General features: G+C 36.7%; 8 protein-coding genes and 1 long non-coding RNA gene across 9 annotated transcripts; 3 read left to right on the forward strand and 6 right to left on the reverse strand.

The window, feature by feature from the left end:
• Window positions 1-15,699: 15,699 nt before the first annotated feature.
• On the reverse strand, window positions 15,700-17,130 carry LOC148957376 (uncharacterized). Its single transcript, XM_089115438.1, has one exon. It carries the CDS (start codon window positions 17,128-17,130, stop codon window positions 15,700-15,702), a length of 1,431 nt encoding a protein of 476 aa, XP_088971564.1.
• A 2,881-nt stretch (window positions 17,131-20,011) lies between these two features.
• On the forward strand, window positions 20,012-22,594 carry LOC135694115 (putative nuclease HARBI1). Its single transcript, XM_089115450.1, has 3 exons — window positions 20,012-20,652; window positions 20,999-21,114; window positions 21,749-22,594. The coding sequence occupies exons 1-3, from the start codon at window positions 20,334-20,336 to the stop codon at window positions 22,514-22,516; spliced, it is 1,203 nt and encodes a 400-aa protein (XP_088971576.1). The 5' UTR covers window positions 20,012-20,333; the 3' UTR covers window positions 22,517-22,594.
• LOC135694117 (uncharacterized) lies at window positions 20,718-23,209 on the reverse strand. Its single transcript, XM_065212806.2, has 3 exons — window positions 22,870-23,209; window positions 22,588-22,763; window positions 20,718-21,721 (listed from the first exon to the last, which is right to left on the reverse strand). The coding sequence occupies exons 1-3, from the start codon at window positions 23,207-23,209 to the stop codon at window positions 21,239-21,241; spliced, it is 999 nt and encodes a 332-aa protein (XP_065068878.2). The 3' UTR covers window positions 20,718-21,238.
• Window positions 23,210-23,343: 134 nt separating this feature from the next.
• On the reverse strand, window positions 23,344-25,272 carry LOC148957377 (uncharacterized). The gene is made up of 2 exons (XM_089115440.1): window positions 25,029-25,272; window positions 23,344-24,926 (listed from the first exon to the last, which is right to left on the reverse strand). Exons 1-2 carry the CDS (start codon window positions 25,270-25,272, stop codon window positions 23,929-23,931), a joined length of 1,242 nt encoding a protein of 413 aa, XP_088971566.1. The 3' UTR covers window positions 23,344-23,928.
• A 14,332-nt stretch (window positions 25,273-39,604) lies between these two features.
• Window positions 39,605-40,772, forward strand: LOC148957378 (uncharacterized). The gene has a single exon (XM_089115457.1). The coding sequence runs from the start codon at window positions 39,741-39,743 to the stop codon at window positions 40,770-40,772; it is 1,032 nt and encodes a 343-aa protein (XP_088971583.1). The 5' UTR covers window positions 39,605-39,740.
• Window positions 40,773-46,673: 5,901 nt separating this feature from the next.
• Window positions 46,674-48,532, forward strand: LOC135695745 (uncharacterized). Its single transcript, XM_089115458.1, has 4 exons — window positions 46,674-47,082; window positions 47,280-47,451; window positions 47,804-47,952; window positions 48,309-48,532. Exons 1-4 carry the CDS (start codon window positions 46,674-46,676, stop codon window positions 48,530-48,532), a joined length of 954 nt encoding a protein of 317 aa, XP_088971584.1.
• A 479-nt stretch (window positions 48,533-49,011) lies between these two features.
• Window positions 49,012-50,067, reverse strand: LOC135695747 (uncharacterized). Its single transcript, XM_089115471.1, has 2 exons — window positions 49,826-50,067; window positions 49,012-49,255 (listed from the first exon to the last, which is right to left on the reverse strand). The coding sequence occupies exons 1-2, from the start codon at window positions 50,065-50,067 to the stop codon at window positions 49,012-49,014; spliced, it is 486 nt and encodes a 161-aa protein (XP_088971597.1).
• Window positions 50,068-52,795: 2,728 nt separating this feature from the next.
• Window positions 52,796-53,338, reverse strand: LOC148957379 (uncharacterized). The gene is made up of 2 exons (XR_016145242.1): window positions 53,218-53,338; window positions 52,796-52,998 (listed from the first exon to the last, which is right to left on the reverse strand). It is a non-coding gene; the product is annotated as an uncharacterized LOC148957379 (long non-coding RNA).
• A 1,380-nt stretch (window positions 53,339-54,718) lies between these two features.
• Window positions 54,719-56,045, reverse strand: LOC148957380 (uncharacterized). Its single transcript, XM_089115461.1, has 3 exons — window positions 55,779-56,045; window positions 55,253-55,452; window positions 54,719-54,875 (listed from the first exon to the last, which is right to left on the reverse strand). The coding sequence occupies exons 1-3, from the start codon at window positions 56,043-56,045 to the stop codon at window positions 54,719-54,721; spliced, it is 624 nt and encodes a 207-aa protein (XP_088971587.1).
• Between the last annotated feature and the right edge of the window lie 12,461 nt (window positions 56,046-68,506).

Here is a 68,506-nt window from a genome sequence, read left to right on the forward strand (position 1 = left end):
CAGTTTTAGAAGCATCATGAATCAAAGCATGGAGGATATACCATCTCGGAATACGTTGTTGAGAAAATCAATCAATATTTTCTTTTCCAAATGTATGAAACTTTCATTCATGAAATCAAACATGTTTTAGAGATTTAGGTCAGGATATTTGAAGAAGACATCATTTGGGTTTTTAAACATTTCATAACATCAACAGGAGCATAATAAAACTATTTACAATAAACATGATCCAACGTGAACACCTTTTCATTACAACGTGGCGTGAACAACTGACTAATGCAACTTCGAGGTCTACGAAAGAGTGAAGGATTAACCGCGTGCTGCTCCTTCACAACAATACATCCATAAGGAGTTATGCCCCAAAATTCTCTTAAGGTTTTACACTTACGGTTCGAAAGTATTGCACCCTTCGCTAGAAAATGGTCATACAGACGCCAAAGTTTTTTAACCAAAAAAATTTGAATAACCATAACAAGTAACAGGAAGTTTTGATCAGTTCAAGCGGGAAATAATATAAAATTTATCAAGAAATTGTAGTTAAGATATGAATTGCAAAAATCTTTCGAGTTTATTCTATTTCTGAACAATATCCATGATTACGAAAACATGAAAATTGAGCTTTGATGATAGGTATACCTGTAAAATACCTCCAATAAAAAACTTTTCTTTGCTTGAGGGATTTTGTTATGGTGAATTTAGATATACGTACTTTGTGCTTGGGTGTCTAAAAATATTGAAATTGCTTCCGGAGCAACCGAAAAATGAAAATGAAACTCAGAGAATGCAACTGAAGCTCTTTTTTCTTGAAACATTGTGATCTGCGTAGCTGTTTCTAAATTCCGAAATTCCCAAGCTGTGTTTTGGTGTTCCACTTTGATAAAATTTCTTTTATAGAAAAGACAGGCCTTACAAATGCTTGCTTTTCGGAAACAAATGTTTATAGCCAACACCAGAAAAACTAGAGGCATATTTTTTGACTTAAAACAAACAGCCTGAGTCTAAAGACCCTCTCTCGGGCTTCCCGATGATTTCAGCCCTTGAGGCGATGTGCTCTAAAAATGAAGTTCATGTAGGACACGCCCTTTCATCAACCATGCCACGCCGTTTCGCAGGGCAACTTAGCTTCATACCCCCTAATGAAAATAGTGAAGTTTCGCCCCTGACCGTCAATCCTCATAAACGTGAAAAAAATGAAATTTAGGGACGAAAATGATATTTTTTAAAATTATGAGGATTGATGCCCCTCTATTAGGTAGGATACATGGTAGGGTACTTGCACTTTTGTGATGTGTTCAGCGGAAAAGTGATATCAATCCTCATAAACGTGAAACAAAACGAAATTTAGGGACGAAAATGATTTTTTTTTAATTATGAGGATTGATGCCGCTTTCCCCGGATGCATGATAGGATACATCCACTTACCTGATGTGTTCAGTTGAAAAGTAACATCAATCCTCATAAACATTAAAAAAATGAAATTTAGGGACGAAATTAATTTTTTTAAATTATGAGGATTGATGCCCCTCTCCTAGGATACCTGGTAGGGTACATGCTTTTTTGTGATGTGTTCAATCAAAAAGTAATATCAATCCTCATAAACATTAAAAAAATGAAATTTAGGGTCAAAAGTGACTTTTTAAAAATTATGAGGATTGATGCTGCTCTCCTTGGGATACATGAGAGGGTACATGCACTTATGTGATGCGTTCAGTTGAAAAGTACCGTCAACAGGGGCGAAACTACTGGGGGGATATGGGGGGTGCTGCACCCCCCCAATCTTCAAAAAAGCAGATTTTGTCGGGGAAATTTATGGCTGCCAGTGTATCTGTCGGGCAAATCTGGAAATTTTCTTTAGGTCGCACTTTTATTGCTACTTTTTGCCCTAGGTTGGTTTTTTTAATTCATGGTCTTTTCCCCCAACTTTTTTTTCAATCTCCTCCCAGTTGGGAAAACAAAACAGAAACGTGGCAAGGAACATCAACATATATACATTTCTGTCTTTCGTCCGTCCACCGATCAGCGCTTTCGTCTGGAGCTCAACGCGCACATGTTTATCTTCGCCTCGAGATGAAGTCTGAAGTATTGATCGACAGCAAAAGTATAGACGGAAAGTAAAGTGTGTTTGATGCAAGAAGGAAATGAATACTGTGTATACCCCTCCCCCTACTTTTTGCAAAACAAGTGAGCTTTTTTCAAACTCTTTTGTTGTGATTTCTAAAATTTCCCTTGAAAAGCCCCCCCCCCTAACGCTCCATCCTGCCTCTGAGCCCATAGAACACTAACAGTTTTAGAAGCATCATGAATCAAAGCATGGAGGATATACCATCTCGGAATACGTTGTTGAGAAAATCAATTAATATTTTCTTTTCCAAATGTATGAAACTTTCATTCATGAAATCAAACATGTTTTAGAGATTTAGGTCAGGATATTTGAAGAAGACATCATTTGGGTTTTTAAACATTTCATAACATCAACAGGAGCATAATAAAACTATTTACAATAAACATGATCCAACGTGAACACCTTTTCATTACAACGTGGCGTGAACAACTGACTAATGCAACTTCGAGGTCTACGAAAGAGTGAAGGATTAACCGCGTGCTGCTCCTTCACAACAATACATCCATAAGGAGTTATGCCCCAAAATTCTCTTAAGGTTTTACACTTACGGTTCGAAAGTATTGCACCCTTCGCTAGAAAATGGTCATACAGACGCCAAAGTTTTTTAACCAAAAAAATTTGAATAACCATAACAAGTAACAGGAAGTTTTGATCAGTTCAAGCGGGAAATAATATAAAATTTATCAAGAAATTGTAGTTAAGATATGAATTGCAAAAATCTTTCGAGTTTATTCTATTTCTGAACAATATCCATGATTACGAAAACATGAAAATTGAGCTTTGATGATAGGTATACCTGTAAAATACCTCCAATAAAAAACTTTTCTTTGCTTGAGGGATTTTGTTATGGTGAATTTAGATATACGTACTTTGTGCTTGGGTGTCTAAAAATATTGAAATTGCTTCCGGAGCAACCGAAAAATGAAAATGAAACTCAGAGAATGCAACTGAAGCTCTTTTTTCTTGAAACATTGTGATCTGCGTAGCTGTTTCTAAATTCCGAAATTCCTAAGCTGTGTTTTGGTGTTCCACTTTGATAAAATTTCTTTTATAGAAAAGACAGGCCTTACAAATGCTTGCTTTTCGGAAACAAATGTTTATAGCCAACACCAGAAAAACTAGAGGCATATTTTTTGACTTAAAACAAACAGCCTGAGTCTAAAGACCCTCTCTCGGGCTTCCCGATGATTTCAGCCCTTGAGGCGATGTGCTCTAAAAATGAAGTTCATGTAGGACACGCCCTTTCATCAACCATGCCACGCCGTTTCGCAGGGCAACTTAGCTTCATACCCCCTAATGAAAATAGTGAAGTTTCGCCCCTGACCGTCAATCCTCATAAACGTGAAAAAAATGAAATTTAGGGACGAAAATGATATTTTTTAAAATTATGAGGATTGATGCCCCTCTATTAGGTAGGATACATGGTAGGGTACTTGCACTTTTGTGATGTGTTCAGCGGAAAAGTGATATCAATCCTCATAAACGTGAAACAAAACGAAATTTAGGGACGAAAATGATTTTTTTTTAATTATGAGGATTGATGCCGCTTTCCCCGGATGCATGATAGGATACATCCACTTACCTGATGTGTTCAGTTGAAAAGTAACATCAATCCTCATAAACATTAAAAAAATGAAATTTAGGGACGAAATTAATTTTTTTAAATTATGAGGATTGATGCCCCTCTCCTAGGATACCTGGTAGGGTACATGCTTTTTTGTGATGTGTTCAATCAAAAAGTAATATCAATCCTCATAAACATTAAAAAAATGAAATTTAGGGTCAAAAGTGACTTTTTAAAAATTATGAGGATTGATGCTGCTTTCCCCGGGATACATGATAGGGTACATGTACTTATCTGATGTGTTCAGTTGAAAAGTAACATCAATCCTCATAAACATTAAAAAAATGAAATTTAGGGACGAAACTAATATTTTTTAAAATAAAGAGAATTGATGCCGCTCTCCTTGGGTTACATGATAGGGTACATGCACTTATCTGATGTGTTCAGTTGAAAAGTAACATCAGTCCTCATAAACATTAAAACAATAAAGTTTAGGGACGAAATTAATTTTTTTAAATTATGAGGATTGATGGCGCTCTCCTTGGGATACATGGTAGGGTACATGCACTTTTGTGATGTGTTCAGTTGAAAAGTAACATCAGTCCTCATAAACATTAAAAAAATGAAATTTAGGGTCAAAAGTGACTTTTTAAAAATTATGAGGATTGATGCCGCTTTCCCGGGATACATGATAGGGTACATGTACTTATCTGATGTGTTCAGTTGAAAAGAAACATCAATCCTCATAAACATTAAAAAAAATGAAATTTAGGGACGAAATTAATTTTTTTAATTTATGAGGATTGATGCCCCTCTCCTAGGATACATGGTAGGGTATATGCACTTTTGTGATGTGTTCAGTTGAAAAGTAACATCAATCCCCATAAACATTAAACAAAAGAAATTTAGGGATGAAATTAATTTTTTTAAATTATGAGGATTGATGCCGCTCTCCTTGGGATACATGATAGGGTACATGCACTTATCTGATGTGTTCAGTTGAAAAGTACCATCAATCCTCATAAACGTGAAAAAATGAAATTTAGGGACAAAAATGATATTTTTTAAAATTATGAGGATTGATGCCCCTCTCCTAGGATACATGGTAGGGTACATGCACTTTTGTGATGTCTTCAATCAAAAAGTAATATCAATCCTCATAAACATTAAAAAAATGAAATTTAGGGTCAAAAGTGACTTTTTAAAAATTATGAGGATTGATGCCGCTTTCCCCGGGATACATGATAGGGTACATGCACTTATCTGATGTGTTCAGTTGAAAAGTAACATCAATCCTGATAAACATTAAAACAATGAAATTTAGGGACGGAATTAATTTTTTTAAATTATGAGGATTGATGCCCCTCTCCTAGGATACCTGGTAGGGTAAATGCACTTTTGTGATGTGTTCAGCGGAAAAGCAACATCCATCCTCATAAACATGAAAAAATGAAATTTAGGGACGAGAATGACTTTTTAAAATTATGAGGATTGATGCCGCTTTCCATGGGAAACATGGTAGGGTACATGCACTTTTGTGATGTGCTCAGTCGAAAAGTAATATCAATTCTCATAAACATTAACAAATTGAATTTAGGGAAGAAATTATTTTTTTAAATTATGAGGATTGATGCCCCTCTCCTAGGATACATGGTAGGGTACATGCACTTATCTGATGTGCTCAGTCGAAAAGTAATATCAATTCTCATAAACATTAACAAATTGAATTTAGGGACGAAATGATTTTTTAAAAATATGAGGATTGATGCCGCTCTCCTTGGGATACATGGTAGGGTACATGCTCTTTGCTGATGTGTTCAGTTGAAAAGTAACATCAATCCTCATAAAAATTCAAAAAATGAAATTTAGGGACGAAATTAATTTTTTTAAATTATGAGGATTGATGCCCCTCTCCTACGATACCTGGTAGGGTACATGCACTTTTGTGATGTGTTCAGTCGAAAAGTACCATCAATCCTCATAAACGTGAAAAAATGAAATTTAGGAACGAAAATGACATTTTTTGTAAATTATGAGGATTGATGCCCCTCTACTAGGTAGGATACATGGTAGGGTACATGCACTTTTGTGATGTGTTCAGTCGAAAAGCAACATCAATCCTCATAAAGGTGAAAAAATGAAATTTAGGGACGAAAATGATATTTTTTAAAACTATGAGGATTGTTGCCGCTGTCCTTGGGATACATGGTAGGATACATGCAGTAAAGTGATGTGTTCAGTCAAAAAGTAACATCAATCCTCATAAACGTGAGAAAATGAAATTTAGGGAGGAAAATGACTTTAAAATTATAAGGAATGATGCCGCTTTTCTTGGGATACATGGTAGGGTAAACGCACTAATGTGATGTGTTCAGTCGAAAAGTAACATCAATCCTCATAAACGTGAAAAAAATGATATTTAGGGACCAAAATTATATTTTTTAAAACTATGAGGATTAATGCCGTTGTCCTTGGGATACATAGTAGGATACATGCAGTAAAGTGATGTGTTCAGTCAAAAAGTAAGATCAATCCTCATAAACGTGAAAAAAAATGAAATTTAGGGACAAAATGATTTTTTTTTAATTATGAGGATTGATGCTGCTCTCCTTGGGATACATGGTAGGATACATCCACTATTGTCATGTGTGAAGTCGAAAAGTAACATAAATCCTCATAAACATTAAAAAAATGAAATTCAGGGAAGAAATTAATTTTTTCAAAATTATGAGGATAGATGCCGTTCTACTAGGTAGAATACATGGTAGGGTACATGCACTTTTGTGATGTGTTCAGTCGAAAAGCAACATCAATCCTCATAAAGGTGAAAAAATGAAATTTAGGGACGAAAATGATATTTTTTAAAACTATGAGGATTGTTGCCGCTGTCCTTGGGATACATGGTAGGATACATGCAGTAAAGTGATGTGTTCAGTCAAAAAGTAACATCAATCCTCATAAACGTGAGAAAATGAAATTTAGGGAGGAAAATGACTTTAAAATTATAAGGAATGATGCCGCTTTTCTTGGGATACATGGTAGGGTAAACGCACTAATGTGATGTGTTCAGTCGAAAAGTAACATCAATCCTCATAAACGTGAAAAAAATGATATTTAGGGACGAAAATTATATTTTTTAAAACTATGAGGATTAATGCCGTTGTCCTTGGGATACATAGTAGGATACATGCAGTAAAGTGATGTGTTCAGTCAAAAAGTAAGATCAATCCTCATGAACGTGAAAAAAAATGAAATTTAGGGACAAAATGATTTTTTTTTAATTATGAGGATTGATGCTGCTCTCCTTGGGATACATGGTAGGATACATCCACTATTGTCATGTGTTCAGTCGAAAAGCAACATCAATCCTCATAAACGTGAACAAAAGAAATTTAGGGACGAAAATGATATTTTTTAAAATTATGAGGATTGATGTTGCTCTTCTTGGGATACATGGTAGGGTACATCCACTATTGTCGTGTGTTAAGTCGAAAAGTAACATCAATCCTCATAAACGTGAAAAAAATGAAATTTAGGGACGAAATTATTTTTTTTTTCAATTATGAGGATTGATGCCGCTCTCATTAGGATACAACGTAGGATACATGCGCTAATGTGAGGTGTTTAGCCGAAAAGTAATATGAATCATCATAAACGTGAAAAAAATGATATTTAGGAACGAAAATTATATTTTTTAAAACTATGAGGATTGTTACCGCTGTCCTTGGGATACATGGTAGGATACATGCAGTAAAGTGATGTGTACAGTCAAAAAGTAACATCAAACCTCATAAACGTGAAGAAGATGAAATTTAGCGACAAAAATTACTTTTTTTTAAATTATGAGGATTGATGCCGCTCTACTTGGGATACATGCTAGGGTACATACACTTATGTGATGTGTTCAGTCAGAAAGTAACATCAATCCTCATAAACATTAAAAAAATCAAATTTAGGGACGAAATTAATTTTTTAAAATTATGAGGATTGATGCTGCTCTCCTAGGATACATGGTAGGGTACAGGCACTAATGTGATGTGTTAAGTCGAAAAGTAACATCAATCCTCATAAACATTAAAAAAAAATTTAGGGACTAAATTAGTTTTTTTAAAATTATGAGGATTGATGAAATTTTTGGACGAAATTAATTTTTTTAAATAATGAGGATTGATGCCGCTCCTCAAAATAACATCCATCCTCATCATCATCATCAAAATTACATTTAACGACCCATTGTCAATACAAATGTCTAGGCATCTATCGTTTGCTGAAATGGTTTCTACATAGACTGTGAAAGGATTCTGACTTACACTGATTAACTATGTTATCAGGCAAGCTATTCCAAATGGGTATGATGGAAAAGAAGAATAAAAATTTAATAGCATCAACTTTTCCAAATTTTGGCATAATCTTTTTTGAGTGTGACCTTCTTGTCATTCTAAAAGCTGCCAATGAAAAAAAGTCAAGGGGTTTCAAAGCAACCTGGTTTCTAAACATTTTATGAACGTATTTTAACTGAAATATTGATCTACGCAGTTCGAGTGAGTCCCATTTTAACCCATTCATTCCCGTTGACGCCAAATGGCGTCAAAGAGTGTTTGGCACATTTCCCCAAAAACGTCAAATGACGTTATTATATCTTATGTTGGCCCGCAAGTAAGTGTAAAGATCGGGAAAGAAACTCTTTGTATATCTCTTGAACATAACATCAACCTTTACTCGGCTAGTCCAATATACAATAATAGATACTCTAAAACAATGGTGTCCATAGGGAGTCCATAACATCTCTCCTCTTTTTCGGAAATCAAAATTACTAACATCGGTTATATATTCAGCAGTTTATTAATAAAGTAGTTTTCAATGTGTGATAACTTGACCATAGTACATAGGCATCATGCGTGGTCTCCTTGGATATCGACGTACAATATCGGCTTCAGGTTCAGTGTCTGTTTGAATTGTATCATCATCATCATCAGTCTCTGATTCGATTTTTGATTCAAAGGAGTTATAAAATTTTTTTAAAAATGAAATGTTTCGAGTTATCCTATGGTCAGATCTTTCAGCGATTACTTTAGTTCCTCTGATGTCAATGACGCGATATGGCTTCGGATCGAATTTACTTGTCAGTTTGTTCTTTCTCTCTTGTTTGACGAGTACAAGATCTCCTTCTTTGATGTTGGATGGTTTTGTGTGCTGACGTTTGTCATAGTAGACTTTGGCTTTTGTCTTGCTATCTCTATCGTTTCGTTTGACAAGCTTGTGTTTGTTGGATGGTTTCGATGTGATTCCTATGGCAGGAATTTTCGTTCTGATCACACGATTGAACAGAAGTTCAGCGGGTGCAACTTGAGTTGTGCAGTGTGGTGTTGACCTATAGTTTAACAGAAATAAGTGCAGTTCCTTTCTCCAATTGTTTCCTTCAATTTTAGACGTTTGAAGTAGTTTCTTGAGAGGTCGATTAAAAGATTCTACTTCTGTATTCTGTCTAGGCCATAGTGGTGTTCCTGGTTTGAATTCAATTCCCCATGTTTTAATGTATGTTTCCATTTCAATTCCGTTAAATGGTGGACCATTGTCACATATAAACTTGACTGGAATCCCGTGTGTTCCAAAAATACGATCAAGTTTTGGAATGATGCTTCCTGCTGCCGTTGATTTAACAATTTCGACTTCAGGAAAACGGCTGTATGTGTCAATGACAGACAGCAAGTATTCTCCGGATGGTACTGGTCCAAAGAAATCCGCTTTGACCGTGTGCCATGGTGCTGGTGGTAGGTCTGTTGACTGCATCGGTTCCTTGCTGTTTTCATGTCCCGTTGCTTGGCAAGCAGTGCATTGATCTACGAATGCTTTCACTGTTTTATCGATATATGGGAACCATACTTTCTCACGCAGTAACATTTTGGTCTTAGTTGTCCCTGAATGTCCTGGTTTATGAGCAAGTTCTATAGCTTTGCGGCGTAGTGTCTGTGGTATGACGATTCTTGTGCTCTTTAGAATTATGTTTCCTGTGACAGTGAGATCTTGTTTGATGCTGCAAAGAACTTTGAGATCTCGTCTATTGATGGTAGGATCTTGGATTTTATCCATTTCATGCCATCGATTTCTGAGAATCAGGTCAATTGCAACTTGGAGGGTTTTATCCTTTTCCGTCTCCTCCTCAATTTCTTTCAATGTCATGGCTTTTGGAATGGCATTTTTGGTGATGAAGTTTACATATTCTTCGGCAATTGTGTCTTGCTCTGAGCGATGCGATGCTGGATGTCTTGATAGGTAGTCTGACGGATTATCTGATCCTTTCTTGAACTTTACGGTAAAGCTGTAGTTTTGCAGTCGCAATTGCCATCTCTCGATACGAGCGGGTGGTTTGGCAACTGGATTGTTGAAGATTGTTTCGAGTGCCTTGTGATCTGTAAAGACATCGAAGTTTCCTGCTCCATATAGGAACAGATGTAGACGTTCAATTCCCCATACTAGTCCTAGTGCTTCTCGTTCAGTCTGAGAATAACGCTGTTCGACAGGTGTAAACGATCTTGATACATATGCTACGATTTTGTGATCTGTCGCTTCCGGTGTCGATGTTTGAGACAGTATTGCACTAATTCCATATGGACTGGCATCTGTAGTGACTGCTATGTGTTTGGCAATATCAAAGTAGGCCATAACTGGATCCGATAATAGAGCTTTCTTTATTTTCTCGAATGCTTATTGTTGGCTTTTTCCCCATTGAAATTGTGCATTTTTCTGTGTCAACCTTCTCAGGGGCTCTGTGATTGATGCATAGTCTTGAATAAATTTTGCGCAGTATTGAGACATTCCTAGTAGACTACGGACTTCACTAACATTCTTTGGTGGTTGTGTATTGGCAAAATCTTGTACAAGACTTGGGTCAGGGCTAACTCCTTCCTTGCTGAAGACTAGGCCGTAGAATTGAAGACGTGTTTTGTTGAAACGGCATTTCCCTTCATTGAGAGTAATTCCCTTTTCTTCAAATCTTTGCAATACTTTCTCTAATGCAATATTGTGCTCCTCAAGGGTCTTTCCCCAGATAATTACATCATCAGACATGTTTTTGGCATTGCTGATATCTTGAATAGTCTGAGAAATGGTGTTTTGGAAAATTTCTGCTGCTGAGTTTACTCCAAAGCAAAGTCTTTTGTATCTCCTGAGTCCCTTGTGTGTTGTGAATGTTGTTAGATTTCTTGACTCTTCTGCCAGTGTCAGCTGATGGTATCCTTGTTTCAAATCAAGTTTAGAAAAATGACACGCACCGTTTAAATCAGCAATCAGTTCATCTGTCGTTGGCATAGGGTGTCTTGTGCGTAAAATTGAGGTGTTGGGTAAACGCATGTCCACGCAAATTCTTATTTCTTCGCTGTTCTTCTTCGGGGTAATTACCAAAGGACTTACCCATTGTGTGGCTCCTTCCACTTTTTCGATTATGTCATCTTCCTTGAGTCGCTTTAGTTCTTCCTCGACTTTCTTTCGTATGTGGAAAGGGATACGACGTTGTGCTTGGATGACTGGTTTGATTGCAGGATTTGTGTGTAGTTTAACTTCAAAGTTTTTCAAATTTCCGACACCTTTAAAAACCTTCTTGTGTTGCTTCAACAAGTGATTGACGTAACTTGGTGAATTTACCGTGGGCTGGGCTGAATGTGTTTGTGTGGCTGTTTTTGTTTCTTGCTGTACGCTGTGTATGTTTATTTTGATAAGGTGCAAATCTTGAGCCGTTTGAGAACTGAGCAAATTCCCTTTTACGTTCTTTGCAACATGGAATCGTGCAAGAGAAATCTTTTTACTTGTTTGAACAGTTTCTTCGAAAGTACCTAATAGCTGGAGTGGTGCTTTTGATCCGTAGGCAAAGATTTTGGTGTTTGACTTCGTGATGGTGACTGGTTTCCCTGTGGCATTAATTCTGTCAAATGACTTTTCATCCAGAATGTTGACACTCGCCCCTGTGTCGATGAGAAACCAAACTTCCTGTCCATTGATTTTGAGCTTAGTCTCCAATTTCTTTGTGTTTTCGTTCGATTTATCCATACAGTAAACATATTCCTCTGAGCTGTCATCTGAGCTGGTATTGTCTTGTACTATGTTTACTTTCTCGCGGTTTTGTTGGCTTTTCTGACGTTGTCTGCAACAGCGAGTGAAGTGATTTTTTCTTGCAGTAACTGCACACTTTTCCCTTGGCAGGGCAGGGTTTATTTCGATGAGGGTAATCGAATCCACAGTTGTAACAAATAGCTGGTTTCCGTGAAGGTGGATTTGCAGAATTGTGTTTTTGATGTGTTTTTCCTTTCCCACTCGGTCTGTCCCGTTTGAGCTCGATTTTCATGGCTTGCAATTTTTCTGTTGGCTCTGTGGTTTGTCTCTCTATTTCTTTTGCCTGTTCTTTACTGATTTCATCTGTTTTGCCTTTCACCAAAATGTCTTGTAATGTGACCTCCTTTGTTTTCAGGGCGTACTTCCGCAATGAGGAACTCGAGCAACCTTGAATAATTTGCTGTTTTATTTCTCTATCCATTGAATCTGTCGGAAATAAACATGTTTGAGCTAGTTTCCTCAAGCGAGTGTGAAAAGTCTCCAAAGTTTCTTGGGGTTGTTGCTTTGCTTGGCGGAAACGAAATATTTCAAAATCTGTGTTTTGTGCTGGAGCAAAATATTCTGTGAGACTTTTGATTGCCGCGTCCACATCATCGTCTCTTCCCGTATCGGTGAGTGTTTCGAAAATGTCCTGGAGTTCAGGGCCTGCTTGGTAGAGTAGCAATGCTCGCTGCTGTGTTTTATTCGAGATGTTGGCTGCTTTGAGGAATGTTTGAAATCGTTTGATCCATGTTTTCCAACGTGCAGCAAGGTTACTTTGATCGCTATGGGGATCGAAACACGGTAGTGGTGTCAAGTCAGGTCAAGTTTTGCAGGCATATTCCTTGCAAGTCTTGATTATTCACTTTTTCTCGTCGCCACTTTATTATATCTTATGTTGGCCCGCAAGTAAGTGTAAAGATCGGGAAAGAAACTCTTTGTATATCTCTTGAACATAACATCAACCTTCACTCGGCTAGTCCGATATACAATAATAGATACTCTAAAACAATGGTGTCCATAGGGAGTCCATAACAGACGTCGCAAGCTTTTTTGCATTTTTCGCCACGGACGTCGTCTGACGTCGTGAATTCTTGTTGCCTATTGGCTAGCTTACACTTAAGCTATTGTTCCTTAACAAAAACGAAACCATACAGAAATAATTAAACGTTGTTTATATGCAAAAATATGCATATGGTCCCATACTATATACGTTACAACGCGTCGGCCTTGAAATCCTGCGGCCGTTTGCCAACAATGGTAGGCCTACTTCCCGTTGTGTTTGGAGTAGCCATAAAGAGGAGCATTTTTACCCAATTTACCAACGAAGTACTTGAATTACAATCTGATGTTGATATTTCTGATGTTTTGGAGAGTAGCTCTCCAGAATCAGAAGGTGATGAAGGCGCAACCGAGTCAAATTTGAATTGCGACCTTCGTGTCGAGCGATCAAGCTTTTGAGGGAAGGAATGCATAGGCCCGACAGTTCTTTGGCACAGTGAAAGACAAAGTTTGACTTTTCAAAACTCTCTTCTGGTAGTTATTTTTGAAAAACTTGCTAAAGAAGCAAATCTGTGTGCAGAACAGAAAACAGAGACACACTGGATCCAACTTGGAATGAAACTAATCCGTTTGAAATCAGAACGCTGGTAAAAGATGGCGTCTAATCAGATTCCCGAAGTGTGAATAGTTGCATCTGCTTAGCGAAAAAAGAAAGACCGCTTGCCACTATTTGTTGTCTCAAAAAATATTGACTATTTGCAGGACCTTACCTTTACAATTACGCATTAAAGGATGATTTCACGAATGAAGTTCTTGTGGTTACGAATTGTAAAGCAAAGCAAGTGAGGACTGCGATCAACTTGTAACACAACACCTTGTTATACTTTACCCAACAGCTTGTTATTACTAAACGGTTGTGGATGTACCTAATGTTTTTTTAGTTCGACCTAATGTTTTTCAATTATTATACTTGCTTCAAGGCGTCAGCGAACCAGAAGAAACTAAACAGCAGTGGAAAGTTGTAAAAGCTTTCATTCAAAAACACCATATTGAAACCTCACAAGGAAAGCCAGACTCTTGCAAGCGTAGAGCATTTAAAGCAAGATAGAGTGACCATGGACACTGGAAAAAGAACCTAACTATATCAGAAACGAGAAATTGCTCATTGAATAAGAAGTTTCAAGTTATTAACGAAGGATGTAGCTTGGAGTTACAATCAGCTTTTTCATTGACTGCTTTTAGGCCTTACCATGAAGAAAAACAATTAATATTGGTATTATCTGTCAAGAAATTAGCTAAAATTTGGTATAATTATAATCCTTAATCCTGTATCTCTTTCTTTTCTCTAGAATGTTTGTTAAAAGAAGTTATGGTTTTTGAGATAAATGAGTTTTTCTATGGTCAGCCCTTATTTTCTAAACTTCATAAAATTGTCTTGGGGATCAGAGCAAAAAACACGAAATAGAGGCTGGGGCTAAATGCAAAATAGCTTGATAACAGCTGGGAGTGAATGGGTTAAATGTAACAATAATTCTGTTACACTTGACCGCTGACGATAATCACCCATTACAAAACTGGCTCTATTTTCTTGTACCATTTCAATTCTATGCTTCAATTCAGCTGTGTGTGGGGACCAAACCTCGCAAGCGTATTCCAAATGGGGTCGCACAAGCGCAAAATAAAGTTTTTCTCTTATTTGCCGTGAACAAGTAGAAAAATTTCTCCGCAGTAATCCAAGGGATCTGTTTGCCTTCCTGTAATGTTTGCCTTATCTTATTCAAACGTCTTATTCAATTGTCTTACTCAAACGCATATTGTTACAAATATATACACCCAGATACTTGTAAGACTGTACTTTTTCAACCAGGTCAACTGAAATATAATATTCACTTGCGATAATATTCTTTTTCAGTGTGACAGACATAGAAAACATTTTGTAACATTGAAATCCATGTCCCAATCACAGCTCCATCTATAAAGCCTATCTAGGTCATTTTGCAAAGCAAAAGCATCTTCTGAAGATTTTATTTCGCGGTAAAGTGCACAATCATCAGCAAATAGATTGATCTTAGAATCAACATCAGTGACAATGTCATTTATATATAGAAGAAAAGGAACAGGACCAAGGACAGAGCCTTGAGGAACACCGGAAAAACATCACAAGATTTCGATTCTTCGCCATCCATCACAACTTTTTGCGTTCTACCAAAAAGGAAGTCTTTAATCCACGATAGGTTTTCACCGCGTATACCATATCTTTGTAATTTAAACAATAATTTCTTGGGAGAGACCTTATCAAAAGCTTTAGAGAAGTCGAGAAAAATAACATCAGTTTGGCCCTTTGAATTTATGGATTCAGCCAGACTATGGACAAGAGTTAGTAGCTGGGAGGTACACAAATATTTCTTACGAAAACCGTGTTGCCTGTTTGTAATAATTTGATGATTTTCCAAATGGGCATACAAGGCAGATTTGATTATATGCTCTAAGAGCTTGCAGGGTATAGATGTTAACGAGACAGGCCTGTAATTTTTGGGATTTGGCTCCTTTTTTAAATAATGGAGTGATTGTTGCTTTCTTTCAGTCTCTAGGCACCTCAGATTTTCTCAAAGAAGATTCAAAAATAAGTTTTAAACACCGACTTGCTTCTTCTGGAATTAGCTTCAATAGTTTAGGACTAATATGATCTGGACCTGGTGCCTTACTTGCATCGAGACCATTACTTTGACACCCGAGCAAGATATATCAATCGCTTGCATATCAGGAAAGTTCAGACCAACTTGACCAGCAATGACAGTTTCACTCAGGGGTTATTATCTAGGCTAAAGGCCTCATAGAATGTTGTATTCAAGGTATCAAGAATGTCTTTCGTTTTAGTAAAAGTTTGGCCGTTAATCGATGTACTAGAAAATCGTTTTGCTTTGATTTACTTCCAAAACTTTTTCTGATTTTGATCTGCACTATTCATTATATAGTTGTTAACGTAATCATCATGAGCTTTCTTTATAATATGTTTCACTTTCTTTCTTTGAGCTTTAAACTTAACAGAATCAAGGTAGTTGCCAGACCTTTTTGCTCGTTTAAAGAGCCTCTCCTTTTTACGAATCTCCCTGCGAACGCGAACATTTAGGCAAGGTAAATTGGAATTAGTCTTGGCATATTTAAATGGCTCGAAGTCTTCAATCAATTTATGTAAGGTATTTTTAAAATAGGACCATAAGTTATCCACACAATCGTACGTCTGCCTAGAGATCATTTCAGAATAAGCATCGTTTATGCCTTGTTTCAAGCTTGCGAGGTCTGCTTTATGATAAAGATATATTTTTCTTGCACAAGACACCAACCTCTCAGCCTTAACAAAGAAATTAAACATTATCATATCATGATCACTGACTCCAGGGCAAGATTTAATGTCTCCTACACTAAACTCCTTGTTTGTGACGATGAGGTCCAATGTATTTGATAGTCTAGTAGGAAAGCTAACTGACTTAAACCTATGTTGACTTAAACCAAACTCTGCCATAGTTTCAAGCAACAGCCGTGATTCTCCTGAATGTGCTGGGTGTTCTTTTAAATTATTTTTGGACCAATCAATATCCGGCAAATTAAAGTCCCCGCACAACAAAAGGTTTCCCCTATGAAGATTTGGTATCTTTAGTAAGCAATTCTTGAGCTCCTCTATGCATAGATTTGATGAGGGAGGACGATAAAATGCACCAATTATTGCAGGGATAGTATTTTCTGTCAATAATTTTACCACCACAAGTTCACAAATTGTCGATATATCTAATCGAACAGATTTTAAAGTTTTCTTAACAGCAACAAGCATACCCCCGCCATTTAAATCTCTGTCTTTACGATATACATCGAAATCACTCAGGCCTAATTCTGCATCCTGTACACTGTTGTCTATTTTAGTTGCGCATGCTATTACAATATCGATATTGTTATCTATAATAAATTGTTTTAACTCCAAATGCTTAGCGAGAAAGTGATTTACATTGGCGGTTAGGACCTTCAGGGGACCCATAGGAGTGGTGCTCACATCTGTCTTATGTGAATTAGCTAAAGAGACTGGACTAGAACATGTAACAGGCTCACCTAAAGGATCTGAAATCGGAGAAAAGTAATTGTTGGACTCAAAAGTAAGTGTGGGCGAAAAAAGTGTTTGAGAAAGATTAGAGCTGTCACAGCGTTCGCAAATCCATGAAACTCTTGAATCTTCAAAGTGGGAAACTGTACTATTTATTCGCGCATAAGTGATGTGAAACCAAGCATTGCAAACATCGCAACAAATAACTCTTTCATTTACACGTTCGCACGCATTACATAATCTGCAAGTATGCCTGAGGGACATGTTTGCCCCAGGATTTGGATGAATATCGCCTGAGATCAATAAAAGTAACAGGATTATTTGCTTGTGTTTCCTTGCCAGGGAAACAAAAGGTAAATGAAAGTGTGAAGAGAGAGAGAAATAACAATTTACCCGATAAGGTTCATTACAATAATCTACATTGAAATTAATGAAGGTTTGAAAAGAATAATGCCAATCAATGGACGCATGACTGAACTGTATGAAAAGAGCTTTGAGTAGAATTATCAATAACAGCTTTAGCTTGTAAACATGGTTCAAATTGGAAGTTGGGCCAATTTTAATTTTGAATTTATTAATCCTTTTTGCCAAAATAGAAAAAAAGGTACTCAACAAAAAACTTACATTTCCGTGAAGTCTATGTTCAGAAACCATTTCAGCAATAATAAGAAGGTAACAAAACACAACTAGAATCAAAACTTTCCATGGCTGCTCTCAAAAATGTGATAAAAGGCACTCAAAACCTTGACAACATGCCCAATTTTCCCTAGGATAACGTGTCCACTAATTCCTTGAAGGAACTTGGGAATTTCAGTGAACCATTTTGCATCTTGACGCCAACACAGCAGTTTATATCAACAAATTTTATCAGGATTTCTTTCTCCAACTGCTCTCACTGCTTTATAAAAGCTTTGATTTTCTTGGGTTAAATTGACACTGATGGATAGCTTGCCCTTCTTTCTGTTTGAGTAAACTAGGCATCTGTTTTTCCAAGAACTAAACCAAACGATCACCTGTACCTTGCCTTCGTTCACCTTACCGATGCGATGAGCTCGCTCAATTGCATCTTCGGGAAGGGATACTGCCAATTCTTCGGCAAAATATTACAAAGCCCATTGCTCCACAGTTTTTTCATGGAAGCAGGATTTCGAATCACCAAAGATGCGAAGATCTAAGCGTCTTATGTACTGTGCCAGATCATTGACTTCGCCATGAACCCTTTCAACTTTCTCTTCCACAAGAACAACTTTTTCTCTGAAGATATGCATGGAACTTTCAATGTCACTTTTCGTCGGGAGAGCGTCTAGCTTGCTGTTAATGGGGGCCAGGAGGGGCTCAATAATCTTTTCTATGTGTTTAGTATCAAAAAAGTTCAGTTCAATAAATGGTCTGAGTTTACATAAATGAGTTTACATATGTGTTAGAAGGAGAGCGAAGCCAAAACACGTCCTACTCTGAAAACAACATTCGAAGAGGATAAACTTGAAAAAAATGAAATTTAGGGACAAAATTAATTTTTTTAATTTATGAGGATTGATGAAATTTAGGAACGAAATTAACTTTTTTAAAATTATGAGGATTGATGCCGCTCTCCCTGGGATACATGGTGAGGTACATGCACTTATATGATGTGTTCAGTCGAAAAGTAACATCAATCCTCATAAACGTGAAAAAAATGAAATTTAGGGACGAATATGATATTTTTTAAAATTATGAGGATACACCAATTGCATATCCGTGGCCTCATATCCACGCAGAGGACTGGGCCGAGTTTTTGGATGAAAAATTTCACCCACAACAAGCGTACCGTTGTGTTAGGAGTGTTTTGTTGATGGTGATCGCTGGTGGCTGGGAGATTTCTCGAGTCCTGATTGTTCTATTTTCGTTGTTTATCTCAGTAGTGCAGTCTGTAATAAGGGGAGGATAAATTTTCAAAGCTCCAGCAAATACCTGTTGTAACTCTAGTTGTCTGTCTAGCAACACGAAAGATGGTGAATGGAAATTGTGCAGTTATTGGTTGTACGAACAGTCGATACAAACTCAAAAATTGGGAGAAAAGTAGCTGCGATGAACACTCAGGACAACCACACAAAGATTGTCCTTGTGCTTGCCCATTTACACTAAATGTTTTTCCGAGCATTAAGCTAAATTTGGAGAAGAGAAAGGAGTGGACAAGACTAATGCGCCGAACAAGAAAGGGGAACAAAGAGTGGACTCCTGGCCAGAGCGACACCTTAGTGAGAAGAGCTGTGGAGCCTCAACCAAGTTCTTCAACTGCTTGTGTTGCCGATGATGATGATCACAATAGGCCAAGGTCAGACCACAAGATCTTCAATGTCCTAGAAAGTCCTTGCAATGAGGAGGGTTGCCAACCTTATGACTCAGGAACACCCTCGGTCAAGGAATTAATGGGAAAAATTTCAGCCATCACTAAAGAAAACAACAACCTCAAAGTGGCTGTTGATAAACTTTCTAGTGAGCTTGAATCTTGCACTTTGGAGAAAAGACAGGCCAAGTCACTGGGAATGTCAGCAGATTGCATTAAAATAGATAGAAAGATGAAGTTTTTCACTGGTATTCAGACTGTAAAGATGTTTCATGCACTGTTTCAGTTTTGAAGCCATATATGCCAAATTTGGTTCTTTAGAGAGTATCAAAAACCATATTTTCTCACAAAGCCAAAACACATGGACAGAAAAGAACAAAAACACATAAACTGACAAAGAAAGATCAATTTTTGCTTGTATTGATGCGTTTAAGGCTTGGCTCACTACTTGCTGCTCAAGAATATTTTGCACATGGATTCGATTTTTGAGCACTTTGTTAGGAGGTCCATTAATTTCATGGCTTCCAAGTGCAGTAATACAGACAAATTTGCCTCATGCTTTCAATGGAGCTCACAGCAAGACAAGATGCATCATTGATTGCACAGAGATAATTGAAAGACCAAAATCACTTGATGACCAGGCAGCAACTTGGTCAGATTATAAGAAACATAACACAATAAAATATTTGATTGGAATTACTCCATCTGGATTTATTTCCTTTGTCTCTAATGGTTATGGGGGAAGGGCTACTGACCAACACATATGAGAGACAGTGGATTTTATAATTTGCTAGAGTATGGCAGATCGAGGTTTTCAGATAAGAGATGATCTGCTTCATTTCTACTGTACTTTGTATGTCCCACCTGGAGCAAGGGTCAAGTCTCAGATGACAGAAAGGGAATGCAAAAAAACTAAAGAGATTGCCAACTTAAAGCCTAGCGCACACAGCAGATATTTGTCGCAAAAGACGAAGATTTTTGTCTTTTTCATAAAAACTGATTGCCCGCACACAGCACGATTTTTTTCGGATTAGTGCCTCGATTAAGTTTTGTGACCTCTTTTTCACATTGTTTGAACTTCTTGGCGTGTAAAATAAAATTCCAAACACGAATAAAATTGCTCAAGAAACTGACAAAGGTTATGAATTTGACAAAAAAGAAAGCACTGTTGGCTATTATCCTTTTAATAAGACGAAGAAGAAGGAGGCGAATTGCGAGACGAATGTGGGTGAAATCCTGGATTGAGCGTAGAAATGAGCTGGGAGCATATCAGAATCTTGTTCAGGAGTTAGCATCGGAGGATAAACCTATGTACCAACGCTATTTTCGTCTCAACGAAGACCTTTTCAAATCTCTTCTTGCCAAAGTAAGACCAATGATTCAAAGAAAAGACACTCACATGCGAAAATCAATTAGTGCAGCAGAAAGACTTGCAGTCACACTACGATACTTAGCAACAGGTGAGATTTCACAATAGTCTGCCAGCTTGATTCAAAGAGAAAATATAGGATACAAATGAGAAAAGTAAAAATATATTTGTGAATAATAAAAATAACTTTAAATATTCTAAATGTTTCTTCTACAGAGTTCGTAGCAATACTTAATAACAATAATGACAATACTTCTTACTAATTGATATCTTTCACAAACCATTTCACCTTTAATGCCAATCATAATGAGCATTTTGAATTGAGTATCATCAAAATGAATGCAATCATAAATCTGATAATCTTACATGGAGAAATTGAGGTAATCATATCATTTTAGATATTGATTGGTATAATAAGATGTTGCATATCTTTACAGGAGAGTCATTTCACAGCCTGGGATTTTCATATAGACTTGGAGAAAGAACAATTTCATCAATAGTGACAGAAACTTGTGATGCAATTTATCAGAATCTTAAGGATAGATATCTTAAGGTACATAACATTTTTTGTTTTCTACTTTTTGGTTTTCAATACAATATTTAATGTGCTAATTAAAACCAACTCACATAACATTGAAGAGTGCAGTGAAAGCAATATACTGTATGAATTTTAAAGATTAGAATTGTCCGTACGATGGCCCTTCACTCATATCTTGCTGGTCAAGTGACTGCCTGAAAGACTGCATTCTAGCATGTTGACCAGCATGATATGGGTTGTTGAATTCATTTGAGAAAGAGCCCATCTGTGCCTGAAAAAGAGCATTTTGAATGTTGTTCATTGCAACAAGTCTTGTTTTCTCATCCATCACAGACAAAGCATGTGTAACGTATTCCCCAAAGGCAGCTGAAGGGCTTGGCTTTGCATCCTTTTTTGCAGCTAAATTTTCATCTGCAGAGAAAGATGATGCAAGAGACTTCAGAATGGAGAGTTCTTCCTCTTCCTTTTTCTGCTTTGCAGTTTTGGATTTTTTAACAGCAGCCAGTGGCCTGCTTGTTGAAACTGGTGTCTCTGCAGCAGGGGCATCATTGTCGTCCAAGTCTCCATCACAGTCACTGTCACCAGTGTTAAGCTGTGGCTCAGATAAACTTTCAGTTGAAGACTAAAATTTAATATTTTTGTATTTTAGATTCCAAGCACATCTCATCAATGGAAAACAATCAGTGATGGTTTCTACAATTTATGGGACTATCCTTTTTGTGTTGGTGCATTAGATGGCAAACACATTGCAATCAAACAACCAAAAATGTCTGGATCAGAGTACTTCAACTACAAGGGATATTTCAGCATAGTCCTTCTAGCATTGGCAAGTTATGACTACAAGTTGATATTTGTTGATGTTGGTGCAAGTGGAAGAAATGGTGATGCTGGACTTTTTGAAACATCGCCTCTAAATCAACAGATGAAAGACAAATCAATTGCCTTTCCAGAAGCTGAGCAATTTGGGGAAACACGCATCAAATGTCATTATCATATCATTGGTGATGATGCATTTCCCTTGAGAAATGATATCATGAAACCATTCCCATTTAGACAACTGTTACATGAACAGCACATTTTCAACTACAGGCTTTCTAGAGCACGACGGGTTGTCGAAAACGCTTTTGGTATCATGGCTAATAGGTTCAGGGTGATGCTGACAAAGATTATGTTGGAGCCTGAAAAGGCTAAGCAAATTGTGCTGGCAATTTGTTGTCTGCACAACATGCTGATTGATGAGCAGCCTTCATATAAAAATGCATGTGACAGTGAAAGAGACAACCATGAGCTTTTTCAAGGCAGCTGGAGATTAGACAAATCTCTAACTGAGTTACAGAAATCAAAAAACAGAAACTGTTCATTAAGTGCTAAGGGTCAGCGTGAGCTTTTGAAACAATATTTTTGCTCAACATCTTGATCAGTATCATGGCAAGATAGTATGGTTGCAACAAAAAATAATGAACTCAACTAGCTAGTGTTGTATTGTACCTGCAAATTAGAAATAGACACTCTGTTGGATACATATGGGCTTAAAAATTGAAGGCGGTCTTCTATCCATTGAGTCTTCTTCGTCTTTTTTGGTCGTGCACTTCCACTGCTTGGGATTCTGCGGGAGCGTGCATATTGCGTGCGCAGAGATGCGATTCTTTTTTTTACTTGATTCACTAGAATGAATAAAACATGAATTCGTACAGCAATGTTTCACTTCAAATTGAGTAGGCCTAAGAAAAGAGGACTAGCCTAGCTAGCTAGTCAAAATTATTCACTCACCGTTTGAAGAAAGTTTAGTTGCAATTTCGTTCAGGGCTGCTAGCTTCTTGTTTCTGTCTGAATATTCTGGAGACGTAACCATATACAGACAAGCCTTTTCTTGCCACAGATCGACAAGCTGCTCCTCTTTGCTTGCTGTCCATATACCGACTTCGTCTTCTGTATTCTCCATGGCGTTCTCGATCTTTTTTCTTTTGGCGGGAAAGAAAGGCTCCACAGAATTCACGTGACCATATAATCCAAGTTTTATTGGTTTAAAAATTAAAAACTTGTCTTTCGACCCCGCACATTGCACGATTTTTGTCTTTCGTCGTAAAAGACAAAGACAAATATCAAACATTTTTGATCTCAAAGATAATCGTAAAAGACAAAAATCTTTGCGATTTTGCCCCGCACACTACAGATTTTCGTCTTTTGAGACAAAAATCTTCGTCTTTTGCGACAAAAATCTGCTGTGTGCGCTAGGCTTAAGAATCCATGTTGAGAAAGCAATCAACCGAATAAGAACTTTCAGGACTTTAAAGAACACTCTACCACTTACAGTACTTCCATTTGCTGATGATATTATGAGAACATGTGCTGCAATTTGTAATATTCAGCCACCTCTAATTAAAGCTTAATCAACATGATTAACAGTGGAAAGACTTAATTTTGTGTTTTTTAAGAATAATTAGCAACTAAATACTCATTTTGATTTGAATTTTAACTAGATTATAAATAAACTCATTTATTTTTGTAACACATATGGAATATATTTTGACAGATAGAACTCTTTCAGTAATAATTGTGTTTCACTCCAAAAACCCCTATTAAAATAAAGTTTTTCTGTGAAATTTCCATGTGAAGTCCAAACAAAAAAGTAGGTTCTTGTCATTTCTGTAGCAGCCATTTGTACTTGGCACTGGGTAAAGTACTTGTGCTTCCTGTTCAGCATGACTGTGGAGTCCTCATTCAGCATCGTATATGGCAAGCATACATTGGGATCAGTTGGGCTAGTATGGGAGATTGAAAAGGGGCAATTTACTTCAAGGCATCACTCTCCACAACAGTCACATACAATTATTCTATTAGGACTAGCTCCAACAAAGGGGACATCTTTCCATAGGAAAAGACCACAATCCAATATTTTTGCATTTTTGTGCTCTTTTGAGTATGTGGAAAAGAATGCTGCCACGGCTTCTGCTTCCATTGCTCGGCCATACTTATTGCAGGCAAATCCATGTTTAAATGTGTTTTCCCAGATACTTTATCTATGACTGAAATAAAATCTGTTTCCTCAAAATTTCTTTTATAAGTGACCATCCTACTCATTACATCATGAGCTTTTGAAGCTGTTATACAGTGCTTCCTAGCTGAAAACCAAAAAGCATTGTCACTTTGTCCTCTTGTTGCTTTTTCAATTTCCTCCTTATGGTCCGCAAAATATTCCAATTTGGAAATAAATTCATTTAAATTTTTTACGCTAGCTAGGACATCATCAAATGTTGAAAGCAAATTCCCTGTCATATTTGCATTGGCTAGTTTGTCTTCTTTAAGTTCTGAAGTGAAAATGATTGAATCTTTTTTCTCACAGACAGATCTCAAGGCTGTTGTAACATCAGCTAATGTCAGGGAAATTATTGGCTTATAATTTTTCTTTGGAGATGAATTTAGTTTCTTCAAAGTTTGCCCCCTTCTGCCAAAATTTCCCCGAACAAGCTTCAAGTCCTTGACTTTCACCGGTTTCACATCTTTAGCATTTGGAAGCCACTTACAGGATTTTGAAGTGGATGCTGGGTTGGAAAGTCCCATTCTCACAGCTGCCTCAATCCTGAATAATGCAGCTGCTACATGGTAACATGTTTGACCCATTCCAGCCATGAATGAGCAATGTGCAGCCATAATGCCCCCTGTAGCTTTCTCTAGACAAACCCACAACTTATGTGGCACGTCAGAAAGCTTTTGTGAGGGTCTACATGTTGTTTTTAGTAAACAAAGTGGGCTATCATCAGAAATTTTGTGGAAGCTGAGTGGCTTTAACCATCCTTCTTCGTAGTACCCTTTTGGCGTTTTATAGTCTGATTAATCCTTGCTTGAAAGCTCACTTGGATGAAAAGCCAAGAAGTGGAATATATTGGGGTACAGTGTGCTTGGCCAATCTTTCACCCCTTCCTTTTCACAAATCCACCCCTCATCTAGCTTCAAGGGATCTGGAATAACATGATTTCCAAGATCGTCCGAAACAAAAATATTGAGTTTGCTGCTATATTGTTTCCCAAGAGCAGCTTCAACTTCTTCAGCAGTTTGCTCAACCTGCACATTATTTTCGATAGCAACAAAGGCTCTTGCAACAAGCTCTTCCTTTTTTCCGCTGACTTTCAATCCACGAAGGCGGAGAAAGTTCTTCAGTTCTTCAACCTTCATCTTTGAAAGTAAATCAAAATCCAACGTCACTTCTGGAAACTGATGTGGGCCTAAACCTCCAATAAGAGTTAGGACAAGTAATTGCTAGAGTCTTGAAAAATTTTTGTTCCTGTTGCTGAGGTAAATTGTAGAAAATATAACAAAAACACGAAAAATTTCCCATCCACCAGCGATCACCATCAACAAAACACCCTGAACTCAAAGTCAAGCTTGTTGTGGGTGAAATTTTTCACCCAAAAACTCGGTCCAGTTCTCCGCGTTGATATGAGGCCGAGGATATGCAATTGGTGTATTGATGCCGCTCTCCTTGGGATACATGGTAGGGTACATGCACTTATGTGATGTGTTCAGTCGAAAAGTAACTTCAATCCTCATAAACGTGAAAAAAATGAAATTAAGGGACGAAAATGACTTTTTTCAAAATTATGAGGATTACTGCCGCTCTACTTGGGATACATGGTAGGGTACATGCATCAATCCTAATAAACGTGAAAAAAATTTTGTTTAGGGGGGATGGTTAATATTTTTATTGTCGTTTGTTTAATGAGCTGAAGATATTGAGCAATCATGTTTATCCTCGAATTATTTTTTTCTCTGTTCGAGTTGGGGCACATAAACATACTTAAAGTAATGGGAAACATAAATATACTTATACGGGTAGGGGCTCATAAATATATAGGAAAAATCAAAAAGACATTTTCAAAAGGCAACGTATGTTCTAGTAGGAATTAATTTATTAAGATTTAGTTAATTATTACCAAAATCATGATTTTTTGTGGTTATTTAATAAAACACCGAAAGAAGCAGCAGCGGGGGCTTTTTCGAGGAGGCCTGATCACAATTTGTTGATTTAACTTGGAGGCTTTTTTTGGGACTGTTAACTCTAGGATTTCCGGAATCAGACAATATCCCTTTTTAGATCAGTGCAGACTATATTGATCGGCAATGATGATCACCCCAGTCTTGGAGATGAATTTGACTCTGTTGTGGATACAAATACCACGGAAGGCGTGAATTGATAGTTAAACAATGTACGACATAATTTTAGATCACAACAGCCTGGGAGATGAATTTGACTCTGTTGTGAATAAAAATTCATTGGAAGGTGTGAATTGATAGTTGAACAGTGTACGACATAATTCCAGATTGACAATGGTTACTACTTTATAAGACGAGGGGACTTGGTAGAAGTCAGTATTTGAAAATATCTTTCTTTTATCCGACATGGAAGAGACTCAGTTATCAGGACCATCTGTAAGCAAGTATGTATATTTTAGCTTTGTTAGTTAGAACTTAGTTAATTTCTTTAAGAGAGATTTCAACAGTCGTACATTCTTCTTTGTTTTTTATAGCTCATAGCTTGCTTGAGATTATTATAAAGATTGAACAATCTTCTCTCACTCTTTAAAGTAATTCTCTTTGTTTTTGTTCTAGGTTAGAGGAGGCACTGAAGCCATACTGGGAAGATGGTATGACTGATCTCAGGTTGGAGGAGGGGAAAAGGATTGCTGCTGTTGCCCTCAAAGAAAACGAGTGGATATCAATGAGAAAATTGAAGGTAATGCTGCCTTTCAAATAAGTTGTAATCAATCCACAAACTTTCAACGCCTAGGTAATGTTTCGTCAAAGAATGGCAGGATTGCATCAAAATATAATAACTATTATTTTATTTGTTTTAGACTTGGATCAGTAACTACAAAAAAAGCTCAGTGTCAGAAAACAGATGAAAACATAGTCAAGCAAAATAAATTTGAAAACAAGAAAGAGGTCTGCTAAAGATTTGCTAAAGATAAAGATGTTTCAAGAGGAATATTTAGGAGGTGCAGGCCTATTTCCTAAAGGACTTTATAGAGAACAAAGGGAAGTTGACTGGAATTGGACATAAGTGGGAAAAAGTTAAAGAAGATCACGATAGGTTTCAGAGATATAAAAAGATGGCTGATGAGGTCAATACCCAGGGAGTAGCATTAAATGCAAAAGAAAAAGAGCTAAAAGCCTTGAAAATTCGAAAAAATAAGCAATTTCAGGTATAAATACATTATAAGTGTTCAGTTTAAATTCGCCTTTGCATTAAGAGTAGTAACATTCAAAGAAAATTTAAAGAAGAATCTGTTGTATTCCAATCACAAACCTTGTTTTCTTTAACATATCTTTAAAGTAATGACCATTGCCTTCCAATACTTGTTTAAATCTTGTTATAATATAGAGTTTCATTTCTGATATGCTGGATGATACTATATATATATCAATTATTTCATGATTTTTGTGATGATGCATTATTGATTTTCTATATAGGCACTGGAACTGCAAAAGCTTGGTTTTGAGTTCTTTGGGATTATTGCCAAGCCAAACAGTAACTTGATTGCAAAGTTTGGTTCAAGAAGAGGAAAACTCTTTTTGGAAGACAAAAAAATTTGTTGGGAATTTGCCTCTGAGATAAATGGTAAGTCAACAACAATTTAAGTAGACTCCACCTATAGTCCATTTTAAGTGGCTGATGGAGTGACAGTCATTTAGAATTTAAACCCGAATATGCAACAATATGGAAAATAATCAATGTATCTTGATTTACAGTCATATTTATTAACTCTCTTGTGTTTTCAGTCAACATTTGGATGACCAGGGTCTACTGTACCAGCTAAATATATATGTGAATGCAAGACATGAAATAATAACGTTGAATTGTTTAACCCTTTTAATACTTCTTTGTAGTAATTCCTTTTGATTTCATCTTCCAAAACTTCTACTCTTTGATTCTTTTAAAGTTAAATTCATTGTACATTTGCAGTTGAAAAGAGTGAAAGAAAAAAGGACCAGTGGGAAAATCTTTTCTCGCTCTGTCTGTCTGAAAATCAGTCTGTAAAATTTGACGCTACTTCATACTCTAAAAATAATTACACAGCATATATGTTGAATGACACGTACTGCTTCTGTCTTTTGCAATGCTACCCGCGTTGTAGACAAGATATTCAAGGGTGCTGATGGCGTTTAATTGACTGATTCCTCATATGAAAATGAATTTCTTCTTGATTATAGAAGAAAGCATCAAATTTTGCCAGGTATATATTCAAAAGAATAATATAAAGCCCTGTGTTTGATTTTTACAAAAGCCAAGCGGGATGTCAAAGTGGGGGTACAGGGGCTACAGGGGCATGGTACCACCAACACTTCGCCAATTTAGAAATGATGCATTTCTAGCACCAAATTTTAGCACCAAAGTACTTTGTTTCAATAGTTGTTCAATACAGTAATCTACCAGTAACTTTAGCCTGTTAATGCCAGTTCCCAAATGTCCAAATCCAAGCATATTCTAGCATGCAATTTGATTTGCAATTTGATTCAAGCATATTTTGGTGCCCTTATAACACCAGAGTAGTGTCTATATTCTTTTTACAGCTTTACCCTCTTTATTTTTCTCATTTATTCAAATCACAGATATAATTATTATTGTAAGATTTATTACCTTTTGATGTTTTTAAATTTGGAGAGATTGCTAGCATTGTGTTCTGGTGGTTGCAAACTTGGAAAAAGCATTCAAATTCTACCTGATGTCAAGTTTCAAGAAACTAATGGCCACCTTGTCAGAATTAGGAGATACTTACAAAGTAAATCTTCCTTAGGTTGGTAGTCTTCGATTCAGCTCCCAACGCCACAGGCCACGCACTGACACACAAAATAGAAGAGAAGATTCTTCCCTATCTGAAAGCCTTGGGTAGGCACTAGATCATAGAGAAATTGAGGACACGATGACATTTGCAAACGACGTCAGGCTGAAGCCTCTTTCAGAGATGGATTTGGGGAAAATAGGGGGAAAATTTTGAAATTTGGCAGGATTGGCGGGAGAAATTCCCAATTTCCCAAACATTGGGACAGACGATATAGAGGTGGAAAATGGAAATAAAATACTTGTTTTCGAAAACAAGGACGATGCAATATGCAACTTCGAAGATTTAAAGAAAGATTCTTGCACTGGATGGAGATGTTTTTATAAGGAAGTGGAATTTGGTAAGTGCTTATGCAAGGCCTACAATTTGAAATTCAAATTTAACTTGTTCACTTGTTGGCATGCTGCGGCAAAAAAGTTTCAGTAAGCAAAAATTAAATAGCAAATTCTTGAAAAAATGTGTCAACTGAAAAATCGGAAACAAATGCACAGGATGAGTAGAAGAAATAAATGTGTCCACCTGCTAAATGTTTTGTAGAGTGAACTTTAGGTTATAAATACCAAACTTTTGAGAACTTAGAAGAGAGATTGAAGAAAGCTATAAAGTATGACAGACAAAATCGATCCATGTCCAATGGGTTGCCATTAAGAGATATCACATGCTCACCAGCAAAAAAGGCAAAAAGAAGCAGAGGAATAAAGAAACTTAAACTTAGAGAAAGTAAGAAAAAAGTCTCGAAATTTAACAAGCCTGTTGGAATTTTGGCAGAGAAAAACAACAAATGGTGAAAATAAAAGGAATTACCCTGTACAAAAATGAAAATAAAAATGTCTTAGCAACCAAAGTAGCAGAGGAAAACTCCATGGTTAATAGAAATGGAGGTATACTCACTGGAATAGATTCAACCAATGTTGATGAGATACCTGATATGGCAGAAGATAAGTCTTTATGGGTTGAGAATAATGGCATAAAATTGTCAAGACAGCTTCAAGACACACTTTTTGATTGAAATGGTTGGCTCTGTGATGAAAATGCAGGCCAAGATCTCCCTAAGTCTTTGGGAAATGGTATTGCAGGGCTTAACAATACAATAGCCATGGCACATTCAAGCTGATTAATTTTGCCAGAGAAGACCATCAAGCATTCAGTGTCACAATACTAGAAGTCATTGGGTTGTATCCTCCTCAATCTATAGGGGCTATGTTGTTGTCTACGAAAGTTTGTCAAGTAGCTAAAACAGAAATTCGGAAAATCAATTGCTCCATATGTCATTTTGCAGCAGCAGCAAAGTGGTGGAAAAGACTGTGGTATATTTTGTGCAACTGCACTTGCTCATGGCATAGATACTTGCACGGTTTTATGGAATCAGGAGGAGATGAGACCTCACCTTCTGGAGTGTCTTCAGCAGAAAAAAATGGAAATGTTTCCACACATCAAAGCTACTATCACCCATGCACAGAAGTTGTACCATCTTAGCATGTTCTGCACCTGCAACAGACACTTTGATGGAGCAACACTCATTGAATGTAGCAACTGCAAAAAGAAATATCATTTGGAAAATCCAAAATGTATTTCTGTTACAGCAGCACAAGCTGCTCAAATAATGACTGATAACATGTTCCTTTGTACAAAGTGCTTGTGAGTTTATATCAACAAAAGCCATACCAAGATTCAAAGATTTTCTGCCTCTGTTTGTATGCTCTGGTTGCTCGTGGAACTTACATCGCCAGACATGAATATCTGTTCTAAAATAAGGTAGATTTCAGTAGTCAAATTTATTTGTCTGATAATACATTATTATATATAAGCTATTATAATATATGTTTATTCAGAAGGCCAAAACTGACAGGAGGAAATTATTTACACAAGGATGCTGCTTAATTGTAAAATTACTGGGTTTACTTTCATTGCCTTTTCAGTGTCTTTTCAATAAAATGTCTTTTCAGTGACAAAATTTAAACAAACATGAAATTAGTTTGAACAATGAAAAGAAAAGAAAATGAACCTACGTTTAAAACGTCTTTTTTTAATTTCTTGTGAGGTAATTATTTATTCATTTTCGCCATTGGTATTGAAAAGAAAAAGGCCAGGTTACATATCTTGTGAGCCTGAAACATTTGTGAGAGTTACTCGAGTGGTTTATCAAAGATCCCACCACCCACCATGTGAAAAAATTCTTTGAGTATGGGGCTCGCTTACGGCAATTTCAATAAAATCTCGTTTCTGGTCTCTGCGTCATCGTGTCCCACACTTCTCTATGATCTAGTGCCTACCAAAGCCCTGTGTGCGAATACTGGCTCAAAAACTTGCCAAATCCGTGTTTTTAAAGGAGATGTGATCATTTACTATACCTACAAACTGCAATCAAAAAATTGCCTTGTGGATTCATTTTTAATAAAGAAGCCCGAGCTCATAAAGAAAACATTCACATTTCACATGTATCCTATAGCTTATTTGGATTTTCACTCTTTTCAAGGTACCAAGACAAAATGGAAGCGTTGACTATGGCCCAATGGTACTCAGCTCAATTTGAAAAGTCGTTGAAAATGGAAGTAGAGTTGTTTACATCTAGTCTTTTTCTTATCTGGTTGCTTGGAGCAGCAAAATTGCGACCTTGAGTAGTTTAAGAAGCTGTTTCCGCACTAGGATTGCTATCATTGAAGTTGGAATTGTTTTATTAAGAGACCATACAAAGAGCAGCTAGTGACACCTTTCAATCTGGACACCTCGCTACCCGTTGTAACAACATACCATAAATCCACTAATTGCGCCACCCTCAAAACAGCCACCTTCAACTAAGCCCCCACTCTTGAACTACCAATTGTCAATAAGCCCCCATAGAATAAGCCCCCACTGCTACCAAAAACTATTGAATTGGACCCGTCAATTTAATGATTTCTGCCATCTGAAGTTGCCTTTGGCATTTTATTGAATTGCCACAAAAATTCATACTTTTGGTAATGATTAATTCAATGCTTATAAAGAAATTCCTCCTACAATAAACAAGGTCTTTTAATAATGTCTTCTAAATGTCTACAATAATCTCCCCTCATTTAAGCTCCCCCTCAAATAAGCCCCCATCCTAAAATATAAAAAATAAATAAGCCCACATTGGGCCAGGGATTTATGGTATAACTCTCATTCAAAGATCTCACTGACTTTTGACCTTCAATCCAAATAGCGATCAATGTTCTTTCAGCAATTAATATATAAATTGATGTTGAGTAAATTGTTAAGCATTTTTGACAAGATGTTAAATCGATAGCAGTTCAAGCATTCTTTCCTTTGTAGGGCCAAGTGTTTTCTAGGACTTAAGAAACCGCTAAAGCACCAAGCCCACTCCACTTTGGGAATCTTGCTACATTTAAAGACAGATTTTTCCTATTCAGAAAAACCAGTCTTTTTATGTGTTTGAATGCTCATTTTGTAACCTTCTAGAGATATATAATTCAAGAAAAGGCAGACGGCACAAACGTAAAAGTACTGGGCTCATCAGTAAATGCAACAGACATTTGCCTTGACTAACTACGTTTCTACCATAATCTTCAATCAAACAAATATATTTTCACATAGTTTAGTTTTAGGCCTTAAGCAAATAAAACAAATAATTACCTCTATCTCTCCTCAAACGCCAATAATGATCCTCATTATAACTTAAACAAAATACATGAGAACTGAAATAGCATAGGTGAAGTACTTCTATTTGTAATATATGGCAGTTGTTACAATTGTTACAAGTGGGACATACTAAATTTGTTGTACCCACACCTCACAAAGTATATGTACGTAAAAGTCTGTTTACATGTTCAAATTCACAATACTATATGCTTAAATGATTGTTTATGAAATTCTTGTCGAACATACTAAATTTGTTGTCCCCAAACGGGACAATGTATATGAAATTATAAGTCTATTTACATGTTAAAAATCACAATACTATACGCTGAAATGTTTGAATATGAAATTCGTGTGGAACATACTAAATTTGTAGACGTCAGACAAGTATAGGTATATTCAATCTATGTCTTTATTCTATTGTCATTCTTTTAGCATAAAGCGTTTTGTTAGCTCGTTTCTAAACCATAAGAAGAATGAAGAACAGAATGAAAATGCCAGGCAATGGAAATGAGTGCCCTAATGCTAATTTGGTACATTCTCCCCCCTTTTCTTGCTTTTTCTTTTGTCTGTTTCCTCTCCGTCTAAGCTGGCAGTGCTTGCCACTAAGTGTACAGAGCCTTTGCAGAACTTTCCTGTTTTGTATTTAATGATTTCCATTCTACTATGGTCTGAAATGGCTTTACTGCTTTTTTCATCATTTTGATCAAAACAGGTTTCAGCATATCGGGTGGTTTAATATTTTCGCAAGACATAAACAAATTGAAAAGAACTGCACACTGTTCTTTGAATACCACGAGATGCCCAATGTCAATTGGTTCTGTTACAGTGATAATGTTGTTCAGCAGGTCAAGAAAGCTTTCATCACGATGCAGCGAACCGTAAACAGGACTGGGATATGTCAAAGATTGGATAAGTTGGAATTAGATACGCAGACACTCACACAAAGAGGCTATTAACTTTTCTTTGTTTGTGAGGAAGTTTCCATAACTATTGTCCTCAATTATAGTTTCTCTTTGAAAAGATACGAGAAGTCATGTAGCTTGGCCGAATGTTCTTGCAGTAAGGTACGAAGACTCTTGTATTTATGTATATCTAAAAACTTGCTGTTCTTTCCAGATTTTGAGGAAAGTCTCTTTAACAAACTACGTGTCTTCTGGTCACTTATAAAAATGCGATCCTTGAAATGGCTGCAAATAAAATAAGATGTGTTATATCAACTGTTCATCAGTGGCAAAAAATCTTCATTTGAAAGATTTCGCTTGAAAAAGTGAACATCCCCCAATTGTAAATAGCAAACTTTACACCTGTTTGAAAGAGGGTAAAAAACAAATGCAGAGAAGCTAAATAACAGTAACGGAATTTATCAAACTTATCAGTTATAGGCTTGTTGGCTGACAGACTGACTGGTTTATAATTTTTCGCAAGGCAAATCTCTGAATTTTCTCGACTATTGTTTGTGTTGTGGTCTGTAGCACAAATCATTTCCCAATTACCAATTCTTGAGTGTTCGCTCGGAATTTTTCATATGTTAAAGGTGGATTAGCCTGCCTGCAGACTCTCGAATTGAATTGCAAATGTTTATCCTCCTGTAGCGTCTGCACGACAGCGAGCATTCTCTTGTTCTCTTGATGTCACAATCCATGAAAAACAATGGAACAATTGTGGTTGGTCAACACCCGTCTCTAGCGCTACCTAGCTTTCTGCTTTGATTTGTCTGTGTGTTTTGTGTTTTCAAAATGGCGTCAGATCAACATTGAAAGGATGAGGTAAGCTACATTTTGAATGAAAATAAATTTGAAGAAGTTTTCAATATGGTTTGTCACTTTTTTGATGGCGTGGATACTGCTCAATCAGATCAAAAGAAGGCACTACGTTCTTATTTCAACAGAAAGAAAAATATTTATTATAGTACACCAACAGTCCATGGAAAGTCCTTGGTATTTCAAGCTATGCCACTTGTTGCAGATGTCCTCGCAGATAATTAGGACTTTAATGTACATCTTACAGAAGTTGTCATTTTACAAGTAGGCCAATAGGTAATTATAATTGGGCAACTCTGTGAAAAGTAAACCAAGAAGTGGAAATTTCAAACTTGCTCTATCAACATTTGGTGTCAAATGATGGATAATTTGTCATATTTTCAGAAATATTATTGATAGCTGTGGGCATTTTTTCTTGTCTCTCGCCAAAAAATTTATTGTACCCAAAGGTAGATAATTGTGTTTAAACAGCAAATAAAAAGTTTATAATAGAAATTTGATTTTCCAATGTTATCTTGCCAGTGTAGCATGACCCCTTTCCTTGACAGACTAATATTTTAAACATACTAGAATATTTTGTGGCCTAGCAATTTAATGGGAATGCATGAAAGTGAGTCCAACACCAATGACTTTAATTTTTTTCAAATTTCGTAAATGTGTGAAGACACAGATTACATTTTTAGTCAGGCATGGAATGATGGGTACGATGAAATGATTCCCATTATTCACTAAAAACATTTACTTTATCTTTTTTCATAGGGGGATTGGAACTGCATCAAAAGGACCTTCAGAAAGTGGTATGGCTTGGCTAATGAAACTATTTCTCTGTTGCCAAAACAAATACAAGTCTCTGTGTTTACTGCCACTGCTACACAAGTCACGAAACAAACTTTAATTACCACATCAAAGTTAGATTTGCAGGACACACTAATCATTGAAAAATCACCAGTCAAGAACAATTTGAAGTTTTCAGTTGTTTATATTGGAAATGATAAAACACTGAGCATTATAAATCATTTTCAACTCTCAACAATGAAGTTAAAGAGCACGGAGTAAACACAAATAGAATGCTTGAATGAAATAGAATGCTTGTATTCTGTCAAACACGAAAGTAGACTGCATTAATTTGGAACATGTTTTGGATAAACCTTGGTATGGACTTCTTTAGGGATAAAATATCTTCACTAAAACAAAGAATATCCTGCCTGTTAAAAAGAATAACAGATAAACTAAAACTAACTTTCACATAAAGTCATTAAGTTTTTGTTCTATTGGTATCTCCGTGCAGTTGCATACAGATGGGTTGTGAGGTGGATTTTTGGGTACCTTGGTTGGGACGAAGCACGCCCCTTACTGCCTGTATATCCACATATATAAAAACTAAGTATGGCGATGCACAGCAACAAAAGGGTATAAGGATTCTGAGGAAAGATAATAAAAAGGTAGGCCTAAAAGTTCTTATTGAGAATTTTGTAATTCTAGAAATGTTTTTTTGTGAAAATATCTTGCATGAAGCTTCTTTTCTATAGTTATTTCTGAAACTTTATATATCCTGATTAGCGTTAAAGTTCAATAACTCCTGAAAATTAAGAAAATATTAAATACCCCATGGCATGACTCCTTTTTATGACCTTTCATTGGTTGGCCACATGTTTTACAGTGCCTTTCTTTTTTCTCACCAAACTGTTTGGCTGCTGCTTCAGTTTCTTGTTTTCTGCCCTCCTCAATTCCATTCTATCTTGATCATGGACTTATAAGAACTATGGAAAAATATTTATATTTTTAAGGAAATATTATCCTGATTCACACGAGGGGAAATGGAGGGTCATTAATTATGAGGGTCATTCTAGATTATTATGAGAGATACATATTAATAACAAAGAAACAATGCAAAAAACCTGAAGAAAAATTGATAACAGTTCTATAAAACCTTGTGCCGAAGGTCAAATTTACATTTCTGCTACATCTATAATAATAAGACATATAAATGAAGTTTCAAAGTATTTCTCCCATTTCGAGTTTCAACACAAATATATTTCGCAAAATGTTTAGCTGTTGTTTGTATAATGTATCACTGATGTCTATACCTGATGGATAGGGCAGGGTTTTCAGTGTTTCTCGTTGTCTTGCTTTTTCTAATGCCTTTTCTTTTAAAATCCTATTTTCAAACATCGAGGTCATAGAGCTAGGCATCTTTGCTTCTGCTTCCTCAATAATTTTTTCCATCTCCGACTCAAGCAAACCAAAAACAAATTTGAATTTCTTCCACATAACCTGAAAATTATACAAATTGAAAATTATTCTGTCTAGTATACAAGTCTTCCAATTTGCCAAAACTTTGTTAAGAAGTAATACTTTTGTATGTTTTTTTGAAAACCTCAAACTATCTGTTTATATTAATGAAGTGTTATTCTGTAATCATATTTGAGCAAATTTACTAAAAATAACTTACTGTGTGTTGCTGGCACAGGAACCTTCCTCACGATCTCATCATCCAACTTGAATCACATATTCCTCTCCATCTTTAAGAGTTTGTATCTCCCTAATCAGATTTTCACTAAAGTGCAAGATTGCAAGGATGTGCCTAAAAATATATGACTTTCTGAATCGTGATAGAAAAAATGCAAATGAACTATATACGTTTTAGAGAAAAGTTAAACTCAGGGGGGTTTCTCCATAACTTTAGCTGCATCAAAATCTTTACAATGCAATTTTATATACTGCACCCACAGCTTTCATATCTTTTCGTCTTTTGGTAACTTGTGCAAAGTTATACCAGGCCTCAAACTTCTGTTTGTACAGCTTTTTCCAGATGGTAGTCCAGGACAATAATATCTTCCTCCCTAATCTCCCTTGCTCCTTTTTTGTGACATATTCGAAAGTAGGATTCGAAAACAGAAATCAGATAGTCTTGGTAAGTTTAATTTACACTTTTATGACAGCACACATCAGAGGTGTATTCGTTTCTTGAAATCCTTGCATACTAATTTACTGCAACGTTTGTACCTGTTTTATAGCAAAAGTTTTCTGATTTTGTTGTAATAAATCATATTTTTTTTTGGATATGACTTTCTTGCAAACAATATTGGCATGTGAAGTGCGAAACTATGACTATGGCACGCAATATATATATCATGTCATTTCATAGATTGAAGATCTATGATATATCACACTCTACGTGCTAACGTATTGAGCACTGTGCTACGGAAGTATCAAAAGACAAATTTCTATCATGTCATTTCTATATATATATTTATATATGATATCATGTCATTTCTATTTTTATTAATTTTGTAATTACCGAAAAATTGACCTAGATTACTTTTAGATATTTTGTGACATTGCTTGAGTAATAATCATGCAAAAAACCATCGATTAGGGGGACAACAGAAGTGCCATCACAAAGTGAATCCATAGGGCAGCTCATTCTTTTCAAAGAATACACAACCACTTTACGTTATAGAGGTCACATGACCACAGACCCGAACACGTTTTTCTTGTGACACATTTTAGCTCAAGTGGGTGTAAGAAAATCAAGTCGCAAATGAAAAAACTAAGTTCCCCATCGTTCCCAGCGATGTTTCTTTGATAGTTTAAGCGAATAAAAATGTTCATGTCATAAGCACTTTAAGAGGGAAAGTAGCGAGGAAAGCCCACAGTCAATCGCTTCCTCTTTTGTCGCAGTAAAAAATGTGTGCATTGGAATTCCAAAACAATGAGAAGCATTAGCTCATCAATAAAAAGACTTTACAAACTTCCATACTTCATTTGGCTTACCTAGGTTGCAAAGGTTTGATAAAAAGAGGAAATGGAACTACAAATCAAATGTATACAATCAAATCAAACCTTTACAGTCATGTGCTCGTGTTTCTGATTGGCCTATTTCGATCCACAACTGGGTATATATATTTCTTAGCGTAGAGTTTTCGATCTATGTTCTGACGTTTTAAACTCTGAAGAGTGTCAGACGAAAAGCTTTAGTTTACTAAATGTTTGCTTTTTTCAAAGCTATTTACAAGTTTTGTACCACCAAAAGATTGTTTGCATATTTCAAGCAGAGGTAAACAAATGAGGAGATTGAGGATCTCAACGCATTGGTTAAGCTTAGAGGTAAGCTGAGGTCGGCCAGGTTCTCTTTATCCTTTCTCAGTTTATGTTTCACTAATCGGGTTGCACCTAAATTCATCACCGCTCGTATTTCTAAGTCTGGTGTTAGACACAGCCCAACCATTGAGTGCGCTTTTCTACAAGATGAAATTCAGAAAACTAAAACTAATATTCTGAATCTAAAACGTTTATACACACGCCAATGGTCTAAAACGCGTCCGTTTCTCACATTCTTTGATAATTTTCGACTTTGCCGCTACTTTTCTGAAATTGACCAGCGGAAGCTAAAACAGACTACAGAAAAACATGATAGGAACATTGGCATGCTAGTTAGGAAACGTTTTGGCGGCTTGATGAGCGATTCAAAAAAACATATTTTTAATTTGTCGGACTATTCTCTCTCTGAAACTGAAACATTTGTCTTAGGTAATGGTCTTGAATTTTGTATCCCACCACAACGAATAAACAGAAAGGAACTTTTTGCTGAATTCGAAATTTTACACGCTCAACTTGCCAGACACGATATTTCTGACGCTTTGGAATTTAACAAATTACGAGCACGACTAAGCGATTTGGCGTACGCTTACAGCGGCTCTCCCATCGACCACTCAGATTTTCTTTTGCATAGAGAACATTTTCAAGCATTAAAATCTCTACGGTCTAATAATGACATCTTTATTACAAAGCCTGATAAAGGGTCAGGAGTGGTTATTTTGAATAAAAAGGACTACATCCAAATAATGGAGAGTATTCTCCTCGACAAAGAAAAGTTCGAAAAATTGGGTGACGTCGAAACACAGGATAAAACGGCCAAGCTAGAGCGGAAACTTCAAAAACGCCTTTTGGAGCTGGTTAACTCAAAAGTGTTGACCAACGAAGTTTATGATAGGATAAGACCCACAGGTTCACAACGTCCACAAATGTATGGCCTCCCTAAAATACACAAGCCGAATGTCCCACTTAGACCCATTTTGTCTATGATTGGTTCAGCACAACACGAACTGGCTAAGTGGCTTTCTGAAGTTTTGGACCCTGTTCTTCAAAAATATTCAAAACATTGTATCAAGGACTCTTTTACGTTCGCTGAGTTCATGCAAAACTTGAACATCGAAAACGAAACATCTTTCATGTGTTCTTTTGACATTAGCAGTCTTTTCACTAATGTCCCTTTGAATGAGACCATCAAAATATGTACCGGAGCGAGCTTAATAGCCCACCATTCCCAGAGGAAGTATTCATTGAACTGATGGAAACTGCAACACGTTCAGTTGAATTCAGCTTTAACAATGAAATGTACCAATAAAAGGATGGTGTCGCTATGGGTAGCCCTCTGGGACCTGCATTGGCCAATATCTTTGTTGGCTTTCATGAAGAGCGTTTGTTTGACTGCGACCAAAAACCAGGTGTCTATTTTCGGTATGTGGATGACACATATACTATTTTCAAAAAAGAGGCTGAGTGTGATATTTTCCTAAAACGCCTTAATGGTCTTCACACAGCCCTACATTTTACATTTGAAAAGGAAGAAAATAACTCCTTGCCATTTCTTGATGTTTTGGTTGAAAAATCTGACACTGGATTTCTCACCAGTGTATACCGTAAACCTACATTTTCGGGGTTATACACTCGATGGAGTTCGTTTTGCCCAAAACAAAGAAAAATCAGCCTCATCAAAACGCTCACACATAGGGCACTGATGATTTGTTCCAAGTCTAAACTCGACTCGGAACTTGAAAAACTAACTAAGATTTTTCTGGAGAACGGCTATCCAGAAAATGTTATTTCAGTTTACATTAAGGAGAAGATAGGAAATTTCTCAGCTGACGTAAAATTTGGTCCTCAAAAGTGTCCGGTCTGTCTAAAACTACCCTGGATCGGTAACAGCTCCCTACGTTTTGAAAGCCAAATAAAACAGGCCATAACAAATTGTTTCTTCGCGGTTAACCCACGTGTTGTTTACAGTACAAAAAAGACCCTTCCGTCCATTCAAAAGGACTGCGTTCCTGCCACAAAAAAAAGTTCTGTTGTGTATGAATTAAGGTGCCAGTGTGATTCTGGCTACGTAGGACGCACCACCCAAAGATTGGAGGATAGGATAAAACAACACGTTCCATCTAATATTAGAAACAAAACACATCCCCAAAGAGAACAGCCACCTCGGTCTTGCAAATCCAAAATTACTAATAAAACCTGCGATTCTGCTATCGGGCAGCATTTGCTAGAAAACCCAGATTGTGCAAAAAACTATAATGGCGACATGTTTTGGATTATTGGTAAAGTCCGATCGTCGTTCCACCTAGCAGTTTTAGAATCTATCTACATAAGCACGAAAAAAACCGCTACTGTGTAGACAAAAGGAGTTCGTTTTCACCTTAGGACTCCATTGGTAACATTCTAATAGGCAAGCGGCACTGATTGGTCAACCTTTACAGTCATGTGCTCGTGTTTCTGATTGGCCTATTTCGATCCACAACTGGGTATATATATTTCTTAGCGTAGAGTTTTCGATCTATGTTCTGACGTTTTAAACTCTGAAGAGTGTCAGACGAAAAGCTTTAGTTTACTAAATGTTTGCTTTTTTCAAAGCTATTTACAAATGAGTATGAAAAAGCAAAAAAATGAGAGAAGTTCTGTTTGAATCGTTAAACTTTTTAAAATCTGATTGATGGCTAAATTATCTTGAAGGTCAGAGAATGGATGTCTTTAAACTTACTTATTGCATTCAAAACATCAGCCTGCAAAAATTCAGGCACATTTTCTCTTTTGATCGAAGAGCAGATTCTAGGGTTTTAATGGCTTGATGCAAACCCACATTCACACAGATCTAATGAATGTGTTATCAAGCAAATGAAGCTGCTGTCTTTTTGCTAAATAGAAAGAAAACTTCATCCTGTGGACATCTTTAACTCTGCTTGAAGGGGATGAAAGACAGGTATTTCTTAGAGGAAACTGGTGAAACTGTTATTGAAGGAGAGCAGGTAGCTTTGTCGAGTTGACCTAAAAAGGCTATCCTGTTGACTGCTAAAGCCCGGAAGAACCAACAAGTAAATTTAGCATTGCATTTTGATTGATTTCTTGCAAATAGGCTACTTGAACTACCTAGAACTAGAAATTTTTTTGAACCTTCGGATCAAAATATCTTTTTCAAACAAAAATATAAGAAATTGTTTGCCACAGGAACAAAAGCCACACCTTGTTTGAAATGTACACAAGACGAAAATGACATTCTGAAGTTTTCTTTACCTATTTAGAGAGCTTGGGGCATATTTTGACATTTATTTACACCATTTTTGTAATATCAAGGTATCTAAGACTACACTTAAATGTTTTAGACCAAAATTGGTTTGAAATTGTTTCTTACAAAATGAGAATAAGGCAGTTTGAAACTATACTGAATACGAATATAGGAAAGGTTCTAACAAACATATTTCTCTATAAATCAGAGCCAGAAAACGACAGGAGGATATAATACCATGCACATTGCCACTTGCACAATTTACAAGCTACAACCTAGTTATAATTTTCAATCACAATCCAAAATTTTAGCAATAAAAATGAAAAGTCCGCAAACTGAATAAATATAAAAACTAGAAAAGTAGATACAACTTAGCCAAAAGGCCACAAACATGAAAACCTTGGTCTTTGAAGGCATTATATAAATATTATTTACAAACAAGTCCTCTCTGCCTAACATTTTCAGTCAAAATATCAAAGTTTAGCTTTCAAAATTTATGTGAAGGTATGACAAAATTCAATTTTGAAAGGTAATGTAATGACGCAGTTCAGAAAAAATGTCAATGGGCTGCTACTCTGTAAGAACATGTTCAAGGGCTGTTTTTGCACAAGTGTTGAGTTATAATGTAAGAAAGTTACACAATAAATAAAATATATACTAAGAATGGTTCAAAATCAGTCAAAATGCTGATGAAAACATGTTGGACAGGGGTACAGAATAATAGACATCGATATGCAAAGGAGGGTTTAAAGGAATATAAACAATTTTTCGTGGACGAGTGATTTTTCTTGCTTTGAATTCATTGAAAAATACTTACTATAGTAGATATGTCAGCATTTTCTTTGAAAAAGAAATGGACATACAAAAATCATCTAGCCTTTGTATTCGATTGATCAGCCTTTGTATTTCCAGTAATCCTTATAATTGTTGGATATTGTACCCTTCATTAATGGGACAACTTCCACGATTTCCATACTTTTTACATTGTTGGATGTTAAGATTTCTCAACCTTAGTTAGATGTTAACTCTTTCTACAAATTAAATCAAAATTAATCACCATAAACAATGCCCTCCTTCACACTTACAATTGTATATGGAATCTCAACATCAAATGTAATATTACAGAGTTTACGAAACAAGACACAACAGGTTGAGACAAGCTGGGAAGGTCTCGGAACTATTTAGCCCAATGCCTCGACCTTTTTCCAGACAGACAGCAGGAGACAGCTTTCGTGATGAAGGTAGTTATGGGTTACAATGCTGCTATAATGAAAAATGGAGAAGATTTAGGGACTGTTATGTCCAAATATGAAGACATTCTACTTAAATTTATTGAGGCCTATCCAGAAACAGCAACAGGGGACTTTCCAAATAGCCTGGATTAAGAAAAAATTACAAAAGAAAAGGTGAAAATAAAATAAAACAAAATGAAGACAGGGTTCAGAAAGGCTGTCAACTGTGGAAAGGGGTGGGAGAGCAATTCCTTTGTTGTATGATGAGTGCTGCGTACAATTGAAATAGCCTCCATTGACCCCAGCAACAGTCTCATTTTACTGCAGTGCCTTTGCGGATCTGTATCTCCCGTTTACATGGCGCCGATGAAGGTACAGATCCAAATGGATTCGCTTTCGAATCGTACCCAAAATGGTATGGATCTCTCCCAGAAAAGATACAGATCCTACCATGCCCGAGTAAACGCAAGGCCTATCAAAGCCAGTTTGGGTACGGATCTATGTGGATCTGTTCAAACGGGACCCTAGTCTCACGATTCGGAAGACCTGTTCCACAACTGTGCATGATTTTCAACTTGGTGGTTGATGATATATACGACACGTTTTCAGATCTACTGAGCGACCTGAACCAGCCATGGTTTTAAAGAGGGAATCCCCAGTCATTTGCTGATGCAATACACAACAAAGGTGCTGCATTGCCAACTGCTGGGGTTTTTTTGAAGGCAATTTTTCAGGCCTATATGCAGTCCAACCAGGAATCAAAATCTTGATGCATAAAACAATTTTGTTAAAACAAAAGGATTATTTTTTCAGGTTTTTTGCATTATACATTCATTTGGGTAGGTAATTCTATGCCTTAATCTACTATATATTTTTTCAGGCTGGAGATTTGATAATTGCAGACAAGGGATTTGTCATCCATGATTTGCTTCCAAAGAATGTTTTTTTAAATCTACCAGCATTTTTTGATAGCAAAACACAATTTACAGTTGAAGAAGCTGTATATTCAAGAAAAATTCCCAGTTGCAGGATCCACGTAGAGAGGGCAATTGAAAAGTTGTGAAACTACAAGATCCTTCGGTATATGGGTGCTCATTTGTGTCCATTTGCAGACAAAATTGTGCAAGTCTGTGCAGCTTTGGTGGATTTGCAAACACCTATCATTGCTGGCATTTTTCAAGAATTAAATGAAAATGCAAGAAGTGAAACACACTTTGAAAAGTAAATGTATGTTAAGTCTGTATGTAGAGCCTGTATCATACATATATTATCTCGCATTTTTATAAATCACATCATAATATCTGCAGATGTTTTAATGATATCTACAATATTGCAACTTATTTCAATTTTTAACATATCCCATCAAAATTCAGGCAAAGCAATGCCACCCCCTTGTTTCAAAGATTGATATTGTGTGATATTATCTACATCCAGTTCTGAATATTAATGAAAAGTTCCTTCAGTCTAAAAAAATTCAGACAAAGAGGTCCTCTCTTTACTAAGGTAAGAAAAGTCCAAACAATAAAGCTGATAATTGAGATCAATCCCTTCTTCAAAATATTCTAAGTTATCATCTGCATTAATTTTGATTTTTGAATTTTAGAGTATTAAATGCATCTTTCTAATAATACTAGACTAGCCTTAAAACAAAAATTGTTTGTTTTTTTAGATTATTGTAACAGATTGTATGCACACTGACAACTGCCTGACAAATAAGATGCTGTTTTTTCAAGCTTATTATTATACATTTGAATCAACTGAAGATACAACAATGCATGAAAGAAAACTTCTTTATTATGAACTGCAAGAAAGGTTACATATTCTTATAGGTTTTACAATGGTTGAAACTCAACAATTAACTCAGGAATTAGAAAAAAACAAATACTGATTGCAGTTGATTAAGATAAAATGAAAAGCCTGACTGTAATCAAAGGAAGAACTTAAATTGTTTGATAAATAATAAAAGTTAATTAACCATTTATTTATGGCTGCTTTGATTGATATGACTTTTTAGAAAGATTTGAGTGCTCCATTTACTAAGCTCTAAACAACTTGTTTAGAAGAGTCTTGTTATAAACACCTACAAGGAATATGTACATTAATAAACTTACTTGTTACAATACATGAATGTTAAGAAAATTTGACTTCTAGCACTCCCCTACCGTTTGCAGCCAAACCATCTTGCTCAGAGATTATTCCATCTGGGCTACTGCCTAGAAAGCCACAAGGAAACAAAAGAAGCCCACACTGCTCCACTACATTGCCTGTTTCATTAATATATCTTTTAAATGCAGTTTCCTGGTGCATCTGCCCCCACATTATTGAGTCTCTTTTGCCCATTGCATATTCACCCCTTAGTTGTTTCAAAAGTGAAGGAGGAATTGGTTTGCTGCTCTCGAATTTCCTTTTATATGCCTTAATGACATCCCCAAAGTTACTGCCTGTAAGCTGCAGCTTCCGATATTGCCCCCACAATTCATTATTTCTTTGTCCAATCATGGCATTGGAAAGCCAGGCAATTTGTTCTGCTGTCACTCTCACCTTATTAACAAAATCTGTTTTGTCAGTGTCAAAGTGCTCAATAAGGGCTTCAATGAGTGAGGGCGCCAGTGGATTTGGAATGAATTTCTATGGAATGAATCACATGAATTTCTAAAACAACGTTTCTGAAGCAAATTCTCAAGCTTCTGGAAGTAAGAACAGCTGGTTTTGAAAAGTTACGAAGGGAGGCTATGCTGAAGTCAACTTTTAGATGCCACACCTATGACCTCACCTATGGTCACACCTCATGTACTTGCATTTATGTTTAAAGTGCCAGTGCAATGAAATTTTGAAAATTGAGCTAAAGATGACTTTTTGAAGCATTTTTTATGCTGAGCAGAATTGTATATCTATTTGAAGAATTTTTTGTTGAAATCCCCGAGAAAATGACTGCCAAAGTGTGTGAATTTTCTTGAATGACAGCGACAAAATCTGCGCGGCCGCGTGACGTCATGGAGCTGTTCTCGAAAAGCGCGCGCTTTCTATTTGGAACTCTTGCACTGAATCGATGCGAATGAAGACATGAAGCCGAGCCCGAAGAAATCACGAGATGGCCAGAATAAAAAGAAGAAAGGGGGAGGGAAATACTGCGTTGCTGGTTTGCCTGGGAAAAGGTCGTGCAAGAATAGTAGTTTCAGCCCAATTGTCAACATGCACAAGTTTCCTAACGACAAGACTGTGCAGAAATTGTGAGCAAACTTTGTGCGAAGACACAGAAAAGATTTCACTCCAACCACATCGTCTCATCTTTGCTCGGGGCACTTTGAGCCAACGTGCTACTTTAGACGTCCAGACATCTTGGTTGCGGAAAATAGCCCACAAAGAAACAACATTCCTAGGCAAAGAAAGCTAGAACCTGGTGCAGTGCCAACGATTGACAATGCCCCTCAAGTCCAAAAACGAAAAGTTATTGGTGATAGTTTTGAGGAGAAGATTTTAGTGTGGCCAACTTAAAAAATGCTTTTGTTCATGTTATTTTTGTTTCTTTTACATTAAAGCTTCATTATTTACGTTAAAATTAAGGAAAATGTTTAGTTTTCCTGGATTTTAATTAGATAATTCAGCAAATATTCTAGATAAAACACCTTCTCTGTCAAATAAATATGTAAATAAATAAATAAATAAATTTTTCGTGTTTTTTTGTATTATTCTACGTCATGAAATAGCCTACAATGTGTTGAGAAGTAAACTCATTTGATGCATTTCTTTTCAACAGGCAAACGAGGCAGGTAGCAGCAACGGAATGGAGTTGTTGGGAGCGAAGAGATGCTTTGAGAATTTGAAAAAAGATGGCATAGTTATAAAGAAATTTGTATCTGATCGCCATTTAGGAATAGCAAAATGGATACGTGAAACACAGAAAGAAACAACCCATCTGTATGATATTTGGCATGTTGCAAAGTCTGTGTGTAAAAAGGTTTTAGCAGCAAGCAAGCAAAATGGATTCGAAGTTTTAGGAAAATGGATAAAAAGCATTCGTCGTTATATCTACTGGTGTTGTACTTCAACCAAAGAAGGATTTGGAGAGCTAGTAGTTGCAAAATGGAAGTCTTTTTTCTACCATGTTGCAGACATGCATAAAGGGCACCCCAACGAATTATCCACCAAATGTTCTCATGGAGAACTTGGCAAAAGGAAATGGATCAAAATTGGTAAGTTAAATTTGTCCAACTTTAACTTTCAGGAAATCTAGCAGTAATTGAAGAAGCAATCACAACAAGGAAACAGTTATAACAACATATTACATTTTGATTTTCTACTTAGGATGTAAATCAGATTCCTCATACTTTTTATATTCACATTAGAAAATACATATTATTCTCCATAAATATTTCCTTCTTCTTCAAAGGTTCAGAACCTTATGACAAACTATGTGCCATTGGTTTGCATGGAACCTTACTTGGTGATATGTCTAGGTTGCCACCTGATGTGCAAACAAGCAGTCTGGAAGGCTTTCACTCATTACTAAATTACTGGCATCCAAAAATGATTGCGTATTCATACCTTGGAACAGTGTGTAGGTAAGGAGCAATTTATGTCAGCACTCAAGAAATTTGGAAAATTCAAAAAAATTGAAAAATTTCCTTAATGAAAAAACTCAAAAAGAAGGCAAGGAATACAGGTAAAGCATGGGACCTTATAGAACCATCTTTATGCTTTCAGTGTGAATACAGATATGACATGCCCTTTTATAATGCACTAGCATGCCCTTTGAAAGTCTCCAACGTGGCATTTTCTATTGTTCCAAATCAAATACCTTTTCAAGAGCCTGCAAAAAAGCCACTACTGCCTTGGTAATCTGTTATGTGCCAGATGGTGGCATAGTACCTTTGTCAACATTGCAATTCTATTTATCAAACACTCTTTTCATAGGACAATTCTAGCCATACTGCATTTTAATGACAATGTCAAGAGGGAGAAAAGAAGAACAAAACAGGGAGAGGTTTCATACCACATCACATACCCCAAATTCAAACTTGGAGATGAGGTTGTTAGAGCAATAGCAGTCCCTCCAACATATGGTGAGGCATATGGTTTTTGTTGCACTTTTGTACATCATAGGCCTTGCATACAACAACTGCATCGACCAAATACAGTTTTAATGTGCCAAAAAGCTGACTGAAGTAACTGTAAAAGATTTTTGATCCATTCTTGGAACTTCTGTTGTAATGAACCTTCTTACTGTAGCAGAAATGGTCTCCAATCAAATATTGATGTATTTGAAGTACTATTCATTCCATAATTTGTGGAACATCAAAAGCTTTCTTTTGGCATGACTGTTCAAACTGTATTTTCATAAACTGATGATTACATGAAATAACATATGTACTATACAGCAAAACATATTATAACTTCAGCTGAATTTTTTTTATTTTAGGATATGTTGAGGAGATGAGAGGCATCCTTTTTTCGTTATCAAAAGAGGATATTGAAGCAATGGTCACTAGAATGGCAGAGTATACAGCAAAAGTCCCAGAGCCCCTGAACAGAAAGTTTACTGAGAAAAACTCACGTGAAGAGGCAATTGCTAAATGGAACGCAAGGAAAGTCATGCAAACAGATTTGTTTCCCCCATGTAAGTTTTGCCACTATAGCTACTGATACCTTTCAGAATGTCAGATATTTCTTACAAAATGTTTGTCTGGTTGACCATATTTAGGATCACTTTTTTTCATGCCACAAAAGCCTGATCACAATTTGTATAGTAGACATTCAAGAAGACTATGGAGATATGTAATGGACCTTTCCAGAAATTATGCCCAACTTCTTTTTTCTGATGTTTTTCTGATATTTTTTGCTAGACAGTCAAACTTGTGCAAGTCAGACTTTCATAATTTGTAAATAGCTTTGAAAAAGCAAACATTTAGTAAACTAAAGCTTTTCGTCTGACACTCTTCAGAGTTTAAAACGTCAGAACATAGATCGAAAACTCTACGCTAAGAAATATATATACCCAGTTGTGGATCGAAATAGGCCAATCAGAAACACGAGCACATGACTGTAAAGGTTGACCAATCAGTGCCGCTTGCCTATTAGAATGTTACCAATGGAGTCCTAAGGTGAAAACGAACTCCTTTTGTCTACACAGTAGCGTCTTTCTTCTTTCTGTAACTTTTACCATCTCTGCACTTCAACAGTGGTGCTACTTGTTTTAAAACAGTTGTGTTTGTAAGTGCCACAAAGTCATCATGCTGAGTGACACATTTGATCCTGTCAATGCTCCCATCAAAAGTGAGTTTTCCATGGGCTGATAAAATTTCCCAACAGCAGCGATACTCTCTAGATCCTGCCAATTCTGCAATGGAACACTTATGGCACATGCACCTGTAACACAACGTAACATATATCAAATAAGATTGTGAAAGATGAAAGTAAATCCAAATTCCAATGGTATCAAACAGCACCGGATCATTACCCATTGTGATCACAGAGTTATTTGAAAATGATGCACTTTGCAAATAAATTAAGCATGTGGAACAATTGCCATCATAGTTGCCTATGAAAGGCATAGGCTGTTTCTTTGGTCTAAAGCCTATTATTTCTGGCAAATAAGGCAAGGACCTACCACAACAATGGCCAAAAAACATATGTAGAGGCAAGAATCACAAAATTGTACCACTTTTAGCCATTGTGATTCTGATTTATACCCCCACTCCCCGTTTGCAATGTCAAAATATCAGTTTGTCTCTACTATAAAAGTGACACTTTTGATGTCTTGCTAGACAGGTATCCATGGCATGGGCCTAATAAAATCCAAATAATTATCGGTCAAACCCACACCTATTTATTGTCGAGCGGCCTAGGCTTAGCACAAATATGTTTTGATAGCAGGTTATCTTAAAAACTGGTTAATCAGTCCGCTAAAGCTTTCAGTTAAAGCTAGAGGATACTCACCAGTTCTCAACAGGCTCTCTTCTAAGAAATCTTGCTTCTAACGATGCTAGCGTTAGACCATCTTTGTCGCCCTCTCGTGCAAGGGGCGCTCCTTCACCATACATATCATCGTCATCATCAGATGCCAAAGGGTCGTCGATGTATGGCTCTATGTTTGTTGAGATCACGCCTAAGTCCTCATGATCAGATAAAGAAAGGCTTCTCCCGCTTGACCTTGAAGAAGTTTCTTGCTCGTTAGACATTATATCGTGTATTTATGAAATGTTTTCCTCTGCCAAACCTGCTTGAAATCGCGTGTTGACAATGCCTGTTTCTCTGCATCAACTGTGTGACTCAACCCGGCGACTTCAAACATTGCCACTCGCCCCAGACCCTTGTCATCCGACCTCTCCCATTTCGAACCCCCAAAAAAGCAGCTTCCCGCCCCCAAATACAAATTTAAACTTTCATACCATTATTTAACAAGAATAGTCTCTTCAAATTAAACTTGATAAGGGGGTGGTTTTCCTCATTGCGTTGGCACTTTAACATTTTATGTTGCATATACGAAATCATTCAAATTATTCACTGAGACTCTAAGGCTAATAGAAATTATTCATTCTGGGAAAATCAATAGCATGATCAAGGGTCAATTTAAAAAACTTCCCGATCAACCCAGGGCAGCAAAGACTTGTCGGCGCCTTTGAAGAAATTGCATCAAAGGCTTTTCCATTTGATCGGTGGTCAAATGAAAAATCTGTGACGTTCAATTAGCAGTCAATTATCGTGTAAACCGGCCTTTAAACAGTAGGTGCGTTTTCCGGTGGCAAATCTTGCATTCCCTTGGGATTATCACTACCCCCATATCATCATATGGTGCCACCACTCTTTTCCATAGTCTATTTCAAATGTATGCAGCAAAAAACTTTTTATTGTTCAAAATCAAAAACATTTCATCTAAACTGTAAAGCGCATGTTTCAATTTGAACTCACTTCACTCTGCTGGCAGATGAGTTTGTTTTCCTTTGTCTGTTTTTTCGTGGATCCGCTTTTTCAATACATACTGGTTCACTTCCATCAGAAAGAACATCATTGTGTCATCATCATAATCATCATCATCATCATCATCATCATCATCATCAAGATTTACTTTGTTCTCCCAGACATCCAGCATGTCATCTTCAGTCTCATCTCCGTCGCTGCTCTCCAAATTGGTTGTATTATCCTTTTCTTCAGTTTCAGAGAAATCTGACTCTGAGCCAACAACAGTCTCAGTCTCATCTAGTTGGCTCAAGGAAGTGGGCTGAGAAAATATAGAAAATGTTCTATAATTGTTTATAGCAAGGCACTGTTGGAATGCAGAGGTATTAAAGTGCATCCTTTGACAATAACCTAGAATGGCACAAAAGTTGAGCATTTTCCGAAACATAGCAATGGCCCTCCCAAGTTCCAAACAATTGCCAAACCGTCTCCCTTTTATTTTTGTATGCCACCATGGGTCCCTTTTTTTTAACTTTAAATTTTTCGAATGTAACATATTTTTCTTTCGAATGCAACAATTTTATACATTTCCCTATTCTACATATCCCTTATAAATATTTTAATTAAAGCTGTCACTTTTACTTCGGTTTTTGAAGCTCTTTCTTTAGTGGGCTGTTGTCCTTTTGGTAGTACAACAACTTTTGAAAGAATGCCACTTTTTGACAAGGTTTGTTGTCGTTAGGTGGATACTCTTCGTGAGCAATCACCGATATGGGCATGTCTTCGTCCGACCGAATAGAGATATCCCCATATGCAGCTTCATCTTGTGTTTTTTGTGCAGCTTTTGGTCGATGATCAATTGGATGAATTTCTAAAGCAGCAGTCTATAAATTCATAGAGCATGGTTGTCTAGCCATCGAAAAATTGGTGTATCGCTATATAAAGTTACACACACACCCCTTAGCACGGTGCCGAGTCTCTAATTGTAACACAGACCGAAATATCTATGTCTCAGGTGAAATCCCCTCTAAGTTTTTTCTAAAGGTTGAATCAGTAAAGGTGCAAAGACAACCCTATTTCCGTACACATGATGTTTTGATTATTAGACAGCAACAGCATTTTATAATTTTTCCTGCAGACACGCAAAAGCCTTCCATGGCGGTCATGCAAAACACCGTCTTTAAGAGACAACGTTACACAAAATTGTATTGTTTGGCTTCTATAACAAATCAAGCAGGGAACTTCCTTATTGAAATTTTTTGTAAGCATTAACAACCCTTGTTTGTGTCACTGGGAAAATATATAATGAGTCACTGTCTACTGTCATGCACTGTCTGCTATTCTTTTATTCGTAAATAATAGAAAGTGTGTGTACGCCCTACCCCTCAACAACTTTTCTTCAATTTTAAAAAAAGTTATGTTGACCATATGTATTTTTGCAAAATTGAGGGGTGGATAATTACAACCCCCATTTACAGTAGAGAACAGTGGTGTCTCTCTTGAGGTGCCTTTGCTGACGCTTTGAGGGAAGTGATTCGGGAGCGCTTCCTGCCAATCAATTGAAGGAACAGCACCAATTTCAAGTCTGCGGTGTCTGGTAATGCCAGTAGAAGTACTTTCCAGAGTGATGTCTACGCGTCTTACAAAATCAATAGGTTTGAAATGAATAGAACCCAGAGCGGACTAAGACGACGGAGTGAAACCAGCCCTGTGTCTTCTTACAAATTGTACCCATAATCGACGCTGTTTTTCATCTTTCGGGAATGCAACGGTTAATTTATTTGAACAAAAACTAACGAAAACCCGTACTTTGGAGCTTGAAATAAGTGCATTAAAGAAAAGATATGCAAGAAAAAATTACACCATTCGATTCAGCGCTCTTATCTTGATAGGATCAGGCAATACAAATGTTTTTTTATTTTTTTTCATTGTTCATGTCAGTAGCACTTTGAAACTTTATTACTGAATAGACATACTCTTCATAATCAAAGAATCTTTGCTATGTTAATTCTAAAAGTCAGTGACAATATCTTTTTCAAAGACACCTTTATAATTACTATAATTACCATATGTTGGAGGAACTGCAATTTCTCGAACTAATTCTTCACCAAATTTATATTTTGGATATGTTACACTTGTATATGTTGCTCCATCTTTGGTTTTTTTTCTCACGGCGAAGGTTTTCGTTGAAATGGAGTATCGCCAAAATATGCCTTGAACAAAAGATAAAACATGAGCATGTGATAGATAAAGGATGATAAGTTTCACTACAATGCAATATGCCCTTACATAAACAGTTGATTAATTTAGGAACTTTGGGATACAAACAAAACTACATAATGACTCATCTTGTATATAGCCAAAGTTAATTTGATCTGATTTCCTAAGTATGCCTAAGTATGCTATGCCAAGCAATTTGTTGTGTTACTTACCTACAGAAAGTACCAAGCCATGAGATTCAATAGTCATTTTGGGATGTCAATGATTTAAGTTGAGTGAAAGCTCTCCAAACAACTTGTTTGAGCATCTGACGAGGCCATCTTTATATCGTTCAATAGATTTGCATTCATAAGTATGGTGTGTAACCTTTCATGTGCTGCAGATCCTTTAGAATAATAATAACTGGGTATTACAATTTATTTACTAATTGAATTTGGATAATTAACAAAATGTGCCTTTAGGACAAGAAGATACGGCAGCAACAAGTGAATACAGTATAGTAAGATTCATTCATTATTATGTTCCAACCTTTACAATCAATCAAATTTGAAACAGGGGGACACAAATGAAACTATATTGGGAATAAGGAAAATGTTTAAATCTTCCCAGAACCCTGAATATAACCTTAGTGGGATAAAGAAAAATCTGAATATATATATAAATAATGCACTTGGTTGAGATCGCACCCCAGTTTATGACATCAAAAGCACCATTCATGTTCACCATAACATACATTTGTGTGAATGTGAATATAAAGAACAAGCATAATATATAAGCTTCAGAGGGTATCGATACTGCGAGGTTACCTGTCTTGAGCCACTCTCGTCCCTGGAGTTGACCATGAGCGCATTTGTCAAAAAGCTGATCTGGGTGGTCAGTATGTTTATTTGAAATGTGTCGCATCAACGACTTCTATTTGGCAGCAATCATTTCTCCAAAGCCCTGCTTTGTTGACACAGCACACCAGTATAGATGACTCCGTATACTTTTTAGCCAACCCTGAAGTTTTTCATTTCCTTTCTCCTTACTGGCTTGTAGAACCTTTTTTGAAACTCCTTTGACGATATGCCAGAGATTGTGGAAATGCTTTGTGCCTGGCTGTTTCTCTCTTATCCACTTTGCAATGCCTCTGTGCCAGTCACTTACAAAATTTGAGACATGCAAACCACAATCATTGAAAAACTGAAAGCACAATTTAGCAGCACTCAGTTCGATGGCATTACTGCTTACAGCTTGATTTGACTGCAAATAAAAGGAAAATTCTGTAAATTATAATACATTTCTGGAAATACAGATACAGAAATGTATATAATATTTAATGTTAATAAAATATTGGCACACATGTCAGCAGCAACACATTGATGTTCTAAATGCAGTTGTTCGCTATAACTCTTTATTATGACTATATTACTCAATTTAATTTGAAAAAAGCATATTATGATACCTGCAACAATTCAAAGTGTACAAGCTTTGAAATGGAATTTGAAAATATTGTGTAAACACAATACTTGGCATTATGGCCCATCGAATCAAACCTGCCATCTCCTGACCACTGAGAATTCTTTGTGTATTTTAGTTTGTTGATCAGGGCAGCTCTATACTTGTGCCAATGCATAAAAACTGAGGGAAACAAAAATTTTCGCTTATGGAGAAAATAGGATCTTGGTGATATTGCTGAGCATAAGATGATGAACACCTGGTTGATGTTCATCATCAAATTTCCAGCAGAATGTCTTTGATGTATGAATGGCTGACTTTTCCATGTAAACTGTTGGCCACAATGTGAGCATTTCTGAATGACAGTAGCCATGGTTCCATTCCGTTTAATTGTAACTTTTGGATTTGGAGCTCTGCAATGGTAGCAGAACATCTGAAACAAATTGAGTAGCATGCCAAAAAACACTATAAATTTTGTTTTATCTTTGTACCAGGTGCAAATACCAGAATAAATAAATACAAAATCAAAACAATTTGTAAAATACAGGTCAACAAGATATTAAAATCAACATCCTTACCATAATTCAGACTTATGGAATTTTAATCTGACCCATTTAACTAGCTTTCATGAGCATATTGGTTATATTTTTCTATCTAGAATATGAATTTGCCATCAAAACTGTTTGGCAGTTGCCCCCTGGACCACTATATATGCAAACATGAACTAGAGTGACAAACACTACCATATATAAAACATGTTTTGCCATTATTTACAAAACTTACAGTGTTTTAGATACATTATTTACATACCTTACATCCTCCATTTCCTCATCCTCAAATGTCTCCGCAATTTCTTCACAGGACACCCAATCAGTATCCTCATACTCGATACTCTTGAATTCACCCATCTCTAAAAGTTCATCTTGAACACTGCTCGTCTCCGAAACTGTCCTTTTCCTACTGCAGCTTGGTTGGTTGTCCTTTTCTGTACATTCTTTATTTGAACGAGCCTGCATATGAAAAATACTCACCTTAATAACACTCACCTAAAAATTGGCTAAACACAAGGCTGTTGAGTTTATTCAGGTAGAAAGAAGGTGAGACAGGGCTGAGCCCTCTAGATCTCATGAGACCCACACATTTTAAAACATCCTAGGCTTTTTTTGTAAGATGATTTGGATAACGTTGTATTTTCAACGTAAAATAAAGCAGTCTAGGTGTATCCAGGGGGAATGGTCTGCAACATCCCCCTCCCTTCTTAAAAAATCCTACTTGCAACGCCCCTGTACATCGATAAGGTCAAAAAAGAGGTCGGTGGTTATGTTATCATACTTACTTGATCAAGTTGACAACGTAATGCAGCTTTCTCTTTCCGAATTGCCCAGTTGGTCCTTTGAAGGGAAATTATTTTCTCTTTGAGAGTTTGAACTTCAACTGGAGGGTCTAGTTTGGAGTCTTCGCGGACTTCTTCATCGTCAGTACTTTCATCTTGTTGCTCCATTTTGTCAAGGGTCGTTCGTAAAATCTGGTGGATTGAAGACAATAAAGTGAGTTGCTTTTTGAGAAAATAACGGCTAGTCTTCTTTCTAAATATGACACACATATAATATCAACTAGGCTTCTGCCTAATTATAATCACCCTTTTCTATTTAAAAATTCACGTATTCTGATCACATATTTTGATGGTTTGAAACCTTGTCTGTGCCGGTGAACAAATCTCACACATTGCTGATGTCTTGTTCTGTCTACAGTTCTATCGGGAAAATAATGGAGCGAGATACCCTCTGTGAACTGTGTATTCTTGCAACTGGTCCCATCAAATGTTCCAGCAACGCAGGATCGACCATAACCTGAAGAGCGCTTCGAATTTGCCATGCTACTTCTACTACTATAGCCATGAATGAATGCGTGACCTATTCATTCATATATCATGACTCGTCACTGTGACGTCACAAGAGGACTTCCGATTTTGCAATGAATATGCGTAATGTGTCGTTTTTCACACGCAATAAAAAAGAAACGCCAAGGACTTTTGAAATTCTGTTTTTTTTATTTAGAGTGAGAACCTTTGAATCTATGAGTGTAGCTAATAAAATAGCTATCGAAAATTTGGTTTAATAAGCCCTTTAAGTTCAAACCTCCTGGTTTGGGAGAGCAACGTAGTCCTTAACAGCAACATAGAAGGTTCTTCTGGTATCAGACCATTATCAAAACTATCGGAAGGCAAATCATTGTCAGTGAGATCGCTAAAATTGTCAAAATCGGCGGGTGGCTTGATGGGACGATAATTCGGATCATAATATGGCTTTAGTCTATTTGCATGAACTGGAACAGATACTGGACAGTTATCTAGAGTTCGAAAGCGAAGGTGAACTGGAGAAAGCTTCGCGACAATACGGTACGGACCGTGATAGTTATGCAATAATTTTTTTGATATTTGCTTTTCAGGGTAAACACCTCTACTTTGTCTCGGATATCGTAAACAACTGGTTGACTATTTCGATTGTAATATTCTTTCATTTTCTGTTGAGCCAACTGCGTTTTAGGAGAAACCATACACTGTGCATTCTCCAAATTTGTAAGTATGCCTGCACTATCCTCAGCGACAGATGATGAAAGATGAGCGGATGACAATAACAATGCAGCATCTACAGGCAAATGAAGCTCACAACTGGAAGTAGAAGGGTGACTCACCAGTAGAAGCAGGAGGCGAAACACATGCAAACAGAATCATCAGGATGTGATTATTAGCAACGAAGGCCCAATTCCATCATGAAAACAAAATTATAAATTGTTTAAAACAAATAAAAAACACTGTCTCACCCGCTTGACTTGAGGCTTGATAATGCAGTTGCTGAAAATTCTCATAAAACTCGTATTTCCAGCTAAGAATCCTTATAAATCTGTCACTGAATCCTATTGTTGTCACAGAACAAAAAATCAGATTCCTATCCTAGTGGCTTGACAGCTGGAATCAAGCTACTGCTGCAAATGGCTGGACCCATGATGAGGAACAGGTAATGCTTCTACTTTATCTTTTGGGTTGAGCAAGTCAATTTTATCGTATTTTGTCGCTTGAAAAAAGAATGATGCTAATCTTTTGCAGAAGGAAATTGAGGGTCATTTTAATTCACCTTTGCAAAGGCTACAATAAAGAAATCTGGTGGGTGAAAGATACCAAAAATTTCACGAATCTGTGGCAGATTTTTATGAAGATATCTGTAATTTAGTGCAATGGGGATGGAGCACAAAATCTCGCGAATTCTTAAGGGAAAAGTCCCTCGAATATTTTGTCAAAGGTTTAAAGCCAACTTTCGAAACAATGTGTGAATGAAGAAAAGGTCACTGTAGCAGGCTGCTCGATGGGCTCCAAGGAGTTCTTGTGGCAAAAAGTCTATAATAATTTAGCAAATAAGAAACACTGCAATACGCTGAGAACACAAAAAAATAAATACACGTAAATCAGTAAAGGCTAATATTTCGCCCTGGCATACGGGGCTTCTTGATATGGGATATCAGAAAGCTCACACATAATTTCGTAAAAGGGCAAAAGCAAAGTTCTTGCCATCGATTCAAAAAATGCCGAAGAACCCCGCTCCACTAACAGTGACTTTTCAGAGCTGCTAGAAGGCATGAGAAGAATAATGCAAGACCAAAAACGCATAATTGCTCTTCAGCTCAGAAACCTGCAAGCCTCCACAGAATTTGGGCCCAGAATCTTGGCAAAAAATTACTGATACATGGGAAGAAAATTCTCAGCCCTCAAAATTTCGTAGAAATAACATTCAGTGCTGGAACTGTGGAAAATGGGGACATTTTCAAAACAAATGCAATCAGCCCTGAGTACCTAAGAATTCAGAGGCTAGTCACGATAAACTTGATATGGGAAAAAACAGAAGCGAAAGGTTATGTTGCTGGCTTTGTTTCAAGTTTCAAGTTTCAAGTTTTCATTTTCAAAATTCCAACATACAAATTCCAGCTGACAACAAGTACAAAACTACATTAACAACAACAATGATATCAAAGTATACAAAAAGAACTATATTCATTTAAAGGAAGTTTGTAGGTTTGGAATTTCTTAAGGAGGAGCTCTCTCAATAGATAAACTAATCTAGGAGAGAGCACCCCCTGTACTAAAAGTCTAATATTTTATGGTAATAACGTTTTTAGTTCATTTGATGATTGTAGAAATCTTCAGAGACATTTCAAATTGAACTTGGTATTTTGTGGAGAATATATAAGATTTGAGTTTACTACGAAAAATTAAAACTGAAGGAGATTGTTTGATGACATCAGTAATGCTGTTCCAGGATTTTGCGCCTGCATATCTAACAGATCAACAACAGGAAGAAAGCACATGACTTCAAAATATTTGCATACAAGGAGATATGCTGCATCAGCTTTTGATCTTGTCATGGGTCTTCCCTTGTCAAACCTTTTTTCAAGGGAATCTTCCCAATTTTTAAATGTTTTCTGCAAGAATGGAACTAAAAGATAAAAACAAAAAATAATGAAATTTTGAATTCATCTTTTGTTTATTTTTTGGGACCTTTCATTCTGCTATGTTCTTGTTTCTTTTTCAGTTCAGTTTAGGGACCTTTCATTTTTAAGTCCCGTAGGGACCAGAGGAATTTTTTTTTAAAAGCTATCGTTATGTGACAACCCCCTTTTTATTCATATGAAAATAAAGTGAACCACCCCAAGGTAAAAGTATTGAGACTCAAAAAGGGTCAGTAGAATTGATCAGTTGCTCTCTGTGGTTCTCATCAAAAAGTCAATCAAAAGCAACAACTAAAAATCAGGAGAAAGAAAGGGAATAACAGAAAGGCAATTATGGGGTTCAAAAAACAATTGAGATCTAATTCTTTAGAAATGCTGAAAAGCTTAGTTCTGTTGGGAAATCTAGAACAATTATAGTACTTACTTTGTATTCTAGATAATTCCACATAGTTCTGAACAATTCCTACTATCGTTGCAATTTGCTTAGTAATGCGTTTATGTTTAATTTTACTATCATTAGCTAACCTACTGCACTAGAAATTCGAGAACATTCTAGCTTTGGCCTATCAGCATGAATTTGTTGTTATAACCTCGTTTTCGTTACAGTCTCATTGTTAGCCGGTTGCTCTGGAATTTTCTGGAAATAAGTTCATTATGTAATCATTGCTAATTTTATATTCTGGTGTATATGATTTATCAACCGAGAAATTTATATCGTAAACGTGTATATATATACGCACAAAATAGTAGTTGCGGAAGAATAAGCTTGAATAGACTTGGAAATTTACATTAAAATTCTGTGAGTTTTATTTAGTGTCACTGGGAGTTCTATTGGGCACAGGACTAAAGGAGAGAATTCCCCACACTAAAAGTGGCGACCAGGGCTTGATAGGATTGGAAAATTCAAAAAGATTGTTATGTTCTGCAAGAGTACTGTAAAGATAGGACACGTCTTCTCGCCCAAGTGAGTATAATCTACAAACCGCTTAAGTTACTACTTCATGTGAGAATACCAAAACTACTGCTTCATGTAAGATAACATAACAAAGATGACTTCAAATCAATTTTTTCAACGGGGTTTATAGAGGAAATCCAAACAATTTGAGAAAACTTTACATTCGGGAGAAAAAGAGGAAATATCATCTGGATATGAAAGAATCTGTGAAACGATAAAGGATTTGGACAATGCGAGAGAAAAAGCTGTTGATACTATGCTTGAGGAAGAGGAAGAGTCCTTAGAATCAGTAAAGGAATGGAGCCAAGAAACAACAAAGCAACAAGTTTCGAGATATGCGGAGACAGCTGAAAGAAAAATTAGCCAGCCTTGAGGAAAAGAGCCACAGAAAAAAACAGCAAAGGGAACAAGACCAACAACGGATTTCTATGGAGGAACAGGCAAAATTGGCAAGAGACCAACCAATGGAGACAAGAAGACAAAACTAAGATAACTACAACTAGAGGAGGAATGGATGCAGAAAAAACTACAAATGGAACGTGAAATCATGCTGCAAAACAGGGAGGACAAAGCAAGAAAGAATCAAGTGGTAAAGCTTAAAAAATACACAATAGCGCCATTCAGAGGGGATCACAAGGATTGGCTATGCTTTTGGAACCAATTTTCGGTGGAGGTAGATGGTTCAAACATAGCAGAAGTAAGCAAATTGAATAACTTTCTTGAATTGATTGATTGAAAGCCAAAGGACGCAAAGAGAAGAAGCAAAAAGAATCTTACAAACAACATATTGGAAGGACATAAAGGTACGAAAGGCCCTTGTAATTGAACTGGAAGAATTGAAACCTATAACGATTATCAGTCAGATCCGAGAAACCCATGAATCTTATAACAAGCTTGCGAGAGTCATACAAACGCTTGCAATGATGAAGAAAGAAACCGTGCAAAGCCATGTCTTTGTTGATTGATAAACTGGGGCCAGTTAGAGAAGCAATGGTGCAAAATGCTGATGTCTAATGCTTTTCAACGAAGCTCTCAGAAGTCAAATGGATGTGTTTATTGTGGCAAGTGCAACCATCGAAGTACAGATTGCTTTGAAGATTCTAAATGTTGCACACCGGAGGGTGATACTGAAGAAAAAAGCATGTGTTTAATAGACCCCTTTCACATTGCATTGACTTAAAATTCAAAACGAGGGTAGAGTTGTTTCGGTGCCGAACATCAGAGATCAACCTCTCTGCATCTATAAGTCTTCGAGATATATTATCGCCGTTTTATAAAAGATTTCCACCGATTTTCGTATTAAAGATATGGATCAATTTATTTGATTGTTACCTAAGGGGAAGGCGGTTTCCTGCATTGAAGATTCCTCGATATTAACTGTCAAAGAGCTCAAGAAAGTTTTGTTGGCCTACAAAGAGAAGGTCTCAGGTGCCAAGGCTGATCTAATTTTCCCTGCCTATGCGGTTTTTTCGCGATTAGAGCAGCAAGAAATCAGTGCCGTAAGTACATCCGAACCTGTGTTGGTTGGAGAAGACCTTGAGTGTACGTATAACGCCATCTTCTCCTCAAAATGCAGCCATTTGCCATGGTCCTCCGACCTCAGGGGGACTCCGGGCTTTTCTTTCATTCAGTCAGTCTTGTTTTGGCCTAATTCAAATTTTAACTCCACAAAACCAACAAACGGAATATCGGTCCCATTTGCTGCTGCTATATTTAGATCTTGGCCTTCCCCAATATTTCAATAACATTTCAATAACATTACTTGCTTCCCATTTAATAGAATATTTAAATTACAGCGACGTCCCACCAACTTGGCAACTTTAGCGTCTTCTTTTGGTGTTAAATGACTTTGGTTACAAGAAAAATAGCCACATCCAAAACATTGGTTACAAGAATCTTACTTGCTCTCTCGCTTACACCTTGTACCACATCTATTTCTGAGCCACATCCAAAACAATGGTTACAAGAATCTTCCTTGCCCTCTCGCTTACACCTTGTACATGCTGGTTTCTTCTTCTGGTAGAAATTAGAATTGCTGTATTGAGGCCTTACTTTATTAGCCAACAGCCTATTCATTTTCTCACTATTTATCTGCACTTCCATTGCCTCAACTTTTGTTTGCAACTTTCCAGCTTTTGGTTCTCTCTTTGTTTGATTATAAGACCTTTCATCACAACATCCTGTAGCTTCTACCTCTTTTATTCTAACTTTAGGCCTAACACTCCCTATCAGCCTCCTATGTTCTTCCTCTCTAGCTATTATATCACTCAGAGTTGTGATAAGATTCTGATCAGATATTCCTGGATCACTTAAGCAAGGTCCCATTTTTGCTCTGATAGTGGGATCTCTCATCCCCAGCTCTAAGCAACGCAAAAACAAAGACTGTACCTGTTTTGGGATATATTGGATCTCTGACCCCCTACCTTGATCACAAGCAAAAATAACCTGTTGACGTAATGCAAGGGCTCTTGTGAGGAAAGTGAGAGCATCTTCTTCTACCATTTGACTCAATTTTGCTAGTTCTGTAAACAAATCAGTGGTGTTTTTCTTCCCATAATGGGCCTGCAAAATTTCTTTCAAATCTTTGAGTGTTAGATTTTGCATAGAATCTAGGTAATTCTTAAGCTTAAGGGATGGAGCCATAGCTTTGATAACCCCTTCAACAATTTCAGAAGCAGTAAAACCTTTGTTCTGACCAGCATCAATTTGTTTCAATAAACTTATGTATGTCATGGTATTCCGAGGGTCTCCAATCTGTCGGCTAATCTTAAAATCATGCCTGAGAATGTTGGTCATGGGGACAGCTATATAAGATGCACCTACAAAACTTCCATGTACTCTCCCTGTAGCCCCTTTACTTGCATCTTTATCAGCAGCACTTTTTAGCCTATTTGATTGGGCTTGCAAGCTTTTAATCTCATTATCAGGGTTATATGCATCCTCATTAGCCTCCCTGATATCCAAATTATTTGAAACAACATCATCTGGCTGTCCCTGAAGGCTTCCCCCCCCCCCCACCTGTGGGATCTCTGGGGTCTCCCTTCTCTGATAATTTGAGGACATCCAAAACACCTGTTAAAAACTCATGTTGCCCTTCTATATCACCTTTATTTGCCTCTAAACTTTCAGAAATATGTTTTCTTACCACTCTAATCACTGCTAGACAGCTTTTATTCTTGGGACTGTCCCCTGGTAAGTGCAATAACTCAGCCAGCGAAAATAGAATCTGCAACCAAGTTTCCTTGGAACAAATCACCGATTCCACCTCTAATTCGAGTTCTTCCACAATGTCTGGTGTAATATCCGGCATTCTGCATGTAATTCAATCAATAATCACTTCACAAATCATTCAAAACTGCAACCAATACTCCGGAAATGTCCATAATCTCTGTTCAAAAACTGCAGTTTGCCTTTGTAAACATTGTGAAAAGGGTTTTGACCCTTTTCCCCGCCAATGCACCAATTTTGTTAGCCTGCCACGACTTCCTGTTCTTGATAACCGAGATATTGATAAAAAAAACTCATTTGCTTCAAAACAAGATTAACCTAACGAAATAACTCAGCGAGAACATCAGCAAATCCAATCTAAAACCATCTGGGCGCCATGTTACCACAATCACGCGGGCCAGACTCCATAGGTCGTTACCAGAATCTTTAACTGGCTGTGCAGTGGCACCATGTCAATAAGCCTGATAACTGGGTGCAGGCCGTTGTGTTGGGTGGAAATACCACAAAATTTATTTATTTACTTCAAGTAGTAACAAGTAAGTGTCCTTCACATAGGCCTTTTGTCTAGTAAGCTTGTGAAAGCTTCGATCTACTACTATCATCCATGCAATAACTCACTCCGGACACTTTTCTACCAAGAAAATGCACTTCACGCTTAAACAACTCACATTTTCTTGCTTTTAGCTTGATTCCATGTTCCCTTAGTTGTTGAAGCACTGTACACACGTGACTAACACAGAAGGATTAGATACAACAATTAGATACACATGTGGCTAGATACAATCAAATCATCGAGGTACTGAATCACAATATCGTCTTGAAGATCTCTCAATATATTTTCCATATGGCGTTGGAATGCTGCAGGGGCATTTGTGAGTCTGAAAGGTATTCGTACCCACTATGACTTAAAAAACCGTGGTGATATGCTTTTCCCTGATCGAGTACAGAAAACCATTGCTTGCCTCCTAAGTTGTGTAGTGTTTCTTGAATATGAGGCAAAGGATGTCTATCTTTCATTGTTTTACTGTTGAGACCTCTGTAGTCGACACAGAGTTTGAGGCTTCCATCCTTTTTCCAGACGCAAACTACCGGTGATGACCATGAAGATTTGGATGGGGTGATGAATTCTCTATTTAGCAAGTCTTCGATGTATGATTTGACTTTGGTGTACAGAGGAAGAGGTACTGAGATGTAGTTCATTTGCACTGGAGTCTTGTCGTGTACCTGTATCTCTAAATTTAGGTCATTTGCACCCCCCCCCCCCCATATCTGACTCATTTGTGGAAAATGATTGCGATTCTGCGTGAAGCAATTTTCTCACAGTTGATTCCTGTTTGCTCGTCAGTGCATCCAGCTTAATTTCAGAAGGGCAAAACTCCCTTTTTGGTTGACTGTTTTCACATACTTTCTCAGCTGTAGTATCGCACGGCTTTTCCGTTTCTCCGACCTCCATTGGTGTCACAGACTGCACAAGTTGCAATAGACCAGGCGAGGAAGGGGGGGTATCATCACCCATCGAGGAAATTTGCAAGACCAACTCTACTTGGTCAATTTTGATACGCTGATTACGAAAATCGATGTTATACGGAGAAATTCGGTACCAGGAAGCCTCTATTTCACGTTCAAACCTCGTTTTCGTCCAAACTTGAACGTTGAACGAAAGTTTGTAAATGAATCAATTTTTATCAATTTTGATGTGCTGATTTCAAAAAATTATTTTATAAATGTAAATTCAGTACCAGGAAGCCTCTATTTCATGTCCAAACCTCGTTTTCATCAAAATTTGAATGTTGAAAAAAAGTTTGTAAATTTTTTATTCTCATCAATTTCGATATACTGATTTCGAAGGTTGGTCCCTTTTTCATGCTGAAATCGTTTATTTATCGTTTTCAATATTTCTAGAGTAAAATCTGCTGCACAGATAGATTTGCTTTAAAAGCTTAAAAAAGATTATGTCAAAAGGCAATATAATATGGCTAATAAACATTTAAAGTTGTTTTGAATAAACATTCTAGTATCCGTTGTCATCAGAGTCATTGCTATAATCATCCTCAAAGCAATTGTCATTCATTTAGTCAGTATTGTCTTCTCCAGCATCTTGATTGGTATTTAGAAGCAGCTCGGCATTTTTATCTACTTATATGTCTTTACTCCACGATGCCTTACGGGCTGCATCCCAACCATGATCAACTGGACTGCTAATGCTTAACTGCAACTGATCTGCATTCCTGTAAATGTTTGCAGCATAAGCTGATCTAGCTATCTGCAATTGTAGATTGGCAACACACGGTTGCATCAAACTAAGGTCAACAACTTTCCCTTTAGTTTTAAAAATCTTCCAGAAACTCTTTGAGCAGGCGCCATTGGCCTTGGTGACAGTTGTTGAAAAACCGTAAAGAAAGCATGTAAACCTCTCCAGGACCTCGATAGCATTTGGATGGGCTGGACATATGTTCCAAGCCTTGCAAAAGTGCCCACGAATTCGTTGCGCTTTAACATTGCTTTTCAGAATGACTTTTTCCCTTTTCTTGGAAATCATGGACACATAATCGATGTCGGAGAATGCGTGAAGACCAACTATTGCTCGCCTTTTAATTGAAGACAATGTTGATATGATAGACAGCATGAAGCAAGACCACTGAATAAATTTTCTGTATTACATTTTAAGTAGCGCAGTGAAAAAACTAACTAAGATCTTTCTGGAGAACGGCTATCCAGAGGATGTTATTTCAGTTTTCATTAAAGGTATTATGAATCGAAAATTTTCCCCTTGTTTCTAGACCATTTTGATATCGCTAATTCCGAAAATGCAACTAAAAATTGCATTGGGCAAATAATATTTTGGTTTTATCAATTTGAATTTAGCGTTTGACACATTTTTGCCAAATGGTGCGGCCTAAGTGGAATACAGTATAACTGAAGTATAACTGAATCAAATAATGCCACTTTAAATGAATCTAGCGACGAAGAAGGATTTGCAAAGGTTTATGGCGCTGTTTTCATGCCATATCAGTACGAGCCTTTGGCCTCAGACAATAGCGATGAATCTGAAGGAGCTGATGATGAGGGGATTGATCAGGCCGAGGACGAAGATAGCATTAGGCCGTCGCAACTTCGTGATCGTTTTGAAAGGAATGTTGCTTTAAATGAATGGTAAGTTAATATTTCTATCAAACTATCATTTCAGAGCCAATTTATATTATTTTCTTTCGACAACACACACAAGGACGAGAATAGCTTCGGATCAGAAAACGAGTGTCAAAAGCATTTCTTTTACTATCGCCCACCGACTGTGATCTCTCTAATTTGCAAAGTACAGACCCCTTTACGCATTTCACATACTAGTTGTTAGTAAGTTAGTAGTGCTTCTTACAGCAGTATCTTGCAGTAGTAATGATATAACGAGGTAGGCTGATAAGCAGTACTGGATTGCCAATCGTATGTATATTTTCAAAGTTTACAAAGTAGGGTGCATTCTATGTCAACTGTACGCTGAAGGTCCACCGGGGCATTTGTTTAGGTACGCCGAAAATATAAAAGCAGTTAGTAAAACAACAAACATTGTTGCGCCAGGCATAGAAAACTGATTATTAAAGAAAACTGTGGTGTAGGAGTCGTTAACTATGTACATGGCTTCATGTTTAGCATGGCAACTAACGAAACTTTTTAGTACGCAAACAATTTTTTTATTGGTTTGCACGCTGAACGCCGAATAAAAACCTGGCTGTAGGCCAAAAATCTTTGGGCACTTAGGAATGCACCCTGGCAAAGTAGGCTAGAAGAGTGTGGGCCCAAAAAAAGAAACAACTTGGACTCTCCCTTGTGTTTCTTATTTGCAGGTTTTTATTATAATTTAGCATTATTTACAAGCTACATAACAGAATTTGGAAATGCAATGTTTATTATTCTCTTTCTATTTTTGATAAGTAATCATCATAGCATTTTCATTAAGGTGTGCTTGCAACAAATGCAGTGTTGGAAGACTAGTTAGTGCTAGAGAGTATCCTTGTTGCCGAGAGGTCCATGCAGCCTATGGAAAAGTGGTCTTTGATGGACTTTCCGACAGTCTAAGCTGCATTACAGAACATGAAGACTTCAAGGCACTTGTTAACAAAGAAGTGTTAAAAATTGTTGGTCCACTTTTAAAGCAAAAAAATGGAAAGCCATATAAAAAACATGCTGGTATATCTGAGAATGAGTGAGTATTTTTAAATTTATAGGGTTAAAGTTTGTTAAAGCAAGACTTACCTATTCAAAATCTTTTCATCCTACACATTTTATTTTTAAAGAGAACTGATAATTTCACATTATATATTCAAATTTTTAAAAATTACCAGAAAAGAATTACTCAAAACTAGTTGAGAGCCATTTTGCTGTCTGCTAAGTAACAAAGTGCACTTTTTGCAGATATTTGCGTGCAGTTGCTTACCGAAATCTGGTGATGTGGATCTTTGGTTATCTTGGCTGGGACACAGCAAGACTGTTAACTGCATGTCTATACGATTTTATCAGGGAAAAATATAACACCAACAATAAAAAAACTGGCTACCTAGATTCTGCCTAAAGAGAATAATTCCCTTTGTATGATAATGACGTTTTGAGCATAGCCCATATCACTTGATCTGATTAGAATTATATTGTACCGCACTCAATCTGGTATTCTTATAAGAAATCTTTCCTTGATGTTTTTCAAAATAGCTGCTTGAAATAGATTTTTTGTATGATTATTAACAGGCAATTTCCACTGAATTGTTACAAACAAAAATGTTTTCTTTATATTTTTTGCTGTATTCTAGAATCTCTTTACATCCTTTCAACATAGGAGGTTATTGCCTGGTTTCTTATAAAATTCTGTTAATGTTCTGAATAAAATATATGTGTTTATGTATTGAAAATTGATGTAGTATTATGCCTATATGTAATAGTTTGTAATCAGTGCTTATATAATATGTTACTCTTAGCATGTTCAATTTCAAAATTTAAATATGTAATCTGAACATGGATTAATATGAATTAGTACTTTATTTCAAAAATTAACAAAATAATTGTTTGTATATATATATATTTAGACTGAATTATTTGCTGACACACTTTTGCTTAGAGTGCCCAAGCATAGTTTCTCCACATGTTCTACAGTGACCAGTTTTTCTGGTTTTCTTCTTCTCTGTTCCTCTGGCCTTTTTTGCCTCCTGCTCCATCATGGTCTTTTGCTGTTGAGCTAAAAAAGTGATAATACTATTGTCATGATGTTAGTTTTTATATTTTTTTAAATTTGCATAACTTTTTCACGAGATTCAAGGGACACCCTTAATCTTTTTGGCAAAACTTTTTTATCAAATTTCCGAATACAGAAAAAGCTTGCATCACTTACCCCAATAGTT

The sequence above is a fragment of the Rhopilema esculentum genome, unplaced genomic scaffold (genome assembly GCF_057945365.1).
Source record: "Rhopilema esculentum isolate cy_ngs unplaced genomic scaffold, ASM5794536v1 HiC_scaffold_31, whole genome shotgun sequence".
NCBI classification, from domain to species: Eukaryota; Metazoa; Cnidaria; class Scyphozoa; order Rhizostomeae; family Rhizostomatidae; genus Rhopilema; species Rhopilema esculentum.

Bases quoted from the DNA above. Each gene is read 5' to 3' on its own strand.
- LOC148957376 (XM_089115438.1), bottom strand. From the start codon at position 17,130: ATGTCCCTCAGGCATACTTGCAGATTATGTAATGCGTGCGAACGTGTA.
- LOC135694115 (XM_089115450.1), top strand. From the start codon at position 20,334: ATGAATTTGACAAAAAAGAAAGCACTGTTGGCTATTATCCTTTTAATA. The intron at 20,653-20,998 runs GTGAGATTTCAC...ATATCTTTACAG, and splicing joins ACTACGATACTTAGCAACAG to GAGAGTCATTTCACAGCCTG. The intron at 21,115-21,748 runs GTACATAACATT...TTTGTATTTTAG, and splicing joins TTAAGGATAGATATCTTAAG to ATTCCAAGCACATCTCATCA.
- LOC135694117 (XM_065212806.2), bottom strand. From the start codon at position 23,209: ATGTTTGATATTTGTCTTTGTCTTTTACGACGAAAGACAAAAATCGTG. The intron at 22,764-22,869 runs GTGAGTGAATAA...TATTCATTCTAG, and splicing joins AACTAAACTTTCTTCAAACG to TGAATCAAGTAAAAAAAAGA. The intron at 21,722-22,587 runs GTACAATACAAC...ATTAAATTTTAG, and splicing joins TGTCTATTTCTAATTTGCAG to TCTTCAACTGAAAGTTTATC.
- LOC148957377 (XM_089115440.1), bottom strand. From the start codon at position 25,272: ATGAAGGTTGAAGAACTGAAGAACTTTCTCCGCCTTCGTGGATTGAAA. The intron at 24,927-25,028 runs GTGAAAAGGAAG...AGGATTAATCAG, and splicing joins GCTAGATGAGGGGTGGATTT to ACTATAAAACGCCAAAAGGG.
- LOC148957378 (XM_089115457.1), top strand. From the start codon at position 39,741: ATGGGTAGCCCTCTGGGACCTGCATTGGCCAATATCTTTGTTGGCTTT.
- LOC135695745 (XM_089115458.1), top strand. From the start codon at position 46,674: ATGGAGTTGTTGGGAGCGAAGAGATGCTTTGAGAATTTGAAAAAAGAT. The intron at 47,083-47,279 runs GTAAGTTAAATT...TCTTCTTCAAAG, and splicing joins AAGGAAATGGATCAAAATTG to GTTCAGAACCTTATGACAAA. The intron at 47,953-48,308 runs GTGAGGCATATG...TTTTTATTTTAG, and splicing joins AGCAGTCCCTCCAACATATG to GATATGTTGAGGAGATGAGA.
- LOC135695747 (XM_089115471.1), bottom strand. From the start codon at position 50,067: ATGTCTAACGAGCAAGAAACTTCTTCAAGGTCAAGCGGGAGAAGCCTT. The intron at 49,256-49,825 runs GTGAGTATCCTC...GTTGTGTTACAG, and splicing joins AGAGAGCCTGTTGAGAACTG to GTGCATGTGCCATAAGTGTT.
- LOC148957380 (XM_089115461.1), bottom strand. From the start codon at position 56,045: ATGTGTGTCATATTTAGAAAGAAGACTAGCCGTTATTTTCTCAAAAAG. The intron at 55,453-55,778 runs GTAAGTATGATA...TTTCATATGCAG, and splicing joins TACGTTGTCAACTTGATCAA to GCTCGTTCAAATAAAGAATG. The intron at 54,876-55,252 runs GTATGTAAATAA...AATTTGTTTCAG, and splicing joins GAGGAAATGGAGGATGTAAG to ATGTTCTGCTACCATTGCAG.